The following is a 70,724-nucleotide window of genomic DNA, read 5'->3' on the forward strand; positions in this document are numbered from 1 at the left end:
ATGGACTTAAGACTCAAAGGTTGCAGGCTTGCTTGGCTGCGGAAAAGGGCTCTTGGCTTTGTACAGCACCAGCTGCCAGTTCCACTGCCCAAATGGCATACGGACGAAGATTCCACCCAGGGCAAAGAGGCCAGGACAGAAAGCTCTTGCTGCCATGGAGTACCCAGGCTGGCCCACCAAATGCACCCAAGACTCAAATGTTGCAGGCTTGCTTGGCTGGGGAGAAGGGCTCTTGGCTTTGTACAGCTCCAGCTGCCAGTCCCACTGCCCAAATGGCGTACAGACGAAGATTCCTCCCAGAGCAAAGAGGCCCGGACAGAAAGCTCTGCCTGCCATGGAGTACCCAGGCTGGCCCACCAAATGCACCCAAGACTCAAAGGTTGCAGGCTTGCTTGTCTGCGGAAAAGGGCTTTTGGCTTTGCACAGCTCCAGCTGCCAGTCCCACTGCTCAAATGACATACGGACGAAGATTCCTCTCAGAGCAAAGAGGCCAGGACAGAAAGCTCTTGCTGCCATGGAGTACCCAGGCTGGCCCACCAAATGAACCAGAGAACTAAAGGTTGCAGGCTTGCTTGGCTGGGGAGAAGGGCTCTTGGCTTTATACAGCTCCAGCTGCCAGTCCCACTGCCCAAATGACGTACGGACGAAGATTCCTCCCAGAGCAAAGAGACCAGGACAGAAAGTTCTTGCTGCCATGGAGTACTCAGGCTGGCCCACCAAATGCACCCAAGACTCAAATGTTGCAGGCTTGCTTGTCTGCGGAAAAGGGCTCTTGGCTTTGCACACCTCCAGCTGCCAGTCCCACTGCCCAAATGGCCTACGGACGAAGATTCCTCCCAGAGGAAAGAGGCCAGGACAGAAAGCTCTTGCGGCCATGGAGTGCCCAGGCTGGCCCTCCAAATGGACTTAAGACCCAAAGGTTGCAGGCTTGCTTGGCTGGGGAGAAGGGCTCTGGGCTTTGTACAGCTCGAGTTGCCAGTCCCACTGCCCAAATGACGTACGGACCAAGATTCCTCCCAGAGCAAAGAGGCCAGGATAGAAAGCTCTTGCCGCCATGGAGTACCCAGGCTGGCACACCAAATGCACCCGAGAACCAACTGTTGCAGGTTGGCTTCGCTGGGGAGAAGGGCTCTTGGCTTTGTACAGCTCCACCTGCGAATACCACTGCCCAAATGACATACGGACGAAGATTCATCCCAGAGCAAAGAGGTCAGGACAGAAAGCTCTTGCTGCCATGGAGTACCCAGGCTGGCCCACCAAATGGACTTAAGACTCAAATGTTGCATGCTTGCTTGTCTGCGGAAAAGGGCTCTTGGCTTTGCACAGCTCCAGCTGCCAGTCCCACTGCCCAAATGGCGTACGGAGGAAGATTCCTCTCAGAGCAAAGAGGCCAGAATAGAAAGCTCTTGCTGCCATGGAGTACCCAGGCTGGCCCACCAAATGCACTTAGGACTCAAAGGTTGCAGGCATGATTGGCTGGGGAGAAGGGCTCTGGGTGTTGTACAGCTCCAGCTGCCAGTCCCACGGCCCAAATGGCGCACGAACGAAGATTCCTCCCAGAGCAAAGGGACCAGGACAGAAAACTCTTGCTGCCATGGAGTACCCAGGCTGGCCCACCAAATGCACCCAAGACTCAAAGGTTGCAGGCTTGCTTGGCTGGGGAGAAGGGCTCTTGGCTTTGTACAGCTCCAGCTACCAGTCCCAGTGCCCAAATGATGTACGGACAAAGATTCCTCTCCGAGCAAAGAGGCCAGGATAGAAATCTCTTGCTGCCATGGAGTACCCAGGCTGGTCCACCAAATGCACCCTAGAACCAAAGGTTGCAGGCATGCTTGGCTGGGGAGAAGGGCTCTGGGCGTTGTACAGCTCCAGCTGCCAGTCCCACGGCCCAAATGGTGCACGAACGAAGATTCCTCCCAGAGCAAAGGGACCAGGACAGAAAGCTCTTGCTGCCATGGAGTACCCAGGCTGGCTCACCAAATGCACCCAAGACTCAAATGTTGCAGGCTTGCTGGCTCGGGAGAAGGGCTCTTGGCTTTGTACAGCTCCAACTGCCAGTCCCACTGCCGAAATTGCGTACGGACGAAGATTCCTCCCAGAGCAAAGAGGTCAGGACAGAAAGCTCTTGCTGAAATGGAGTACTTAGGCTGGCCCACCGAATGAACCAGAGAGCCAACTGTTGCAGGTTTGCTTGGTTGGGGAGAAGGGCTCTTGGCTTTCTACAGCTCCAGCTGCGAATATTACTGCCCAAATGACATACGGACGAAGATTCCTCCCAGAGCAAAGAGGTCAGGACAGAAAGCTCTTGCTGCCATGGAGTACCCAGGCTGGCCCACCAAATGAATCTGAAAACTAAAGGTTGCAGGCTTGCTTGGCTGGGGAGAAGGGCTCTGGGCGTTGTACAGCTCCAGCTACCAGTCCCAGTGCCCAAATGACGTACGGAGAAAGATTCCTCTCAGAGCAAAGAGGCCAGGATAGAAAGCTCTTGCTGCCATGGAGTACCCAGGCTGGCCCACCAAATGCACTTAAGACTCAAAGATTGCAGGCATGCTTGGCTGGGGAGATGGGCTCAGGGCGTTGTACAGCTCCAGCTGCCAGTCCCACTGCCCAAATTGCGTACGGAGGAATATTCCTACCAGAGCAAAGAGGCCAGGACAGAAAGCTCTTGCTGCCATGGAGTACCAAGGCTAGCCCACCAAATACACCAGAGAGCCAATGTTTGCAGACTTGCTTGGCTGGGGAGAAGAGCTCTTGGCTTTATAGATCTCCAGCTGCCATTCCCACAACCCAAATGGCGTACGGACGAAGACTGCTCCCAGAGCAAAGGGACCAGGGCAGAAAGCTCTAGCTGCCATGGAGTACCCAGGCTGGCCCCCAAATGCACCCAAGACTCAGAGGTTGCAGGCTTGCTTGGCTGGGGAGAAGGGCTCTTGGCATGTATAGCTCCAGCTGCCAGTCCCACTGCCCTAATTGCATACGGACGAAGATTCCTCCCAGAGCAAAGAGGTCAGGACAGAAAGCTCTTGCTGAAATGGAGTACTTAGGCCGGCCCACCGAATGCACCAGAGAGCCAACAGTTGCAGGTTTGCTTGGCTGGGGAGAAGGGTTCTTGGTTTTATACAGCTCCAGCTGCCATTCCCACTGCCCAAATGGCGTACGGACGAAGATTCCTCCCAGAGCAAAGAGGTCAGGACAGAAAGCTCTTGCTGAAATGGAGTACTTAGGCTTGCCCACCGAATGAACCCGAGAGCCAAATGTTGCAGGTTTGCTTGGCTGGGGAGAAGGGCTCTTGGCTTTGAACAGTTCCACCTGCCAATACCACTGCCCAAATGACATACGGACGAAGATTCCTCCCAGAGCAAAGAGACCAGGAGAGAAAGCTCTTGCTGCCATGGAGTACCCAGGCTGGCCCACCAAATGGACTTAAGACTCAAAGGTTGCAGGCTTGCTTGGCTGGGGAGAAGGGCTCTTGACTTTGTACAGCTCCAGCTGCCAGTCCCACTGCCCAAATGATGTACGGACGAAGATTCCTCCCAGAGCAAAGAGGCCAGGACAGAAAGCTCTTGCTGCCATGGAGTACCCAGGCTGGCCCACCAAATGAACCAGAGAACCAAAGGTTGCAGGCTTGCTTTGCTGGGGAGAAGGGCTCTTGGCTTTATACAGCTCCAGCCGCCAGTCCCACTGCCCAAATGACGTACGGACGAAGATTCCTCCCAGAGCAAAGAGGCCAGGACAGAAAGCTCTTGCTGAAATGGAGTACTTAGGCTGGCCCACCGAATGAACCAGAGAGCCAACTGTTACAGGCTTGCTTGGCTGGGGAGAAGGGCTCTTGACTTTGTACAGCTCCAGCTGCCAGTCCCACTGCCCAAATGGCGTACGGACGAAGATTCCTCCCAGAGCAAAGAGGCCAGGACAGAAAGCTCTTGCTGCCATGGAGTAACTCAGGCTGGCACACCAAATGCACCCGAGAACCAAAGGTTGCAGGCATGCTTGACTGGGGAGAAGGGCTCTTGGCTTTGTACAGCTCCAGCTGCCAGTTCCACTGCCCAAATTGCGTACGGATGAAGATTCCTCCTCGAACAAAGAGGTCAGGACAGAAATCTCTTGCTGCCATGGAGTACCCAGGCTGGCCCACCAAATGCACCGAAGACTCAAATGTTGCAGGCTTGCCTGTCTGCGGAAAAGGGCTCTTGGCTTTGCACAGCTCCAGCTGCCAGTCCCACTGCCCAAATGGCGTACGGACGAAGATTCCTCCCAGAGCAAAGAGGTCAGGTCAGAAAGCTCTTGCTGCCATGGAGTACTTAGGCTGGCCCACCAAATGAACCAGAGAGCCAACTGTTGCAGGTTTGCTTGGCTGGGGAGAAGGGCTCTTGGCTTTGTACAGCTCCACCTGCCAATACCACTGCCCAAATGACATACGGAAGAAGATTCCTCCCAGAGAAAAGAGCCCAGGACAGAAAGCTCTTGCTGCCATGGAGTACCCAGGCTGGCCCACCAAATGCACCCAAGACTCAAAGGTTGCAGGCTTGCTTGTCTGCGGAAAAGGGCTCTTGGCTTTGCACAGCTCCAGCTGCGAGTCCCACTGCCCAAATGGCTTACGGACGAAGATTCCTCCAAGAGTAAAGAGGCCAGGAGAGAAAGCTCTTGCTGCCATGGAGTACCCAGGCTGACCCACCAAATGCACCCAAGACTCAAAGGTTGCAGGCTTGCTTGTCTGCGGAAAAGGGCTCTTGGCTTTGCACAGCTCCAGCTGCCAGTCCCACTGCCCAAATGACGTACGGACGAAGATTCCTCCCAGAGCAAAGAGGCCAGGACAGAAAGCTCTTGCTGCCATGGAGTACCCAGGCTGGCCCACCAAATGAACCAGAGAACCAAAAGTTGCAGGCTTGCTTGGCTGGGGAGAAGGGCTCTTGGTTTTATACAGCTCCAGCTACCAGTCCCACTGCCCAAATGACGTACGGACGAAGATTCCTCCCAGAGCAAAGAGGCCAGGACAGAAAGCTCTTGCTGCCATGGAGTACTCAGGCTGGCACACCAAATGCACCCGAGAACCAAAGGTTGCAGGTATGCTTGGCTGGGGAGAAGGGCTCTTGGCTTTGTACAGCTCCAGCTGCCAGTCCCACTGCCCAAATGACATACGGATGAAGATTCCTCCCAGAGCAAAGAGGCCAGGACAGAAAGCTCTTGCTGAAATGGAGTACTTAGGCTGGCCCACCAAATGAACCAGAGAGCCAACTGTTGCAGGTTTGCTTGGCTGGGGAGAAGGGCTCTTGGCTTTGTACAGCTCCACCTGCCAATACCACTGCCCAAATGACATACGGACGAAGATTCCTCCCAGAGCAAAGGGACCAGGACAGAAAACTCTTGCTGAAATGGAGTACTTAGGCTGGCCCACCGAAAGAACCAGAGAGCCAACAGTTGCAGGTTTGCTTGGCTGGGGAGAAGGGCTCGTAGCTTTCTACAGCTCCAGCTGCCAGTCCCACTGCCCAAATGACGTACGAACGAAGATTCCTCCCAGAGCAAAGAGGCCAGGACAGAAAGCTCTTGCTGCCATGGAGTACCCAGGCTGGCCCACCAAATGAACCAGAGAACTAAAGGTTGCAGGCTTGCTTGGCTGTGGAGAAGGGCTCTTGGCTTCATACAGCTCCAGCTGCCAGTCCCACTGCCCAAATGACGTACGAACGAAGATTCCTCCCAGAGCAAAGAGGCCAGGACAGAAAGCTCTTGCTGCCATGGAGTACCCAGGATGGCCCACCAAATGCACCCAGGACTCAAATGTTGCAGGCTTGCTTGGCTGGGGAGAAGGGCTCTTGGCTTTGTGCGGCTCCAGCTGCCAGTCCCACTGTCCAAATGACGTACGGACGAAGATTCCTCCCAGAGCAAAGAGTCCAGGAGAGAAAGCTCTTGCTGCCATGGAGTACACAGGATGGCCCACCAAATCCACCCGAGACTCAAATGTTGCAGGCTTGCTTGGCTGGGGAGAAGGGCTCTTGGCTTTGTACAGCTCCAGCTGCCAGTCCCACTGCCCAAATGACGTACGGACGAAGATTCCTCCCAGAGCAAAGAGGCCAGGACAGAAAGCTCTTGCTGCCATGGAGTACTCAGGCTGGCACACCAAATGCACCCGAGAACCAAAGGTTGCTGGTATGCTTGGCTGGGGAGAAGGGCTCTTGGCTTTGTACAGCTCCAGCTACCAGTCCCACTGCCCAAATGACATACGGATGAAGATTCCTCCCAGAGCAAAGAGGCCAGGACAGAAAGCTCTTGCTGAAATGGAGTACTTAGGCTGGCCCACCAAATGAACGAGAGAGCCAACTGTTGCAGGTTTGCTTGGCTGGGGAGAAGGGCTCTTGACTTTGTACAGCTCCAGCTGCCAATACCACTGCCCAAATGATATTCGGAAGAAGATTCCTACCAGAGCAAAGAGGCCAGGACAGAAATCTCTTGCTGCCATGGAGTACCCAGGCTGGCCCACCAAATGCACCCGAGACTCAAAGATTGCAGGCTTGCTTGGCTGGGGAGAAGGGCTCTTGGCTTTGTACATCTCCAGCTGCCAGTCCCACTGCCCAAATGACATACGGACGAAGATTCCTCCCAGAGCAAAGGGACCAGGACAGAAAACTCTTGCTGAAATGGAGTACTTAGGCTGGCGCACCGAAAGAACCAGAGAGTCAACTGTTACAGGCTTGCTTGGCTGGGGAGAAGGGCTCTTGGCTTTGTACAGCTCCAGCTGCCAGTCCCACTGCCCAAATGACGTACGAACGAAGATTCCTCCCAGAGCAAAGAGGCCAGGACAGAAAGCTCTTGCTGCCATGGAGTACCCAGGCTGGCCCACCAAATGAACCAGAGAACTAAAGGTTGCAGGCTTGCTTGACTGTGGAGAAGGGCTCTTGGCTTTGCACAGCTCCAGCTGCCAGTCCCACTGCCCAAATGGCGTATGGACGAAGATTCCTCCCAGAGCAAAGAGGTCAGGACAGAAAGCTCTTGCTGCCATGGAGTACCCAGGCTTGCCCACCAAATGGACTTAAGACTCAAAGGTTGCAGGCTTGCTTGGCTGGGGAAAAGGGCTCTTGGCTTTGTACAGCACCAGCTGCCAGTTCCACTGCCCAAATGGCATACGGACGAAGATTCCACCCAGAGCAAAGAGGCCAGGACAGAAAGCTCTTGCTGCCATGGAGTACCCAGGATGGCCCACTAAATGAACCAGAGAACTAAAGGTTGCAGGCTTGCTAGGCTGGGGAGAACGGCTCTTGGCTTTGTACAGCTCCAGCTGCCAGTCCCACTGCCCAAATGGCGTACGAATGAAGATTCCTCCCAGAGCAAAGAGGCCAGGACAGAAAGCTCTTGCTGCCATGGAGTACCCAGGCTGACACACCAAATGCACCCAAGACTCAAATGTTGCAGGTTTGCTTGACTGGGGAGAAGGGCTCTTTGCTTTGTACAGTTCCAGCTGCCAGTCCCACTGCCCAAATTGCCTACGGACGAAGATTCCTCCCAGAGGAAAGGGACCAGGACAGAAAATTCTTGCTGCCATGGAGTACCCAGGCTGGCCCACCAAATGCACCCAAGACTCAAGGTTTGCAGGCTTGCTTCACTGGGGAGAAGGGCTCTTGGCTTTGTATAGCTCCAGCTGCCAGTCCCACTGCCCAAATTGCGTACGGACGAATATTGCTCCCAGAGTAAAGAGGTCAGGACAGAAAGCTCTTGCTGAAATGGAGTACTTAGGCTGGCCCACCAAATGAACCAGAGAGCCAACTGTTGCAGGTTTGCTTGGCTGGGGAGAAGGGCTCTTGGCTTTGTACAGCTCCACCTGCCAATACCACTGCCCAAATGACATACGGAAGAAGATTCCTCCCACAGCAAAGAGGCCAGGACAGAAAGCTCTTGCTGAAATGGAGTACCCAGGCTGGCCCACCAAATGCATACAAGACTCAAAGGTTGCAGGCTTGCTTGGCTGGGGAGAAGGGCTCTTGGCTTTGTATAGCTCCAGCTGCCAGTCCCACTGCCCAAATTGCGTACGGACGAAGATTGCTCCCAGAGCAAAGAGGTCAGGACAGAAAGCTCTTGCCGAAATGGAGTACTTAGGCTGGCCCACGAAATGAACCAGAGAACTAAAGGTTGCAGGCTTGCTTGGCTGGGGAGAAGGGCTCTTGGCTTCATACAGCTCCAGCTGCCAGTCCCACTGCCCAAATGACGTATGAACGAAGATTCCTCCCAGAGCAAAGAGGCCAGGACAGAAAGCTCTTGCTACCATGGAGTACCCAGGCTTGCCCAGCAAATGGACTTAAGACTCAAAGGTTGCAGGCTTGCTTGGCTGCGGAAAAGGTCTCTTGGTTTTGTACAGCTCCAACTGCCAGTTCCACTGCCCAAATGGCATACGGAAGAAGATTCCTCCCAGAGCAAAGACGCCAGGACAGAAAGCTCCTGCTGCCATGGAGTACCCAGGCTGGCCTACTAAATGAACCAGAGAACTAAAGGTTGCAGGCTTGCTAGGCCTGGGAGAAGGGCTCTGGGCTTTGTACAGCTCCAGCTGCCAGTCCCACTGCGCAAATGACGTACGAACGAAGATTCCTCCCAGAGCCAAGAGACCAGGACAGAAAGCTCTTGCTACCATGGAGTACCCAGGCTGGCCCACCAAATGGACTTAAGACTCAAAGATTGCAGGCTTGCTTGGCTGGGGAGAAGGGCTCTGGGCTTTGTACAGCTCCACCTGCCACTCCCACTGCCCAAATGGCGTACGGACGAAGATTCCTCCCAGAGCAAAGAGGCCAGGACAGAAAGCTCTTGCTGCCATGGAGTACCCAGGCTGGCCCACCAAATGCACCCGAGACTCAAAGATTGCAGGCTTGCTTGGCTGGGGAGAAGGGCTCTTGGCTTTGTACAGCTCCACCTGCCAATACCACTGCCCAAATGACATACGGACGAAGATTCCTCCCTGAGGAAAGGGACCAGGACAGAAAGCTCTTGCCGCCATGGAGTACCCAGACTGGCCCACCAAATGCACCCAAGACTCAAAGGTTACAGGCTTGTTTGGCTGGGGAGAAGGGCTCTTGGCTTTGTACAGCTCCAGCTGCCAGTCCCACTGCCCAAATTGCGTACGGACGAAGATTCTTCCCAGAGCAAAGACGCCAGGACAGATAGCTCTTGCTGAAATGGAGTACTTAGGCTGGCCCACGGAATGACCCAGAGAGTCAACTAGTACAGGTTTGCTTGGCTGGGGAGAAGGGCTCTTGGCTTTGTACAGCTCCAGCTGCTAGTCCCACTGCCCAAATTGCCTACGGACGAAGATTCCTCCCAGAGCAAAGGGACCAGGACAGAAAGCTCTTGCTACCATGGAGTACCCAGGCTGGCCCACCAAATGCACCCAAGACTCAATGTTTGCAGGCTTGCTTGGCTGGGGAGAAGGGCTCTTGGCTTTGTACAGCTCCAGCTGCCAGTCCCACTGCCCAAATTGCATACGGACGAAGATTCCTCCCAGAGCAAAGAGGCCAGGACAGAAAGCTCTTGCTGCCCTGGAGTACCCAGGATGGCCCACCAAATGCAACCAAGACTCAAAGGTTACAGGCTTGTTTGGCTGGGGAGAAGGGCTCTTGGTTTTATACAGCTCCAGCTGCAAGTCCCACTGCCCAAACGGCGTACGGACGAAGCTTCCTCCCAGAGCAAAGAGGTCAGGACAGAGAGTTCTTGCTGTCATGGAGTACCCAGGATGGCCCACCAAATGCACCCAAGACTCAAATGTTGCAGGCTTGCTTGGCTGGGGAGAAGGGCTCTTGGCTTTGTGCGGCTCCAGCTGCCAGTCCCACTGTCCAAATGACGTACGGACGAAGATTCCTCCCAGAGCAAAGAGGCCAGGAGAGAAAGCTCTTGCTGCCATGGAGTACCCAGGATGGCCCACCAAATGCAACCGAGACTCAAAGGTTACAGGCTTGCTTGGCTGGGGAGAAGGACTCTTGGTTTTATGCAGCTCCAGCTGCCAGTCCCACTGCCCAAACGGCGTACGGACGAAGATTCCTCCCAGAGCAAAGAGGCCAGGACAGAGAGTTCTTGCTGCCATGGAGTACCCATGATGGCCCACCAAATGCACCCAAGTCTCAAATGTTGCAGGCTTGCTTGGCTGGGGAGAAGGGCTCTTGGCTTTGTGCAGCTCCAGCTGCCAGTCCCACTGCCCAAATGACGTACGGACGAAGATTCCTCCCAGAGCAAAGAGGCCAGGACAGAAAGCTCTTGCTGAAATGGAGTACTTAGGCTGGCCCACCGAATGAACCAGAGAGCCAACTGTTACAGGCTTGCTTGGCTGGGGAGAAGGGCTCTTGACTTTGTACAGCTCCAGCTGCCAGTCCCACTGCCCAAATGGCGTACGGACGAAGATTCCTCCCAGAGCAAAGAGGCCAGGACAGAAAGCTCTTGCTGCCATGGAGTACTCAGGCTGGCACACCAAATGCACCCGAGAACCAAAGGTTGCAGGCATGCTTGACTGGGGAGAAGGGCTCTTGGCTTTGTACAGCTCCAGCTGCCAGTTCCACTGCCCAAATTGCGTACGGATGAAGATTCCTCCTCGAACAAAGAGGTCAGGACAGAAAGCTCTTTCTGCCATGGAGTACCCAGGCTGGCCCACCAAATGCACCGAAGACTCAAATGTTGCAGGCTTGCCTGTCTACGGAAAAGGGCTCTTGGCTTTGCACAGCTCCAGCTGCCAGTCCCACTGCCCAAATGGCGTACGGACGAAGATTCCTCCCAGAGCAAAGAGGTCAGGTCAGAAAGCTCTTGCTGCCATGGAGTACTTAGGCTGGCCCACCAAATGAACCAGAGAGCCAACTGTTGCAGGTTTGCTTGGCTGGGGAGAAGGGCTCTTGGCTTTGTACAGCTCCACCTGCCAATACCACTGCCCAAATGACATACGGAAGAAGATTCCTCCCAGAGAAAAGAGCCCAGGACAGAAAGCTCTTGCTGCCATGGAGTACCCAGGCTGGCCCACCAAATGCACCCAAGACTCAAAGGTTGCAGGCTTGCTTGTCTGCGGAAAAGGGCTCTTGGCTTTGCACAGCTCCAGCTGCGAGTCCCACTGCCCAAATGGCTTACGGACGAAGATTCCTCCAAGAGTAAAGAGGCCAGGAGAGAAAGCTCTTGCTGCCATGGAGTACCCAGGCTGGCCCACCAAATGCACCCAAGACTCAAAGGTTGCAGGCTTGCTTGTCTGCGGAAAAGGGCTCTTGGCTTTGCACAGCTCCAGCTGCCAGTCCCACTGCCCAAATGACGTACGGACGAAGATTCCTCCCAGAGCAAAGAGGCCAGGACAGAAAGCTCTTGCTGCCATGGAGTACCCAGGCTGGCCCACCAAATGAACCGGAGAACCAAAAGTTGCAGGCTTGCTTGGCTGGGGAGAAGGGCTCTTGGTTTTATACAGCTCCAGCTACCAGTCCCACTGCCCAAATGACGTACGGACGAAGATTCCTCCCAGAGCAAAGAGGCCAGGACAGAAAGCTCTTGCTGCCATGGAGTACTCAGGCTGGCACACCAAATGCACCAGAGAACCAAAGGTTGCAGGTATGCTTGGCTGGGGAGAAGGGCTCTTGGCTTTGTACAGCTCCAGCTGCCAGTCCCACTGCCCAAATGACATACGGATGAAGATTCCTCCCAGAGCAAAGAGGCCAGGACAGAAAGCTCTTGCTGAAATGGAGTACTTAGGCTGGCCCACCAAATGAACCAGAGAGCCAACTGTTGCAGGTTTGCTTGGCTGGGGAGAAGGGCTCTTGGCTTTGTACAGCTCCAGCTGCCAATACCACTGCCCAAATGATATTCGGAAGAAGATTCCTACCAGAGCAAAGAGGCCAGGACAGAAATCTCTTGCTGCCATGGAGTACCCAGGCTGGCCCACCAAATGCACCCGAGACTCAAATGTTGCAGGCTTGCTTGGCTGGGGAGAAGGGCTCTTGGCTTTGTGCGGCTCCAGCTGCCAGTCCCACTGTCCAAATGACGTACGGACGAAGATTCCTCCCAGAGCAAAGAGTCCAGGAGAGAAAGCTCTTGCTGCCATGGAGTACACAGGATGGCCCACCAAATGCAACCGAGACTCAAAGGTTACAGGCTTGCTTGGCTGGGGAGAAGGGCTCTTGGTTTTATACAGCTCCAGCTGCCAGTCCCGCTGCCCAAACGGCGTACGGACGAAGATTCCTCCCAGAGCAAAGAGGCCAGGACAGAGAGTTCTTGCTGCCATGGAGTACCCATGATGGCCCACCAAATGCACCCAAGTCTCAAATGTTGCAGGCTTGCTTGGCTGGGGAGAAGGGCTCTTGGCTTTGTGCAGCTCCAGCTGCCAGTCCCACTGCCCAAATGACATACGGACGAAGATTCCTCCCAGAGCAAAGAGGCCAGGACAGAAAGCTCTTGCTGCCATGGAGTACCCAGGTTGGCCCACCAAATGCACCCAAGACTCAAAGGTTGCAGGCTTGCTTGGCTGGGGAGAAGGGCTCTTGGTTTTGTACAGTTCCACCTGCCAATAACACTGCCCAAATGACATACGGACGAAGATTCCTCCCAGAGCAAAGAGGCCAGGACAGAAAGGTCTTGCTGCCATGGAGTACCCAGGATGGCCCACCAAATGCACCAGAGAACCAAAGGTTGCAGGCTTGCTTGGCTGGGGAGAAGGGCTCTTGGCTTTATACAGCTCCAGCTGCCAGTCCCACTGCCCAAATGACATACGGATGAAGATTCCTCCCAGAGCAAAGAGGCCAGGACAGAAAGCTCTTGCTGAAATGGAGTACTTAGGCTGGCCCACCGAATGAACCAGAGAGCCAACTGTTACAGGCTTGCTTGGCTGGGGAGAAGGGCTCTTGACTTTGTACAGCTCCAGCTGCCAGTCCCACTGCCCAAATGGCGTACGGACGAAGATTCCTCCCAGAGCAAAGAGGCCAGGACAGAAAGCTCTTGCTGCCATGGAGTACTCAGGCTGGCACACCAAATGCACCCGAGAACCAAAGGTTGCAGGCATGCTTGACTGGGGAGAAGGGCTCTTGGCTTTGTACAGCTCCAGCTGCCAGTTCCACTGCCCAAATTGCGTACGGATGAAGATTCCTCCTCGAACAAAGAGGTCAGGACAGAAAGCTCTTGCTGCCATGGAGTACCCAGGCTGGCCCACCAAATGAACCAGAGAGCCAACTGTTGCAGGCTTGCCTGTCTGCGGAAAAGGGCTCTTGGCTTTGCACAGCTCCAGCTGCCAGTCCCACTGCCCAAATGGCGTACGGACGAAGATTCCTCCCAGAGCAAAGAGGTCAGGTCAGAAAGCTCTTGCTGCCATGGAGTACTTAGGCTGGCCCACCAAATGAACCAGAGAGCCAACTGTTGCAGGTTTGCTTGGCTGGGGAGAAGGGCTCTTGGCTTTGTACAGCTCCACCTGCCAATACCACTGCCCAAATGACATACGGAAGAAGATTCCTCCCAGAGAAAAGAGCCCAGGACAGAAAGCTCTTGCTGCCATGGAGTACCCAGGCTGGCCCACCAAATGCACCCAAGACTCAAAGGTTGCAGGCTTGCTTGTCTGCGGAAAAGGGCTCTTGGCTTTGCACAGCTCCAGCTGCGAGTCCCACTGCCCAAATGGCTTACGGACGAAGATTCCTCCAAGAGTAAAGAGGCCAGGAGAGAAAGCTCTTGCTGCCATGGAGTACCCAGGCTGGCCCACCAAATGCACCCAAGACGCAAAGGTTGCAGGCTTGCTTGTCTGCGGAAAAGGGCTCTTGGCTTTGCACAGCTCCAGCTGCCAGTCCCACTGCCCAAATGACGTACGGACGAAGATTCCTCCCAGAGCAAAGAGGCCAGGACAGAAAGCTCTTGCTGCCATGGAGTACCCAGGCTGGCCCACCAAATGAACCGGGGAACCAAAAGTTGCAGGCTTGCTTGGCTGGGGAGAAGGGCTCTTGGTTTTATACAGCTCCAGCTACCAGTCCCACTGCCCAAATGACGTACGGACGAAGATTCCTCCCAGAGCAAAGAGGCCAGGACAGAAAGCTCTTGCTGCCATGGAGTACTCAGGCTGGCACACCAAATGCACCCGAGAACCAAAGGTTGCAGGTATGCTTGGCTGGGGAGAAGGGCTCTTGGCTTTGTACAGCTCCAGCTGCCAGTCCCACTGCCCAAATGACATACGGATGAAGATTCCTCCCAGAGCAAAGAGGCCAGGACAGAAAGCTCTTGCTGAAATGGAGTACTTAGGCTGGCCCACCAAATGAACCAGAGAGCCAATTGTTACAGGTTTGCTTGGCTGGGGAGAAGGGCTCTTGGCTTTGTACAGCTCCACCTGCCAATACCACTGCCCAAATGATATTCGGAAGAAGATTCCTACCAGAGCAAAGAGGCCAGGACAGAAATCTCTTGCTGCCATGGAGTACCCAGGCTGGCCCACCAAATGCACCCGAGACTCAAATGTTGCAGGCTTGCTTGGCTGGGGAGAAGGGCTCTTGGCTTTGTACAGCTCCAGCTGCCAGTCCCACTGCCCAAATGACGTACGGACAAAGACTCCTCCCAGAGCAAAGAGGCCAGGACAGAAAGCTCTTGCTGTCATGGAGTACCCAGGCTGGCCCACCAAATGCACCCGAGACTCAAAGATTGCAGGCTTGCTTGGCTGGGGAGAAGGGCTCTTGGCTTTGTACATCTCCAGCTGCCAGTCCCACTGCCGAAATGACATACGGACGAAGATTCCTCCCAGAGCAAAGGGACCAGGACAGAAAACTCTTGCTGAAATGGAGTACTTAGGCTGGCGCACCGAAAGAACCAGAGAGTCAACTGTTACAGGCTTGCTTGGCTGGGGAGAAGGGCTCGTAGCTTTGTACAGCTCCAGCTGCCAGTCCCACTGCCCAAATGACGTACGAACGAAGATTCCTCCCAGAGCAAAGAGGCCAGGACAGAAAGCTCTTGCTGCCATGGAGTACCCAGGCTGGCCCACCAAATGAACCAGAGAACTAAAGGTTGCAGGCTTGCTTGGCTGTGGAGAAGGGCTCTTGGCTTCATACAGCTCCAGCTGCCAGTCCCACTGCCCAAATGACGTACGGACGAAGCTTCCTCCCAGAGCAAAGAGGTCAGGACAGAGAGTTCTTGCTGTCATGGAGTACCCAGGATGGCCCACCAAATGCACCCAGGACTCAAATGTTGCAGGCTTGCTTGGCTGGGGAGAAGGGCTCTTGGCTTTGTGCGGCTCCAGCTGCCAGTCCCACTGTCCAAATGACGTACGGACGAAGATTCCTCCCAGAGCAAAGAGGCCAGGAGAGAAAGCTCTTGCTGCCATGGAGTACACAGGATGGCCCACCAAATGCAACCGAGACTCAAAGGTTACAGGCTTGCTTGGCTGGGGAGAAGGGCTCTTGGTTTTATACAGCTCCAGCTGCCAGTCCCACTGCCCAAACAGCGTACGGACGAAGATTCCTCCCAGAGCAAAGAGGCCAGGACAGAGAGTTCTTGCTGCCATGGAGTACCCATGATGGCCCACCAAATGCACCCAAGTCTCAAATGTTGCAGGCTTGCTTGGCTGGGGAGAAGGGCTCTTGGCTTTGTGCAGCTCCAGCTGCCAGTCCCACTGCCCAAATGACATACGGACGAAGATTCCTCCCAGAGCAAAGAGGCCAGGACAGAAAGCTCTTGCTGCCATGGAGTACCCAGGTTGGTCCACCAAATGCAACCGAGACTCAAAGGTTGCAGGCTTGCTTGGCTGGGGAGAAGGGCTCTTGGCTTTGTACAGTTCCACCTGCCAATACCACTGCCCAAATGACATACGGACGAAGATTCCTCCCAGAGCAAAGAGGCCAGGACAGAAAGCTCTTGCTGCCATGGAGTACCCAGGATGGCCCACCAAATGCACCAGAGAACCAAAGGTTGCAGGCTTGCTTGGCTGGGGAGAAGGGCTCTTGGCTTTATACAGCTCCAGCTGCCAGTCCCACTGCCCAAATGACGTACGGATGAAGATTCCTCCCAGAGCAAAGAGGCCAGGACAGAAAGCTCTTGCTGCCATGGAGTACTCAGGCTGGCACACCAAATGCACCCGAGAACCAAAGGTTGCAGGCATGCTTGACTGGGGAGAAGGGCTCTTGGCTTTGTACAGCTCCAGCTGCCAGTTCCACTGCCCAAATTGCGTACGGATGAAGATTCCTCCTCGAACAAAGAGGTCAGGACAGAAAGCTCTTGCTGCCATGGAGTACCCAGGCTGGCCCACCAAATGCACCGAAGACTCAAATGTTGCAGGCTTGCCTGTCTGCGGAAAAGGGCTCTTGGCTTTGCACAGCTCCAGCTGCCAGTCCCACTGCCCAAATGGCGTACGGACGAAGATTCCTCCCAGAGCAAAGAGGTCAGGTCAGAAAGCTCTTGCTGCCATGGAGTACTTAGGCTGGCCCACCAAATGAACCAGAGAGCTAACTGTTGCAGGTTTGCTTGGCTGGGGAGAAGGGCTCTTGGCTTTGTACAGCTCCACCTGCCAATACCACTGCCCAAATGACATACGGTAGAAGATTCCTCCCAGAGAAAAGAGCCCAGGACAGAAAGCTCTTGCTGCCATGGAGTACCCAGGCTGGCCCACCAAATGCACCCAAGACTCAAAGGTTGCAGGCTTGCTTGTCTGCGGAAAAGGGCTCTTGGCTTTGCACAGCTCCAGCTGCGAGTCCCACTGCCCAAATGGCTTACGGACGAAGATTCCTCCAAGAGTAAAGAGGCCAGGAGAGAAAGCTCTTGCTGCCATGGAGTACCCAGGCTGGCCCACCAAATGCACCCAAGACGCAAAGGTTGCAGGCTTGCTTGTCTGCGGAAAAGGGCTCTTGGCTTTGCACAGCTCCAGCTGCCAGTCCCACTGCCCAAATGACGTACGGACGAAGATTCCTCCCAGAGCAAAGAGGCCAGGACAGAAAGCTCTTGCTGCCATGGAGTACTCAGGCTGGCACACCAAATGCACCCGAGAACCAAAGGTTGCAGGTATGCTTGGCTGGGGAGAAGGGCTCTTGGCTTTGTACAGCTCCAGCTGCCAGTCCCACTGCCCAAATGACATACGGATGAAGATTCCTCCCAGAGCAAAGAGGCCAGGACAGAAAGCTCTTGCTGAAATGGAGTACTTAGGCTGGCCCACCAAATGAACCAGAGAGCCAACTGTTGCAGGTTTGCTTGGCTGGGGAGAAGGGCTCTTGGCTTTGTACAGCTCCACCTGCCAATACCACTGCCCAAATGATATTCGGAAGAAGATTCCTACCAGAGCAAAGAGGCCAGGACAGAAATCTCTTGCTGCCATGGAGTACCCAGGCTGGCCCACCAAATGCACCGAAGACTCAAATGTTGCAGGCTTGCTTGGCTGGGGAGAAGGGCTCTTGGCTTTGTACAGCTCCAGCTGCCAGTCCCACTGCCCAAATGACGTACGGACAAAGACTCCTCCCAGAGCAAAGAGGCCAGGACAGAAAGCTCTTGCTGCCATGGAGTACCCAGGCTGGCCCACCAAATGCACCCGAGACTCAAAGATTGCAGGCTTGCTTGGCTGGGGAGAAGGGCTCTTGGCTTTGTACATCTCCAGCTGCCAGTCCCACTGCCCAAATGACATACGGACGAAGATTCCTCCCAGAGCAAAGGGACCAGGACAGAAAACTCTTGCTGAAATGGAGTACTTAGGCTGGCCCACCGAAAGAACCAGAGAGTCAACTGTTACAGGCTTGCTTGGCTGGGGAGAAGGGCTCGTAGCTTTGTACAGCTCCAGCTGCCAGTCCCACTGCCCAAATGACGTACGAACGAAGATTCCTCCCAGAGAAAAGAGGCCAGGACAGAAAGCTCTTGCTGCCATGGAGTACCCAGGCTGGCCCACCAAATGAACCAGAGAACTAAAGGTTGCAGGCTTGCTTGGCTGTGGAGAAGGGCTCTTGGCTTCATACAGCTCCAGCTGCCAGTCCCACTGCCCAAATGACGTACGGACGAAGCTTCCTCCCAGAGCAAAGAGGTCAGGACAGAGAGTTATTGCTGTCATGGAGTACCCAGGATGGCCCACCAAATGCACCCAGGACTCAAATGTTGCAGGCTTGCTTGGCTGGGGAGAAGGGCTCTTGGCTTTGTGCGGCTCCAGCTGCCAGTCCCACTGTCCAAATGACGTACGGACGAAGATTCCTCCCAGAGCAAAGAGGCCAGGAGAGAAAGCTCTTGCTGCCATGGAGTACACAGGATGGCCCACCAAATGCAACCGAGACTCAAAGGTTACAGGCTTGCTTGGCTGGGGAGAAGGGCTCTTGGTTTTATACAGCTCCAGCTGCCAGTCCCACTGCCCAAACGGCGTACGGACGAAGATTCCTCCCAGAGCAAAGAGGCCAGGACAGAGAGTTCTTGCTGCCATGGAGTACCCATGATGGCCCACCAAATGCACCCAAGTCTCAAATGTTGCAGGCTTGCTTGGCTGGGGAGAAGGGCTCTGGGCTTTGTGCAGCTCCAGCTGCCAGTCCCACTGCCCAAATGACATACGGACGAAGATTCCTCCCAGAGCAAAGAGGCCCGGACAGAAAGCTCTTGCTGCCATGGAGTACCCAGGTTGGCCCACCAAATGCACCCAAGACTCAAAGGTTGCAGGCTTGCTTGGCTGGGGAGAAGGGCTCTTGGCTTTGTACAGTTCCACCTGCCAATACCACTGCCCAAATGACATACGGACGAAGATTCCTCCCAGAGCAAAGAGGCCAGGACAGAAAGCTCTTGCTGCCATGGAGTACCCAGGATGGCCCACCAAATGCACCAGAGAACCAAAGGTTGCAGGCTTGCTTGGCTGGGGAGAAGGGCTCTTGGCTTTATACAGCTCCAGCTGCCAGTCCCACTGCCCAAATGACGTACGGATGAAGATTCCTCCCAGAGCAAAGAGGCCAGGACAGAAAGCTCTTGCTGAAATGGAGTACTTAGGCTGGCCCACCGAATGAACCAGAGAGCCAACTGTTACAGGCTTGCTTGGCTGGGGAGAAGGGCTCTTGACTTTGTACAGCTCCAGCTGCCAGTCCCACTGCCCAAATGGCGTACGGACGAAGATTCCTCCCAGAGCAAAAAGGCCAGGACAGAAAGCTCTTGCTGCCATGGAGTACTCAGGCTGGCACACCAAATGCACCCGAGAACCAAAGGTTGCAGGCATGCTTGACTGGGGAGAAGGGCTCTTGGCTTTGTACAGCTCCAGCTGCCAGTTCCACTGCCCAAATTGCGTACGGATGAAGATTCCTCCTCGAACAAAGAGGTCAGGACAGAAAGCTCTTGCTGCCATGGAGTACCCAGGCTGGCCCACCAAATGCACCGAAGACTCAAATGTTGCAGGCTTGCCTGTCTACGGAAAAGGGCTCTTGGCTTTGCACAGCTCCAGCTGCCAGTCCCACTGCCCAAATGGCGTACGGACGAAGATTCCTCCCAGAGCAAAGAGGTCAGGTCAGAAAGCTCTTGCTGCCATGGAGTACTTAGGCTGGCCCACCAAATGAACCAGAGAGCCAACTGTTGCAGGTTTGCTTGGCTGGGGAGAAGGGCTCTTGGCTTTGTACAGCTCCACCTGCCAATACCACTGCCCAAATGACATACGGAAGAAGATTCCTCCCAGAGAAAAGAGCCCAGGACAGAAAGCTCTTGCTGCCATGGAGTACCCAGGCTGGCCCACCAAATGCACCCAAGACTCAAAGGTTGCAGGCTTGCTTGTCTGCGGAAAAGGGCTCTTGGCTTTGCACAGCTCCAGCTGCGAGTCCCACTGCCCAAATGGCTTACGGACGAAGATTCCTCCAAGAGTAAAGAGGCCAGGAGAGAAAGCTCTTGCTGCCATGGAGTACCCAGGCTGGCCCACCAAATGCACCCAAGACTCAAAGGTTGCAGGCTTGCTTGTCTGCGGAAAAGGGCTCTTGGCTTTGCACAGCTCCAGCTGCCAGTCCCACTGCCCAAATGACGTACGGACGAAGATTCCTCCCAGAGCAAAGAGGCCAGGACAGAAAGCTCTTGCTGCCATGGAGTACCCAGGCTGGCCCACCAAATGAACCGGAGAACCAAAAGTTGCAGGCTTGCTTGGCTGGGGAGAAGGGCTCTTGGTTTTATACAGCTCCAGCTACCAGTCCCACTGCCCAAATGACGTACGGACGAAGATTCCTCCCAGAGCAAAGAGGCCAGGACAGAAAGCTCTTGCTGCCATGGAGTACTCAGGCTGGCACACCAAATGCACCCGAGAACCAAAGGTTGCAGGTATGCTTGGCTGGGGAGAAGGGCTCTTGGCTTTGTACAGCTCCAGCTGCCAGTCCCACTGCCCAAATGACATACGGATCTAGATTCCTCCCAGAGCAAAGAGGCCAGGACAGAAAGCTCTTGCTGAAATGGAGTACTTAGGCTGGCCCACCAAATGAACCAGAGAGCCAACTGTTGCAGGTTTGCTTGGCTGGGGAGAAGGGCTCTTGGCTTTGTACAGCTCCAGCTGCCAATACCACTGCCCAAATGATATTCGGAAGAAGATTCCTACCAGAGCAAAGAGGCCAGGACAGAAATCTCTTGCTGCCATGGAGTACCCAGGCTGGCCCACCAAATGCACCCGAGACTCAAATGTTGCAGGCTTGCTTGGCTGGGGAGAAGGGCTCTTGGCTTTGTACAGCTCCAGCTGCCAGTCCCACTGCCCAAATGACGTACGGACAAAGACTCCTCCCAGAGCAAAGAGGCCAGGACAGAAAGCTCTTGCTGCCATGGAGTACCCAGGCTGGCCCACCAAATGCACCCGAGACTCAAAGATTGCAGGCTTGCTTGGCTGGGGAGAAGGGCTCTTGGCTTTGTACATCTCCAGCTGCCAGTCCCACTGCCCAAATGACATACGGATGAAGATTCCTCCCAGAGCAAAGAAGCCAGGACATAAAGATCTTGCTGCCATGGAGTACCCAGGCTGGCCCACCAAATGCACCCAAGACTCAAATGTTGCAGGTTTGCCTGTCTGCGGAAAAGGGCTCTTGGCTTTGCACAGATCCAGCTGCCAGTCCCACTGCCCAAATGGCGTACGGACGAAGATTCCTCCCAGAGCAAAGAGGTCAGGACAGAAAGCTCTTGCTGAAATGGAGTACATAGGCTGGCCCACCGAATGCGCCAGAGAGCCAGCTGTTGCAGGTTTGCTTGGCTGGGGAGAAGGGCTCTTGGTTTTATACAGCTCCAGCTGCCATTCCCACTGCCCAAATGTCGTACGGACGAAGATTCCTCCCACAGCAAAGAGGCCAGGACAGAAAGCTCTTGCTGAAATGGAGTACTTAGGCTGGCCCACCGAATGCACCAGAGAGCCAATTGTTGCTGGTTTGCTTGGCTGGGGAGAAGGGCTCTTGGATTTGTACAGCTCCAGCTGCCAATACCACTGCCCAAATGACATACGGACGAAGATTCCTCCCAGAGCAAAGAGGCCAGGACAGAAAGCTCTTGCTGCCATGGAGTACCCAGACTGGCAAACCAAATGGACTTGAGACTCAATGGTTACAGGCTTGCTTGGCTGGGGAGAAGGGCTCTTGACTTTGTACAGCACCAGCTGCCAGTTCCACTGCCCAAATAGCGTATGAACGAAGATTCCTCCCAGAGCAAAGAGGCCAGGACAGAAAGCTCTTGCTGCCATGGAGTACCCAGACTGGCCCACCAAATGGACTTGAGACTCAAAGGTTACAGGCTTGCTTGGCTGGGGAGAAGGGCTCTTGGCTTTGTACAGCACCAGCTGCCAGTTCCACTGCCCAAATAGCGTACGAACGAAGATTCCTTCCAGAGTAAAGAGGCCAGGACAGAAAGCTCTTGCTGCCATGGAGTACCCAGGCTGGCCCACCAAATGCACCCAAGACTCAAATGTTGCAGGCTTGCTTGTCTGCGGAAAAGGGCTCTTGGCTTTGCACAGCTCCAGCTGCCAGTCCCACTGCCCAAATGAAATACGGATGAAGATTCCTCCTCGAGCAAAGAGGCCAGGACAGAAAGCTCTTGCTGCCATGGAGTACTCAGGCTGGCACATCAACTGCACCCGAGAACCAAAGGTTGCAGGCTTGCTTGGCTGGGGAGAAGGGCTCTTGGCTTTGTACAGCTCCAGCTGCCAGTCCCACTGCCCAAACGGCGTACGGACGAAGATTCCTCCCAGAGCAAAGGGGCCAGGACAGAAAGCTCTTGCTGAAATGGAGTACCCAGGCTGACCCACCGAATGAACCAGACAAACAACTTTTGCAGGCTTGCTTGGCTGGGGAGAAGGGCACGTAGCTTTGTACAGCTCCAGCTGCCAATACCACTGCCCAAATGACATACCGACGAAGATTCCTCCCAGAGCAAAGGGACCAGGACAGAAAGCTCTTGCTGCCAATGAGTACTCAGGCTGGCCCACCAAATAAACATAAGACTCAATGGTTGCAGGCTTGTTTGGCTGGGGAGAAGGGCTCTTGGTTTGTACAGCTCCAGCTGCCAGTCCCACTGCCCAAACGGCGTACGGACGAAGATTCCTCCCAGAGCAAAGAGGTCAGGATAGAAAACACTTGCTGCCATGGAGTACCCAGGTTGGCCCACAAAATGCACCCGAGACTCAAAGATTGCAGGTTTGCTTGGCCGGGGAGAAAGGCTCTTGACATTGTTCAGCTCCAGCTGCCAGTTTAACTGTCCAAATTGTCTACGGACGAAGATTCCTCCCAGAGCAAAGAGGCCAGGACAGAAAACTCTTGCTGCCATGGAATACCCAGGCTGACCCACCAAATGAACCAGAGAACTAAAGGTTGCAGGCTTGCTTGGCTGGGGAGAAGGGCTCGTAGCTTTGTACAGCACCAGCTGCCAGTTCCACTGCCCAAATGGCGTACGAACGAAGATTCCTCCCAGAGCAAAGAGGCCCGAACAGAAAGCTCTTCCTGCCATGGAATACCCAGGCTGGCCCACAAAATGAACCAGAGAACTAAAGGTTGCAGGCTTGCTTGGCTGGGGAGAAGGGCTCTTGGCTTTATACAGCTCCAGCTGCCAGTCCCACTGCCCAAATGACGTATGGACGAAGATTCCTCCCAGAGCAAAGAGGCCAGGACAGAAAGCTCTTGCTGCCATGGAGTACTCAGGCTGGCACACCAAATGCACCCTAGAACCAAAGGTTGCAGGCATGCTTGGCTGGGGAGAAGGGCTCTTGGCTTTGTACAGCTCCAGCTGCCATTCCCACTGCCCAAATGACATACGGACGAAGATTCATCCCAGAGCAAAGAGGCCAGGACAGAAAGCTCTTTCTGCCGTGGAGTACTCAGGGTGGCACACCAAATGCACCAGAGAGCCAATGTTTGCAAGCTTGCTTGGCTGGGGAGAAGGGCTCTTGGCTTTATACAGCTCCAGCTGCCTGTCCCACTGCCCAAATTGCATACGGACGAAGATTCCTCCCAGAGCAAAGAGGCCAGGACAGAAAGCTCTTGCTGAAATGGAGTACTTAGGCTGACGCACCGAATGAACCAGAGAGTCAACTGTTGCAGGCTTGCTTGGCTGGGGAGAATGGCTCGTAGCTTTGTACAGCTCCAGCTGCCAATACCACTGCCCAAATGACATAGGGACGAAGATTCCTCCCAGAGCAAAGAGGCCAGGACAGAAAGCTCTTGCTGCCATGGAGTACCCAGGCTTGTCCACCAAATGAAACAGAGAGCCAATGTTTGCAGGCTTGCTTGGCTAGGGAGAAGAGCTCTTGGCTTTGTACAGCTCCAGCTGCCAGTCCCACTGCCCAAATTGCATACTGACGAAGATTCCTCCCAGAGCAAAGAGGCCAGGACAGAAAGCTCTTGCTGAAATGGAGTACTTATGCCGGCCCACCGAATGAACCAGAGAACTAAAGGTTGCAGGCTTGCTTTGCTGGGGAGAAGGGCTCTTGGCTTTGTACAGTACAAGCTGCCAGTTCCACTGCCCAAATGGCGTACGGACGAAGATTCCTCCCAGAGCAAAGAGGCCAGGACAGAAAGTTCTTGCTGCCATGGAGTACCCAGGCTGGCCTAACAAATGCACCCAAGACTCCAAGGTTACAGGCTTGTATGGCTGGGGAGAAGGGCTCTTGGCTTTGTACAGCTCCAGCTGCCTGTCCCACTGCCCAAATTGCGTACGGACGAAGATTCCTCCCAGAGCAAAGAGGCCAGGACAGAAAGCTCTTGCTGAAATGGAGTACTTAGGCTGGCCCACCGAATGCACCAGAGAACCAGCTGCTGCAGGCTTGCTTGGCTGGGGAGAAGGTCTCTTGACTTTGTACAGCTCCAGCAGCCAGTCCCACTGCCTAAATTGCATACGGACGAAGATTCTTCCCAGAGCAAAGAGGACAGGACAGAAAGCTCTTGCTGAAATGGAGTACTTAGGCTGGCCCACCGAATGAAACGGAGAGTCAACTGTTGCAGGCTTGCTTGGCTGGGGAGAAGGGCTCGTAGCTTTGTGCAGCTCCAGCTGCCAGTCCCACTGCCCAAATGACATAGGGACGAAGATTCCTCCCAGAGCAAAGAGGCCAGGACAGAAAGCTCTTGCTGAAAAGGAGTACTCAGGATGGCACACCAAATGCACCAGAGAACCCAAGGTTGCAGGCTTCCTTGGCTGGGGAAAAGGGCTCTTGGCTTTGTACAGTACAAGCTGCCAGTTCCACGGCTCAAATGGCGTACGGACGAAGATTCCTCCCAGAGCAAAGAGGCCAGGACAGAAAGCTCTTGCTGCAATGGAGTACTCAGGCTGGCCCATCAAATGGACCCAAGACTCAAAGGTTGCAGGCTTGCTTGGCTGGGGAGAATGGATCTTGGCTTTGTACAACTCCAGCTGCCCGTCCCACTGCCCAAATGATAAATGGATGAAGATTCCTCCTCGAGCAAAGAGGCCAGGACAGAAAGTTCTTGCTGCCATGTAGTACCCAGGCTGGCCTAACAAATGCACCCAAGACTCCAAGGTTACAGGCTTGTATGGCTGGGGAGAAGGGCTCTTGGCTTTTTACAGCTCCAGCTGCCAGTCCCACTGCCCAAATGGCGTACGGACGAAGATTCCTCCCAGAGCAAAGAGGCCAGGACAGAAAGCTCTTGCTGAAATGGAGTACTTAGGCTGGCCCACCGAATGCACCAGAGAGCCAGCTGCTGCAGGCTTGCTTGGCTGGGGAGAAGGTCTCTTGGTTTTATACAGCTCCAGCTGCCATTCCCACTGCCCAAATGGCCTACGGACGAAGATTCCTCCCAGAGCAAAGAGGCCAGGACAGAAAGCTCTTGCTGCCATGGAGTACCCAGGCTGGCCCACCAAATGCACCCAAGACTCAAATGTTACAGGCTTACTTGTCTGCGGAAAAGGGCTCTTGGCTTTGCACAGCTCCAGCTGCCAGTCCCACTGCCCAAATGGCGTACGGACGAAGATTCCTCCCAGAGCAAAGAGGCCAGGACAGAAAGCTCTTGCTGCCATGGAGTACCCAGGCTGGCCCACCAAATGAACCACAGAACTAAACGTTGCAGGCTTGCTTGGCTGGGGAGAAGGGCTCTTGACTTTGTACAGCACCAGCTGCCAGTTCCACTGCCCAAATTGCATACGGACGAAGATTCCTCCCAGAGCAAAGAGGCCAGGACAGAAAGCTCTTGCTGAAATGGAGTACTTAGGCTGACCCACCGAATGAACCAGAGAGTCAACTGTTGCAGGCTTGCTTGGCTGGGGAGAAGGGCTCGTAGCTTTGTACAGCTCCAGCTGCCAATACCACTGCCCAAATGACATAGGAACGAAGATTCCTCCCAGAGCAAAGAGGCCAGGACAGAAAGCTCTTGCTGAAATGGAGTACTTAGGCTGGCCCACCAAATGAACCAGAGAGTCAACTGTTGCAGGCTTGCTTGGCTGGGGAGAAGGGATCGTAGCTTTGTACAGCTCCAGCTGCCAATACCACTGCCCAAATGACATACGGACGAAGATTCCTCCCAGAGTAAAGAGGTCAGGACAGAAATCTCTTGCTGCCATGGAGTACTCAGGATGGCACACCAAATGCACCAGAGAACCAAAGGTTGCAGGCATGCTTGGCTGGGGAAAAGGGCTCTTGGCTTTGTACAGTACAAGCTGCCAGTTCCATTGCTCAAATGGCGTAGGGAGGAAGATTCCTCCCAGAGCAAAGAGACCAGGACAGAAAGCTCTTGCTGAAATGGAGTACTCAGGCTGGCCCACCGAATGCACCAGAGAGCTAACTGTTGCAGGTTTGCTTGGCTGGGGAGAAGGGCTCTTGGCTTTGCACAGCTCCAGCTGCCATTCCCACTGCCCAAATGGCGTGCGGAGGAAGATTCCTCCCAGAGCAAAGAGGCCAGGACAGAAAGCTCTTGCTGCCATGGAGTACCCAGACTTGCCCACCAAATGCACCAGAGAGCCAATGTTTGCAAGCTTGCTTGGCTGGGGAGAAGGGCTCTTGGCTTTATACAGCTCCAGCTGCCTGTCCCACTGCCCAAATTGCATACGGACGAAGATTCCTCCCAGAGCAAAAAGGCCAGGACAGAAAGCTCTTGCTGAAATGGAGTACTTAGGCTGACCCACCGAATGAACCAGAGAGTCAACTGTTGCAGGCTTGCTTGGCTGGGGAGAAGGGCTCGTAGCTTTGTACAGCTCCAGCTGCCAATACCACTGCCCAAATGACATAGGAACGAAGATTCCTCCCAGAGCAAAGAGGCCAGGACAGAAAGCTCCTGCTGCCATGGAGTACCCAGGCTTGTCCACCAAATGAAACAGAGAGCCAATGTTTGCAGGCTTGCTTGGCTAGGGAGAAGAGCTCTTGGCTTTGTACAGCTCCAGCTGCAAGTCCCACTGCCCAAATTGAATACTGACGAAGATTCCTCCCAGAGCAAAGAGGCCAGGACAGAAAGCTCTTGCTGAAATGGAGTACTTAGGCCGGCCCACCGAATGAACCAGAGAACTAAAGGTTGCAGGCTTGCTTGGCTGGGGAGAAGGGCTCTTGGCTTTATACAGCTCCAGCTGCCAGTTCCACGGTCCAAATGGCGTACGGACGAAGATTCCTCCCAGAGCAAAGAGGCCAGGACAGAAAGTTCTTGCTGCCATGGAGTACCCAGGCTGACCTAACAAATGCACCCAAGACTCCAAGGTTACAGGCTTGTATGGCTGGGGAGAAGGGCTCTTGGCTTTGTACAGCTCCAGCTGCCTGTCCCACTGCCCAAATTGCGTACGGACGAAGATTCCTCCCAGAGCAAAGAGGCCAGGACAGAAAGCTCTTGCTGAAATGAAGTACTTAGGCTGGCCCACCGAATGCACCAGAGAACCAGCTGCTGCAGGCTTGCTTGGCTGGGGAGAAGGTCTCTTGGCTTTATACAGCTCCAGCAGCCAGTCCCACTGCCCAAATTGCGTACGGACGAAGATTCCTCCCAGAGCAAAGCGGCCAGGACAGAAAGCTCTTGCTGCAATGGAGTACCCAGGCTGGCCCACCGAATGAACCAGAGAAACAGCTGTTGCAGGCTTGCTTGGCTGGGGAGAAGGGCTCTTGGCTTTGTACAGCTCCAGCTGCCAGTCCCACTGCCCAAATTGCATACGGACGAAGATTCCTCCCAGAGCAAAGAGGACAGGACAGAAAGCTCTTGCTGAAATGGAGAACTTAGGCTGGCCCACCGAATGAACCGGAGAGTCAACTGTTGCAGGCTTTCTTGGCTGGGGAGAAGGGCTCTTGGCTTTGTACAGCTCCAGCTGCCAGTCCCACTGCCCAAATGACATAGGGACGAAGATTCCTCCCAGAGCAAAGAGGCCAGGACAGAAAGCTCTTGCTGAAATGGAGTACCCAGGCTGGCCCACCAAATGAACCAGAGAACTAAAGGTTGCAGGCTTGCTTGGCTAGGGAGAAGATCTATTGGCTTTATACAGCTCCAGCTGCCAGTCCCACTGCCGAAATGATGTAGGGACGAAGATTCCTCCCAGAGCAAAGAGGCCAGGACAGAAAGCTCTTGCTGAAAAGGAGTACTCAGGATGGCACACCAAATGCACCAGAGAACCCAAGGTTGCAGGCTTCCTTGGCTGGGGAGTAGGGCTCTTGGCTTTGTACAGTACAAGCTGCCAGTTCCACTGCCCAAATGGCGTACGGACGAAGATTCCTCCCAGAGCAAAGAGGCCAGGACAGAAAGCTCTTGCTGCAATGGAGTACTCAGGCTGGCCCATCAAATGGACCCAAGACTCAGCGGTTGCAGGCTTGCTTGGCTGGGGAGAAGGGCTCTTGACTTTGTACAGCACCAGCTGCCAGTCCCACTGCCCAAATGGCGTACGGACGAAGATTCCTCCCAGAGCAAAGAGGCCAGGACAGAAAACTCTTGCTGCCATGGAGTACCCAGGTTGGCCCACCAAATGCACCCAAGAATCAAATGTTGCAGGCTTGCTTGTCTGCGGAAAAGGGGTCTTGGCTTTGCACAGCTCCAGCTGCCAGTCCCACTGCCCAAATGGCGTACGGACGAAGATTCCTCCCAGAGCAAAGAGGCCAGGACAGAAAACTCTTGCTGCCATGGAGTACCCATGCTGGTCCACCAAATGGACCCAAGACTCAAAGGTTGCAGGCTTGCTTGGCTGGGGAGAAGGGCTCTTGGCTTTGTACAGCTCCAGCTGCCAGTCCCACTGCCCAAATTGTGTACGGACGAAGATTCCTCCCAGAGCAAAGAGGCCAGGACAGAAAGCTCTTGCTGCCATGGAGTACTTAGGCTGGTCCACCGAATGCACTAGAGAGCCAACTGTTGCAGGTTTGCTTGGCTGGGGAGAAGGGCTCTTGGTTTTATAGAGCTCCAGCTGCCAGTCCCACTGCCCAAATGGTGTACGGACGAAGATTCCTCCCAGAGCAAAGAGACCAGGACAGAAAACTCTTCCTGTCATGGAGTACCAAGGCGGTCCCACCGAATGCACCAGAGAACCAGAGGTTGCAGGCTTACTTGCCTGGGGAGAATGGTTCTTGGCTTTGTACAGCTCCAGCTGCCAGTCCCACTGCCCAAATTGCGTACGGACGAAGATTCCTCCCAGATCAAAGAGGCCAGGGAAGATAGCTCGTGCTGCGATGGAGTACCCAGGCTGGTTCACCAAATGCACCCAAGACTCAAATGTTGCAGCCTTGCTTGTCTGCGGAAAAGGGCTCTTGGCTTTGCACAGCTCCAGCTGCCAGACCCACTGCCCAAATGACATACGGATGAAGATTCCTTCCAGAGCAAAGAGGCCAGGACAGAAAGCTCTTGCTGCCATGGAGTACCCAGGCTGACCCACCAAATGCACCCAAGACTCAAAGGTTGCAGGCTTGCTTGGGTGGGGAGAAGGGCTCGTAGCTTTGTACAGCTCCAGCTGCCAATACCACTGCCCAAATGACATAAGGACGAAGATTCCTCCCAGAGCAAAGAGGTCTGGACAGAAAACTCTTGCTGGAATGGAGTACCCAGGCTGGCCCACCAAATGCACCCAAGACTCAAATGTTGCAGCCTTGCTTGGCTGGGGAGAAGGGCTCTTGGCTTTGTACAGCTCCAGCTGCCAGTCCCACTGCCCAAACGGCATACGGACGAAGATTCCTCCCAGAGCAAAGAGACCAGGACAGAAAACTCTTGCTGCGATGGAGTACCCAGGCTGGCCCACCAAATGGACCCAAGACTCAAAGGTTGCAGGCTTGCTTGGCTGGGGAGAAGGGCTCTTGGCTTTGTACAGCTCCACCTGCCAGTCCCACTGCCAAAATGAATTACGGACGAAGATTCCTCCCAGAGCAAAGAGGCCAGGACAGAAAGCTCTTGCTGAAATGGAGTACTTAGGCTGGCCCACCGAAAGCACCAGAGAGCCAACTGTTGCAGGTTTGTTTGGCTGGGGAGAAGGGCTCTTGGTTTTATACAGCTCCAGCTGCCAGTCCCACTGCCCAAATGGCGTACAGACGAAGATTCCTCCCAGAGCAAAGAGGCCCGGACAGAAAACTTAGCCTGCCATGGAGTACCCAGGCTGGCCCACCAAATGCACCCAAGACTCAAAGGTTGCAGGCTTGCTTGTCTGCGGAAAAGGGCTTTTGGCTTTGCACAGCTCCAGCTGCCAGTCCCACTGCTCAAATGACATACGGACGAAGATTCCTCTCAGAGCAAAGAGGCCAGGACAGAAAGCTCTTGCTGCCATGGAGTACCCAGGCTGGCCCACCAAATGAACCAGAGAACTAAAGGTTGCAGGCTTGCTTGGCTGGGGAGAAGGGTTCTTGGCTTTATACAGCTCCAGCTGCCAGTCCCACTGCCCAAATGACGTACGGACGAAGATTCCTCCCAGAGCAAAGAGACCAGGACAGAAAGTTCTTGCTGCCATGGAGTACTCAGGCTGGCCCACCAAATGCACCCAAGACTCAAATGTTGCAGGCTTGCTTGTCTGCGGAAAAGGGCTCTTGGCTTTGCACACCTCCAGCTGCCAGTCCCACTGCCCAAATGGCCTACGGACGAAGATTCCTCCCAGAGCAAAGAGGCCAGGACAGAAAGCTCTTGCGGCCATGGAGTGCCCAGGCTGGCCCTCCAAATGGACTTAAGACCCAAAGGTTGAAGGCTTGCTTGGCTGGGGAGAAGGGCTCTGGGCTTTGTACAGCTCGAGTTGCCAGTCCCACTGCCCAAATGACGTACGGACCAAGATTCCTCCCAGAGCAAAGAGGCCAGGATAGAAAGCTCTTGCTGCCATGGAGTACCCAGGCTGGCACACCAAATGCACCCGAGAACCAACTGTTTCAGGTTGGCTTCGCTGGGGAGAAGGGCTCTTGGCTTTGTACAGTTCCACCTGCGAATACCACTGCCCAAATGACATACGGACGAAGATTCATCCCAGAGCAAAGAGGTCAGGACAGAAAGCTCTTGCTGCCATGGAGTACCCAGGCTGGCCCACCAAATGGACTTAAGACTCAAATGTTGCAGGCTTGCTTGGCTGGGGAGAAGGGCTCTTGACTTTGTACAGCTCCAGCTGCCAGTCCCACTGCCCAAATGATGTACGGACGAAGATTCCTCCCAGAGCAAAGAGGCCAGGACAGAAAGCTCTTGCTGCCATGGAGTACCCAGGCTGGCCCACCAAATGAACCAGAGAACCAAAGGTTGCAGGCTTGCTTTGCTGGGGAGAAGGGCTCTTGGCTTTATACAGCTCCAGCCGCCAGTCCCACTGCCCAAATGACGTACGGACGAAGATTCCTCCCATAGTAAAGAGGCCAGGACAGAAAGCTCTTGCTGCCATGGAGTACTCAGGCTGGCACACCAAATACACCCGAGAACCAAAGGTTGCAGGCATACTTGGCTGGGGAGAAGGGCTCTTGGCTTTGTACAGCTCCAGCTGCCAGTCCCACTGCCCAAATGACATACGGATGAAGATTCCTCCCAGAGCAAAGAGGCCAGGACAGAAAGATCTTGCTGAAATGGAGTACTTAGGCTGGCCCACCGAATGAACCAGAGAGCCAACTGTTATAGGCTTGCTTGGCTGGGGAGAAGGGCTCTTGACTTTGTACAGCTCCAGCTGCCAGTCCCACTGCCCAAATGGCGTACGGACGAAGATTCCTCCCAGAGCAAAGAGGCCAGGACAGAAAGCTCTTGCTGCCATGGAGTACTCAGGCTGGCACACCAAATGCACCCGAGAACCAAAGGTTGCAGGCATGCTTGACTGGGGAGAAGGGCTCTTGGCTTTGTACAGCTCCAGCTGCCAGTTCCACTGCCCAAATTGCGTACGGATGAAGATTCCTCCTCGAACAAAGAGGTCAGGACAGAAAGCTCTTGCTGCCATGGAGTACCCAGGCTGGCCCACCAAATGCACCGAAGACTCAAATGTTGCAGGCTTGCCTGTCTGCGGAAAAGGGCTCTTGGCTTTGCACAGCTCCAGCTGCCAGTCCCACTGCCCAAATGGCGTACGGACGAAGATTCCTCCCAGAGCAAAGAGGTCAGGTCAGAAAGCTCTTGCTGCCATGGAGTACCCAGGCTGGCCCACCAAATGAACCAGAGAGCCAACTGTTGCAGGTTTGCTTGGCTGGGGAGAAGGGCTCTTGGCTTTGTACAGCTCCACCTGCCAATACCACTGCCCAAATGACATACGGAAGAAGATTCCTCCCAGAGAAAAGAGCCCAGGACAGAAAGCTCTTGCTGCCATGGAGTACCCAGGCTGGCCCACCAAATGCACCCAAGACTCAAAGGTTGCAGGCTTGCTTGTCTGCGGAAAAGGGCTCTTGGCTTTGCACAGCTCCAGCTGCGAGTCCCACTGCCCAAATGGCTTACGGACGAAGATTCCTCCAAGAGTAAAGAGGCCAGGAGAGAAAGCTCTTGCTGCCATGGAGTACCCAGGCTGGCCCACCAAATGCACCCAAGACTCAAAGGTTGCAGGTTTGCTTGTCTGCGGAAAAGGGCTCTTGGCTTTGCACAGCTCCAGCTGCCAGTCCCACTGCCCAAATGACGTACGGACGAAGATTCCTCCCAGAGCAAAGAGGCCAGGACAGAAAGCTCTTGCTGCCATGGAGTACCCAGGCTGGCCCACCAAATGAACCAGAGAACCAAAAGTTGCAGGCTTGCTTGGCTGGGGAGAAGGGCTCTTGGTTTTATACAGCTCCAGCTACCAGTCCCACTGCCCAAATGACGTACGGACGAAGATTCCTCCCAGAGCAAAGAGGCCAGGACAGAAAGCTCTTGCTGCCATGGAGTACTCAGGCTGGCACACCAAATGCACCCGAGAACCAAAGGTTGCAGGTATGCTTGGCTGGGGAGAAGGGCTCTTGGCTTTGTACAGCTCCAGCTGCCAGTCCCACTGCCCAAATGACATACGGATGAAGATTCCTCCCAGAGCAAAGAGGCCAGGACAGAAAGCTCTTGCTGAAATGGAGTACTTAGGCTGGCCCACCAAATGAACCAGAGAGCCAACTGTTGCAGGTTTGCTTGGCTGGGGAGAAGGGCTCTTGGCTTTGTACAGCTCCAGCTGCCAGTTCCACTGCCCAAATGGCATACGGAAGAAGATTCCTACCAGAGCAAAGAGGCCAGGACAGAAATCTCTTGCTGCCATGGAGTACCCAGGCTGGCCCACCAAATGCACCCGAGACTCAAATGTTGCAGGCTTGCTTGGCTGGGGAGAAGGGCTCTTGGCTTTGTACAGCTCCAGCTGTCAGTCCCACTGCCCAAATGACGTACGGACAAAGACTCCTCCCAGAGCAAAGAGGCCAGGACAGAAAGCTCTTGCTGCCATGGAGTACCCAGGCTGGCCCACCAAATGCAACCGAGACTCAAAGATTGCAGGCTTGCTTGGTTGGGGAGAAGGGCTCTTGGCTTTGTACATCTCCAGCTGCCAGTCCCACTGCCCAAATGACATACGGACGAAGATTCCTCCCAGAGCAAAGGGACCAGGACAGAAAACTCTTGCTGAAATGGAGTACTTAGGCTGGCCCACCGAAAGAACCAGAGAGTCAACTGTTACAGGCTTGCTTGGCTGGGGAGAAGGGCTCGTAGCTTTGTACAGCTCCAGCTGCCAGTCCCACTGCCCAAATGACGTACGAACGAAGATTCCTCCCAGAGCAAAGAGGCCAGGACAGAAAGCTCTTGCTGCCATGGAGTACCCAGGCTGGCCCACCAAATGAACCAGAGAACTAAAGGTTGCAGGCTTGCTAGGCTGGGGAGAAGGGCTCTTGGCTTTGTACAGCTCCAGCTGCCAGTCCCACTGCCCAAATGGCGTACGAACGAAGATTCCTCCCAGAGCAAAGAGGCCAGGACAGAAAGCTCTTGCTGCCATGGAGTACCCAGGCTGACACACCAAATGCACCCAAGACTCAAATGTTGCAGGTTTGCTTGACTGGGGATAAGGGCTCTTTGCTTTGTACAGTTCCAGCTGCCAGTCCCACTGCCCAAATTGCCTACGGACGAAGATTCCTCCCAGAGGAAAGGGACCAGGACAGAAAGCTCTTGCTGCCATGGAGTACCCAGGCTGGCTCACCAAATGCACCCAAGACTCAAATGTTGCAGGCTTGCTTGGCTCGGGAGAAGGGCTCTTGGCTTTGTACAGCTCCAGCTGCCAGTCCCACTGCCGAAATTGCGTACGGACGAAGATTCCTCCCAGAGCAAGGAGGTCAGGACAGAAAGCTCTTGCTGAAATGGAGTACTTAGGCTGGCCCACCGAATGAACCAGAGAGCCAACTGTTGCAGGTTTGCTTGGTTGGGGAGAAGGGCTCTTGGCTTTGTACAGCTCCAGCTGCGAATACTACTGCCCAAATGACATACGGACGAAGATTCCTCCCAGAGCAAAGAGGTCAGGACAGAAAGCTCTTGCTGCCATGGAGTACCCAGGCTGGCCCACCAAATGAATCTGAGAACTAAAGGTTGCAGGATTGCTTGGCTGGGGAGAAGGGCTCTGGGCGTTGTACAGCTCCAGCTACCAGTCCCAGTGCCCAAATGACGTACGGAGAAAGATTCCTCTCAGAGCAAAGAGGCCAGGATAGAAAGCTCTTGCTGCCATGGAGTACCCAGGCTGGCCCACCAAATGCACTTAAGACTCAAAGATTGCAGGCATGCTTGGCTGGGGAGAAGGGCTCAGGGCGTTGTACAGCTCCAGCTGCCAGTCCCACTGCCCAAATTGCGTACGGAGGAATATTCCTACCAGAGCAAAGAGGCCAGGACAGAAAGCTCTTGCTGCCATGGAGTACCAAGGCTAGCCCGCCAAATACGCCAGAGAGCCAATGTTTGCAGACTTGCTTGGCTGGGGAGAAGAGCTCTTGGCTTTATAGATCTCCAGCTGCCATTCCCACAACCCAAATGGCGTACGGACGAAGACTGCTCCCAGAGCAAAGGGACCAGGGCAGAAAGCTCTAGCTGCCATGGAGTACCCAGGCTGGCCCCCAAATGCTCCCAAGACTCAGAGGTTAGAGGCTTGCTTGGCTGGGGAGAAGGGCTCTTGGCATGTATAGCTCCAGCTGCCAGTCCCACTGCCTTAATTGCATACGGACGAAGATTCCTCCCAGAGCAAAGAGGTCAGGACAGAAAGCTCTTGCTGAAATGGAGTACTTAGGCCGGCCCACCGAATGCACCAGAGAGCCAACTGTTGCAGGTTTGCTTGGCTGGGGAGAATGGTTCTTGGTTTTATACAGCTCCAGCTGCCATTCCCACAGCCCAAATGGCGTACGGACGAAGATTCCTCCCAGAGCAAAGAGGCCAGGACAGAAAGCTCTTGCTGAAATGGAGTACTTAGGCTTGCCCACCGAATGAACCCGAGAGCCAACTGTTGCAGGTGTGCTTGGCTGGGGAGAAGGGCTCTTGGCTTTGTACAGTCCACCTGCCAATACCACTGCCCAAATGACATACGGACGAAGATTCCTCCCAGAGCAAAGAGACCAGGACAGAAAGCTCTTGCTGCCATGGAGTACCCAGGCTGGCCCACCAAATGGACTTAAGACTCAAAGGTTGCAGGCTTGCTTGGCTGGGGAGAAGGGCTCTTGACTTTGTACAGCTCCAGCTACCAGTCCCACTGCCTAAATGATGTACGGACGAAGATTCCTCCCAGAGCAAAGAGGCCAGGACAGAAAGCTCTTGCTGCCATGGAGTACCCAGGCTGGCCCACGAAATGAACCAGAGAACCAAAGGTTGCAGGCTTGCTTTGCTGGGGAGAAGGGCTCTTGGCTTTATACAGCTCCAGCTGCCAGTCCCACTGCCCAAATGACATACGGATGAAGATTCCTCCCAGAGCAAAGAGGCCAGGACAGAAAGATCTTGCTGCCATGGAGTACCCAGGCTGGCCCACCAAATGCACCCAAGACTCAAATGTTGCAGGCTTGCCTGTCTGCGGAAAAGGGCTCTTGGCTTTGCACAGATCCAGCTGCCAGTCCCACTGCCCAAATGGCGTACGGACGAAGATTCCTCCCAGAGTAAAGAGGTCAGGACAGAAAGCTCTTGCTGAAATGGAGTACATAGGCTGGCCCACCGAATGCGCCAGAGAGCCAGCTGTTGCAGGTTTGCTTGGCTGGGGAGAAGGGCTCTTGGTTTTATACAGCTCCAGCTGCCATTCCCACTGCCCAAATGTCGTACGGACGAAGATTCCTCCCAGAGCAAAGAGGCCAGGACAGAAAGCTCTTGCTGAAATGGAGTACTTAGGCTGGCCCACCGAATGCACCAGAGAGCCAATTTTTGCTGGTTTGCTTGGCTGGGGAGAAGGGCTCTTGGATTTGTACAGCTCCAGCTGCCAATACCACTGCCCAAATGACATACGGACGAAGATTCCTCCCAGAGCAAAGAGGCCAGGACAGAAAGCTCTTGCTGCCATGGAGTACCCAGACTGGCAAACCAAATGGACTTGAGACTCAAAGGTTACAGGCTTGCTTGGCTGGGGAGAAGGGCTCTTGACTTTGTACAGCACCAGCTGCCAGTTCCACTGCCCAAATAGCGTATGAACGAAGATTCCTCCCAGAGCAAAGAGGCCAGGACAGAAAGCTCTTGCTGCCATGGAGTACCCAGACTGGCCCACCAAATGGACTTGAGACTCAAAGGTTACAGGCTTGCATGGCTGGGGAGAAGGGCTCTTGACTTTGTACAGCACCAACTGCCAGTTCCACTGCCCAAATAGCGTACGAACGAAGATTCCTTCCAGAGTAAAGAGGCCAGGACAGAAAGCTCTTGCTGCCATGGAGTACCCAGGCTGGCCCACCAAATGCACCCAAGACTCAAATGTTGCAGGCTTACTTGTCTGCGGAAAAGGGCTCTTGGCTTTGCACAGCTCCAGCTGCCAGTCCCACTGCCCAAATGAAATACGGATGAAGATTCCTCCTCGAGCAAAGAGGCCAGGACAGAAAGCTCTTGCTGCCATGGAGTACTCAGGCTGGCACATCAACTGCACCCGAGAACCAAAGGTTGCAGGCTTGCTTGGCTGGGGAGAAGGGCTCTTGGCTTTGTACAGCTCCAGCTGCCAGTCCCACTGCCCAAACGGCGTACGGACGAAGATTCCTCCCAGAGCAAAGGGGCCAGGACAGAAAGCTCTTGCTGAAATGGAGTACCCAGGCTGACCCACCGAATGAACCAGACAAACAACTTTTGCAGGCTTGCTTGGCTGGGGAGAAGGGCACGTAGCTTTGTACAGCTCCAGCTGCCAATACCACTGCCCAAATGACATACCGACGAAGATTCCTCCCAGAGCAAAGGGACCAGGACAGAAAGCTCTTGCTGCCAATGAGTACTCAGGCTGGCCCACCAAATAAACATAAGACTCAATGGTTGCAGGCTTGTTTGGCTGGGGAGAAGGGCTCTTGGTTTGTACAGCTCCAGCTGCCAGTCCCACTGCCCAAACGGCGTACGGAGGAAGATTCCTCCCAGAGCAAAGAGGTCAGGACAGAAAGTTCTTGCTGCCATGGAGTACCCAGGCTTGCCCACCAAATGCAGCAGAGAGCCAATGTTTGCAGGCTTGTTTTGCTGGGGAGAAGAGTTCTTGGCTTTATAGAGCTCCAGCTGCCTGTCCCACTGCCCAAATTGCATACGGACGAAGATTCCTCCCAGAGCAAAGAGGCCAGGACAGAAAGCTCTTGCTGCCATGGAGTACCCAGGCTGGCCCACCAAATACACCCAAGACTCAAATGTTGCAGGCTTCCTTGCCTGCCGAAAAGGGTTCTTGGCTTTGCACACCTCCATCTGCCAGTCGCACTGGCCAAATGGCGTACGGACGAAGATTCCTCCCAGAGCAAAGAGGCCAGGACAGAAAGTTCTTGCTGCCATGGAATACCCAGGCAGGCCCACCAAATGCACCCAAGACTCAAATGTTGCAGGCTTGCTTGCCTGCGGAAAAGGGCTCTAGGCTTTGCACACCTCCATCTGCCAGTCGCACTGACCAAATGGCGAACGGACAAAGATTCCTCCTCGATCAAAGAGACCAGGACAGAAAGTTCTTGCTGCCATGGAGTACCCAGGCTGGCCCACCAAATGCACCCAAGACTCAAATGTTACAGGCTTGCTTGGCTGGGGAGAAGGGCTCTTGGTTTTGTACAGCTCCAGCTGCCAGTCCCACTGCCCAAATTGCGTACGGACGAAGATTCCTCCCAGAGCAAAGAGGTCAGGACAGAAAGCTCTTGCTGAAATGGAGTACTTAGGCGGGCCCACCGAATGAACCAGAGAGACAACTGTTGCAGGCTTGCTTGGCTGGGGAGAAGGGCTCGTAGCTTTGTACAGCTCCAGCTGCCAATACCACTACCCAAATGACATACGGACGAAGATTCCTCCCAGAGCAAAGGGACCAGGACAGAAAGCTCTTGCTGCCATGGAGTACCCAGGCTGGCCCACCAAATGAACCACAGAACTAAACGTTGCAGGCTTGCTTGGCTAGGGAGAAGGGCTCTTGACTTTGTACAGCACCAGCTGCCAGTTCCACTGCCCAAATTGCATACGGACGAAGATTCCTCCCAGAGCAAAGAGGCCAGGACAGAAAGCTCTTGCTGAAATGGAGTACTTAGGCTGGCCCACCAAATGAACCAGAGAGTCAACTGTTGCAGGCTTGCTTGGCTGGGGAGAAGGGCTCGTAGCTTTGTACAGCTCCAGCTGCCAATACCACTGCCCAAATGACATACGGACGAAGATTCCTCCCAGAGTAAAGAGGTCAGGACAGAAATCTCTTGCTGCCATGGAGTACTCAGGATGGCACACCAAATGCACCAGAGAACCAAAGGTTGCAGGCATGCTTGGCTGGGGAAAAGGGCTCTTGGCTTTGTACAGTCCAAGCTGCCAGTTCCACAGCTCAAATGGCGTAGGGAGGAAGATTCCTCCCAGAGCAAAGAGACCAGGACAGAAAGCTCTTGCTGAAATGGAGTACTCAGGCTGGCCCACCGAATGCACCAGAGAGCTAACTGTTGCAGGTTTGCTTGGCTGGGGAGAAGGGCTCTTGGCTTTGCACAGCTCCAGCTGCCATTCCCACTGCCCAAATGGCGTACGGAGGAAGATTCCTCCCAGAGCAAAGAGGCCAGGACAGAAAGCTCTTGCTGCCATGGAGTACCCAGACTTGCCCACCAAATGCACCAGAGAGCCAATGTTTGCAAGCTTGCTTGGCTGGGGAGAAGGGCTCTTGGCTTTATACAGCTCCAGCTGCCTGTCCCACTGCCCAAATTGCATACGGACGAAGATTCCTCCCAGAGCAAAGAGGCCAGGACAGAAAGCTCTTGCTGAAATGGAGTACTTAGGCTGACCCACCGAATGAACCAGAGAGTCAACTGTTGCAGGCTTGCTTGGCTGGGGAGAATGGCTCGTAGCTTTGTACAGCTCCAGCTGCCAATACCACTGCCCAAATGACATAGGGACGAAGATTCCTCCCAGAGCAAAGAGGCCAGGACAGAAAGCTCTTGCTGCCATGGAGTACCCAGGCTTGTCCACCAAATGAAACAGAGAGCCAATGTTTGCAGGCTTGCTTGGCTAGGGAGAAGAGCTCTTGGCTTTGTACAGCTCCAGCTGCCAGTCCCACTGCCCAAATTGCATACTGACGAAGATTCCTCCCAGAGCAAAGAGGCCAGGACAGAAAGCTCTTGCTGAAATGGAGTACTTATGCCGGCCCACCGAATGAACCAGAGAACTAAAGGTTGCAGGCTTGCTTTGCTGGGGAGAAGGGCTCTTGGCTTTGTACAGTACAAGCTGCCAGTTCCACTGCCCAAATGGCGTACGGACGAAGATTCCTCCCAGAGCAAAGAGGCCAGGACAGAAAGTTCTTGCTGCCATGGAGTACCCAGGCTGGCCTAACAAATGCACCCAAGACTCCAAGGTTACAGGCTTGTATGGCTGGGGAGAAGGGCTCTTGGCTTTGTACAGCTCCAGCTGCCTGTCCCACTGCCCAAATTGCGTACGGACGAAGATTCCTCCCAGAGCAAAGAGGCCAGGACAGAAAGCTCTTGCTGAAATGGAGTACTTAGGCTGGCCCACCGAATGCACCAGAGAACCAGCTGCTGCAGGCTTGCTTGGCTGGGGAGAAAGTCTCTTGGCTTTATACAGCTCCAGCAGCCAGTCCCACTGCCTAAATTGCATACGGACGAAGATTCTTCCCAGAGCAAAGAGGACAGGACAGAAAGCTCTTGCTGAAATGGAGTACTTAGGCTGGCCCACCGAATGAAACGGAGAGTCAACTGTTGCAGGCTTGCTTGGCTGGGGAGAAGGGCTCGTAGCTTTGTGCAGCTCCAGCTGCCAGTCCCACTGCCCAAATGACATAGGGATGAAGATTCCTCCCAGAGCAAAGAGGCCAGGACAGAAAGCTCTTGCTGAAAAGGAGTACTCAGGATGGCACACCAAATGCACCAGAGAACCCAAGGTTGCAGGCTTCCTTGGCTGGGGAGTAGGGCTCTTGGCTTTGTACAGTACAAGCTGCCAGTTCCACTGCCCAAATGGCGTACGGACGAAGATTCCTCCCAGAGCAAAGAGGCCAGGACAGAAAGCTCTTGCTGCAATGGAGTACTCAGGCTGGCCCATCAAATGGACCCAAGACTCAAAGGTTGCAGGCTTGCTTGGCTGGGGAGAATGGATCTTGGCTTTGTACAACTCCAGCTGCCCGTCCCACTGCCCAAATGATAAATGGATGAAGATTCCTCCTCGAGCAAAGAGGCCAGGACAGAAAGTTCTTGCTGCCATGGAGTACCCAGGCTGGCCTAACAAATGCACCCAAGACTCCAAGGTTACAGACTTGTATGGCTGGGGAGAAGGGCTCTTGGCTTTTTACAGCTCCAGCTGCCAGTCCCACTGCCCAAATGGCGTACGGACGAAGATTCCTCCCAGAGCAAAGAGGCCAGGACAGAAAGCTCTTGCTGAAATGGAGTACTTAGGCTGGCCCACCGAATGCACCAGAGAGCCAGCTGCTGCAGGCTTGCTTGGCTGGGGAGAAGGTCTCTTGGCTTTATACAGCTCCAGCTGCCAGTCCCACTGCCCAAATGGCCTACGGACGAAGATTCCTCCCAGAGCAAAGAGGCCAGGACAGAAAGCTCTTGCTGCCATGGAGTACCCAGGCTGGCCCACCAAATGCACCCAAGACTCAAATGTTACAGGCTTACTTGTCTGCGGAAAAGGGCTCTTGGCTTTGCACAGCTCCAGCTGCCAGTCCCACTGCCCAAATGGCGTACGGACGAAGATTCCTCCCAGAGCAAAGAGGCCAGGACAGAAAGCTCTTGCTGCCATGGAGTACCCAGGCTGGCCCACCAAATGAACCACAGAACTAAACGTTGCAGGCTTGCTTGGCTGGGGAGAAGGGCTCTTGACTTTGTACAGCACCAGCTGCCAGTTCCACTGCCCAAATTGCATACGGACGAAGATTCCTCCCAGAGCAAAGAGGCCAGGACAGAAAGCTCTTGCTGAAATGGAGTACTTAGGCTGACCCACCGAATGAACCAGAGAGTCAACTGTTGCAGGCTTGCTTGGCTGGGGAGAAGGGCTCGTAGCTTTGTACAGCTCCAGCTGCCAATACCACTGCCCAAATGACATAGGAACGAAGATTCCTCCCAGAGCAAAGAGGCCAGGACAGAAAGTTCTTGCTGAAATGGAGTACTTAGGCTGGCCCACCAAATGAACCAGAGAGTCAACTGTTGCAGGCTTGCTTGGCTGGGGAGAAGGGCTCGTAGCTTTGTACAGCTCCAGCTGCCAATACCACTGCCCAAATGACATACGGACGAAGATTCCTCCCAGAGTAAAGAGGTCAGGACAGAAATCTCTTGCTGCCATGGAGTACTCAGGATGGCACACCAAATGCACCAGAGAACCAAAGGTTGCAGGCATGCTTGGCTGGGGAAAAGGGCTCTTGGCTTTGTACAGTACAAGCTGCCAGTTCCATTGCTCAAATGGCGTAGGGAGGAAGATTCCTCCCAGAGCAAAGAGACCAGGACAGAAAGCTCTTGCTGAAATGGAGTACTCAGGCTGGCCCACCGAATGCACCAGAGAGCTAACTGTTGCAGGCTTGCTTGGCTGGGGAGAAGGGCTCTTGGTTTTGTACAGCTCCAGCTGCCAGTCCCACTGCCCAAATTGCGTACGGACGAAGATTCCTCCCAGAGCAAAGAGGTCAGGACAGAAAGCTCTTGCTGAAATGGAGTACTTAGGCGGGCCCACCGAATGAACCAGAGAGACAACTGTTGCAGGCTTGCTTGGCTGGGGAGAAGGGCTCGTAGCTTTGTACAGCTCCAGCTGCCAATACCACTACCCAAATGACATACGGACGAAGATTCCTCCCAGAGCAAAGGGACCAGGACAGAAAGCTCTTGCTGCCATGGAGTACCCAGGCTGGCCCACCAAATGAACCACAGAACTAAACGTTGCAGGCTTGCTTGGCTAGGGAGAAGGGCTCTTGACTTTGTACAGCACCAGCTGCCAGTTCCACTGCCCAAATTGCATACGGACGAAGATTCCTCCCAGAGCAAAGAGGCCAGGACAGAAAGCTCTTGCTGAAATGGAGTACTTAGGCTGGCCCACCAAATGAACCAGAGAGTCAACTGTTGCAGGCTTGCTTGGCTGGGGAGAAGGGCTCGTAGCTTTGTACAGCTCCAGCTGCCAATACCACTGCCCAAATGACATACGGACGAAGATTCCTCCCAGAGTAAAGAGGTCAGGACAGAAATCTCTTGCTGCCATGGAGTACTCAGGATGGCACACCAAATGCACCAGAGAACCAAAGGTTGCAGGCATGCTTGGCTGGGGAAAAGGGCTCTTGGCTTTGTACAGTCCAAGCTGCCAGTTCCACAGCTCAAATGGCGTAGGGAGGAAGATTCCTCCCAGAGCAAAGAGACCAGGACAGAAAGCTCTTGCTGAAATGGAGTACTCAGGCTGGCCCACCGAATGCACCAGAGAGCTAACTGTTGCAGGTTTGCTTGGCTGGGGAGAAGGGCTCTTGGCTTTGCACAGCTCCAGCTGCCATTCCCACTGCCCAAATGGCGTACGGAGGAAGATTCCTCCCAGAGCAAAGAGGCCAGGACAGAAAGCTCTTGCTGCCATGGAGTACCCAGACTTGCCCACCAAATGCACCAGAGAGCCAATGTTTGCAAGCTTGCTTGGCTGGGGAGAAGGGCTCTTGGCTTTATACAGCTCCAGCTGCCTGTCCCACTGCCCAAATTGCATACGGACGAAGATTCCTCCCAGAGCAAAGAGGCCAGGACAGAAAGCTCTTGCTGAAATGGAGTACTTAGGCTGACCCACCGAATGAACCAGAGAGTCAACTGTTGCAGGCTTGCTTGGCTGGGGAGAATGGCTCGTAGCTTTGTACAGCTCCAGCTGCCAATACCACTGCCCAAATGACATAGGGACGAAGATTCCTCCCAGAGCAAAGAGGCCAGGACAGAAAGTTCTTGCTGCCATGGAGTACCCAGGCTGGCCTAACAAATGCACCCAAGACTCCAAGGTTACAGGCTTGTATGGCTGGGGAGAAGGGCTCTTGGCTTTGTACAGCTCCAGCTGCCTGTCCCACTGCCCAAATTGCGTACGGACGAAGATTCCTCCCAGAGCAAAGAGGCCAGGACAGAAAGCTCTTGCTGAAATGGAGTACTTAGGCTGGCCCACCGAATGCACCAGAGAACCAGCTGCTGCAGGCTTGCTTGGCTGGGGAGAAAGTCTCTTGGCTTTATACAGCTCCAGCAGCCAGTCCCACTGCCTAAATTGCATACGGACGAAGATTCTTCCCAGAGCAAAGAGGACAGGACAGAAAGCTCTTGCTGAAATGGAGTACTTAGGCTGGCCCACCGAATGAAACGGAGAGTCAACTGTTGCAGGCTTGCTTGGCTGGGGAGAAGGGCTCGTAGCTTTGTGCAGCTCCAGCTGCCAGTCCCACTGCCCAAATGACATAGGGACGAAGATTCCTCCCAGAGCAAAGAGGCCAGGACAGAAAGCTCTTGCTGAAAAGGAGTACTCAGGATGGCACACCAAATGCACCAGAGAACCCAAGGTTGCAGGCTTCCTTGGCTGGGGAGTAGGGCTCTTGTCTTTGTACAGTACAAGCTGCCAGTTCCACTGCCCAAATGGCGTACGGACGAAGATTCCTCCCAGAGCAAAGAGGCCAGGACAGAAAGCTCTTGCTGCAATGGAGTACTCAGGCTGGCCCATCAAATGGACCCAAGACTCAAAGGTTGCAGGCTTGCTTGGCTGGGGAGAATGGATCTTGGCTTTGTACAACTCCAGCTGCCCGTCCCACTGCCCAAATGATAAATGGATGAAGATTCCTCCTCGAGCAAAGAGGCCAGGACAGAAAGTTCTTGCTGCCATGGAGTACCCAGGCTGGCCTAACAAATGCACCCAAGACTCCAAGGTTACAGACTTGTATGGCTGGGGAGAAGGGCTCTTGGCTTTTTACAGCTCCAGCTGCCAGTCCCACTGCCCAAATGGCGTACGGACGAAGATTCCTCCCAGAGCAAAGAGGCCAGGACAGAAAGCTCTTGCTGAAATGGAGTACTTAGGCTGGCCCACCGAATGCACCAGAGAGCCAGCTGCTGCAGGCTTGCTTGGCTGGGGAGAAGGTCTCTTGGCTTTATACAGCTCCAGCTGCCAGTCCCACTACCCAAATGGCCTACGGACGAAGATTCCTCCCAGAGCAAAGAGGCCAGGACAGAAAGCTCTTGCTGCCATGGAGTACCCAGGCTGGCCCACCAAATGCACCCAAGACTCAAATGTTACAGGCTTACTTGTCTGCGGAAAAGGGCTCTTGGCTTTGCACAGCTCCAGCTGCCAGTCCCACTGCCCAAATGGCGTACGGACGAAGATTCCTCCCAGAGCAAAGAGGCCAGGACAGAAAGTTCTTGCTGCCATGGAGTACCCAGGCTGGCCCACCAAATGAACCACAGAACTAAACGTTGCTGGCTTGCTTGGCTGGGGAGAAGGGCTCTTGACTTTGTACAGCACCAGCTGCCAGTTCCACTGCCCAAATTGCATACGGACGAAGATTCCTCCCAGAGCAAAGAGGCCAGGACAGAAAGCTCTTGCTGAAATGGAGTACTTAGGCTGACCCACCGAATGAACCAGAGAGTCAACTGTTGCAGGCTTGCTTGGCTGGGGAGAAGGGCTCGTAGCTTTGTACAGCTCCAGCTGCCAATACCACTGCCCAAATGACATAGGAACGAAGATTCCTCCCAGAGCAAAGAGGCCAGGACAGAAAGTTCTTGCTGAAATGGAGTACTTAGGCTGGCCCACCAAATGAACCAGAGAGTCAACTGTTGCAGGCTTGCTTGGCTGGGGAGAAGGGCTCGTAGCTTTGTACAGCTCCAGCTGCCAATACCACTGCCCAAATGACATACGGACGAAGATTCCTCCCAGAGTAAAGAGGTCAGGACAGAAATCTCTTGCTGCCATGGAGTACTCAGGATGGCACACCAAATGCACCAGAGAACCAAAGGTTGCAGGCATGCTTGGCTGGGGAAAAGGGCTCTTGGCTTTGTACAGTACAAGCTGCCAGTTCCATTGCTCAAATGGCGTAGGGAGGAAGATTCCTCCCAGAGCAAAGAGACCAGGACAGAAAGCTCTTGCTGAAATGGAGTACTCAGGCTGGCCCACCGAATGCACCAGAGAGCTAACTGTTGCAGGCTTGCTTGGCTGGGGAGAAGGGCTCTTGGTTTTGTACAACTCCAGCTGCCAGTCCCACTGCCCAAATTGCGTACGGACGAAGATTCCTCCCAGAGCAAAGAGGTCAGGACAGAAAGCTCTTGCTGAAATGGAGTACTTAGGCGGGCCCACCGAATGAACCAGAGAGACAACTGTTGCAGGCTTGCTTGGCTGGGGAGAAGGGCTCGTAGCTTTGTACAGCTCCAGCTGCCAATACCACTACCCAAATGACATACGGACGAAGATTCCTCCCAGAGCAAAGGGACCAGGACAGAAAGCTCTTGCTGCCATGGAGTACCCAGGCTGGCCCACCAAATGAACCACAGAACTAAACGTTGCAGGCTTGCTTGGCTAGGGAGAAGGGCTCTTGACTTTGTACAGCACCAGCTGCCAGTTCCACTGCCCAAATTGCATACGGACGAAGATTCCTCCCAGAGCAAAGAGGCCAGGACAGAAAGCTCTTGCTGAAATGGAGTACTTAGGCTGGCCCACCAAATGAACCAGAGAGTCAACTGTTGAAGGCTTGCTTGGCTGGGGAGAAGGGCTCGTAGCTTTGTACAGCTCCAGCTGCCAATACCACTGCCCAAATGACATACGGACGAAGATTCCTCCCAGAGTAAAGAGGTCAGGACAGAAATCTCTTGCTGCCATGGAGTACTCAGGATGGCACACCAAATGCACCAGAGAACCAAAGGTTGCAGGCATGCTTGGCTGGGGAAAAGGGCTCTTGGCTTTGTACAGTCCAAGCTGCCAGTTCCACAGCTCAAATGGCGTAGGGAGGAAGATTCCTCCCAGAGCAAAGAGACCAGGACAGAAAGCTCTTGCTGAAATGGAGTACTCAGGCTGGCCCACCGAATGCACCAGAGAGCTAACTGTTGCAGGTTTGCTTGGCTGGGGAGAAGGGCTCTTGGCTTTGCACAGCTCCAGCTGCCATTCCCACTGCCCAAATGGCGTACGGAGGAAGATTCCTCCCAGAGCAAAGAGGCCAGGACAGAAAGCTCTTGCTGCCATGGAGTACCCAGACTTGCCCACCAAATGCACCAGAGAGCCAATGTTTGCAAGCTTGCTTGGCTGGGGAGAAGGGCTCTTGGCTTTATACAGCTCCAGCTGCCTGTCCCACTGCCCAAATTGCATACGGACGAAGATTCCTCCCAGAGCAAAGAGGCCAGGACAGAAAGCTCTTGCTGAAATGGAGTACTTAGGCTGACCCACCGAATGAACCAGAGAGTCAACTGTTGCAGGCTTGCTTGGCTGGGGAGAATGGCTCGTAGCTTTGTACAGCTCCAGCTGCCAATACCACTGCCCAAATGACATAGGGACGAAGATTCCTCCCAGAGCAAAGAGGCCAGGACAGAAAGCTCTTGCTGCCATGGAGTACCCAGGCTTGTCCACCAAATGAAACAGAGAGCCAATGTTTGCAGGCTTGCTTGGCTAGGGAGAAGAGCTCTTGGCTTTGTACAGCTCCAGCTGCCAGTCCCACTGCCCAAATTGCATACTGACGAAGATTCCTCCCAGAGCAAAGAGGCCAGGACAGAAAGCTCTTGCTGAAATGGAGTACTTATGCCGGCCCACCGAATGAACCAGAGAACTAAAGGTTGCAGGCTTGCTTTGCTGGGGAGAAGGGCTCTTGGCTTTGTACAGTACAAGCTGCCAGTTCCACTGCCCAAATGGCGTACGGACGAAGATTCCTCCCAGAGCAAAGAGGCCAGGACAGAAAGTTCTTGCTGCCATGGAGTACCCAGGCTGGCCTAACAAATGCACCCAAGACTCCAAGGTTACAGGCTTGTATGGCTGGGGAGAAGGGCTCTTGGCTTTGTACAGCTCCAGCTGCCTGTCCCACTGCCCAAATTGCGTACGGACGAAGATTCCTCCCAGAGCAAAGAGGCCAGGACAGAAAGCTCTTGCTGAAATGGAGTACTTAGGCTGGCCCACCGAATGCACCAGAGAACCAGCTGCTGCAGGCTTGCTTGGCTGGGGAGAAAGTCTCTTGGCTTTATACAGCTCCAGCAGCCAGTCCCACTGCCTAAATTGCATACGGACGAAGATTCTTCCCAGAGCAAAGAGGACAGGACAGAAAGCTCTTGCTGAAATGGAGTACTTAGGCTGGCCCACCGAATGAAACGGAGAGTCAACTGTTGCAGGCTTGCTTGGCTGGGGAGAAGGGCTCGTAGCTTTGTGCAGCTCCAGCTGCCAGTCCCACTGCCCAAATGACATAGGGACGAAGATTCCTCCCAGAGCAAAGAGGCCAGGACAGAAAGCTCTTGCTGAAAAGGAGTACTCAGGATGGCACACCAAATGCACCAGAGAACCCAAGGTTGCAGGCTTCCTTGGCTGGGGAGTAGGGCTCTTGGCTTTGTACAGTACAAGCTGCCAGTTCCACTGCCCAAATGGCGTACGGACGAAGATTCCTCCCAGAGCAAAGAGGCCAGGACAGAAAGCTCTTGCTGCAATGGAGTACTCAGGCTGGCCCATCAAATGGACCCAAGACTCAAAGGTTGCAGGCTTGCTTGGCTGGGGAGAATGGATCTTGGCTTTGTACAACTCCAGCTGCCCGTCCCACTGCCCAAATGATAAATGGATGAAGATTCCTCCTCGAGCAAAGAGGCCAGGACAGAAAGTTCTTGCTGCCATGGAGTACCCAGGCTGGCCTAACAAATGCACCCAAGACTCCAAGGTTACAGACTTGTATGGCTGGGGAGAAGTGCTCTTGGCTTTTTACAGCTCCAGCTGCCAGTCCCACTGTCCAAATGGCGTACGGACGAAGATTCCTCCCAGAGCAAAGAGGCCAGGACAGAAAGCTCTTGCTGAAATGGAGTACTTAGGCTGGCCCACCGAATGCACCAGAGAGCCAGCTGCTGCAGGCTTGCTTGGCTGGGGAGAAGGTCTCTTGGCTTTATACAGCTCCAGCTGCCAGTCCCACTGCCCAAATGGCCTACGGACGAAGATTCCTCCCAGAGCAAAGAGGCCAGGACAGAAAGCTCTTGCTGCCATGGAGTACCCAGGCTGGCCCACCAAATGCACCCAAGACTCAAATGTTACAGGCTTACTTGTCTGCGGAAAAGGGCTCTTGGCTTTGCACAGCTCCAGCTGCCAGTCCCACTGCCCAAATGGCGTACGGACGAAGATTCCTCCCAGAGCAAAGAGGCCAGGACAGAAAGCTCTTGCTGCCATGGAGTACCCAGGCTGGCCCACCAAATGAACCACAGAACTAAACGTTGCAGGCTTGCTTGGCTGGGGAGAAGGGCTCTTGACTTTGTACAGCACCAGCTGCCAGTTCCACTGCCCAAATTGCATACGGACGAAGATTCCTCCCAGAGCAAAGAGGCCAGGACAGAAAGCTCTTGCTGAAATGGAGTACTTAGGCTGACCCACCGAATGAACCAGAGAGTCAACTGTTGCAGGCTTGCTTGGCTGGGGAGAAGGGCTCGTAGCTTTGTACAGCTCCAGCTGCCAATACCACTGCCCAAATGACATAGGAACGAAGATTCCTCCCAGAGCAAAGAGGCCAGGACAGAAAGTTCTTGCTGAAATGGAGTACTTAGGCTGGCCCACCAAATGAACCAGAGAGTCAACTGTTGCAGGCTTGCTTGGCTGGGGAGAAGGGCTCGTAGCTTTGTACAGCTCCAGCTGCCAATACCACTGCCCAAATGACATACGGACGAAGATTCCTCCCAGAGTAAAGAGGTCAGGACAGAAATCTCTTGCTGCCATGGAGTACTCAGGATGGCACACCAAATGCACCAGAGAACCAAAGGTTGCAGGCATGCTTGGCTGGGGAAAAGGGCTCTTGGCTTTGTACAGTACAAGCTGCCAGTTCCATTGCTCAAATGGCGTAGGGAGGAAGATTCCTCCCAGAGCAAAGAGACCAGGACAGAAAGCTCTTGCTGAAATGGAGTACTCAGGCTGGCCCACCGAATGCACCAGAGAGCTAACTGTTGCAGGCTTGCTTGGCTGGGGAGAAGGGCTCTTGGTTTTGTACAGCTCCAGCTGCCAGTCCCACTGCCCAAATTGCGTACGGACGAAGATTCCTCCCAGAGCAAAGAGGTCAGGACAGAAAGCTCTTGCTGAAATGGAGTACTTAGGCGGGCCCACCGAATGAACCAGAGAGACAACTGTTGCAGGCTTGCTTGGCTGGGGAGAAGGGCTCGTAGCTTTGTACAGCTCCAGCTGCCAATACCACTACCCAAATGACATACGGACGAAGATTCCTCCCAGAGCAAAGGGACCAGGACAGAAAGCTCTTGCTGCCATGGAGTACCCAGGCTGGCCCACCAAATGAACCACAGAACTAAACGTTGCAGGCTTGCTTGGCTAGGGAGAAGGGCTCTTGACTTTGTACAGCACCAGCTGCCAGTTCCACTGCCCAAATTGCATACGGACGAAGATTCCTCCCAGAGCAAAGAGGCCAGGACAGAAAGCTCTTGCTGAAATGGAGTACTTAGGCTGGCCCACCAAATGAACCAGAGAGTCAACTGTTGCAGGCTTACTTGGCTGGGGAGAAGGGCTCGTAGCTTTGTACAGCTCCAGCTGCCAATACCACTGCCCAAATGACATACGGACGAAGATTCCTCCCAGAGTAAAGAGGTCAGGACAGAAATCTCTTGCTGCCATGGAGTACTCAGGATGGCACACCAAATGCACCAGAGAACCAAAGGTTGCAGGCATGCTTGGCTGGGGAGAAGGGCTCTTGGCTTTGTACAGTCCAAGCTGCCAGTTCCACAGCTCAAATGGCGTAGGGAGGAAGATTCCTCCCAGAGCAAAGAGACCAGGACAGAAAGCTCTTGCTGAAATGGAGTACTCAGGCTGGGCCACCGAATGCACCAGAGAGCTAACTGTTGCAGGTTTGCTTGGCTGGGGAGAAGGGCTCTTGGCTTTGCACAGCTCCAGCTGCCATTCCCACTGCCCAAATGGCGTACGGAGGAAGATTCCTCCCAGAGCAAAGAGGCCAGGACAGAAAGCTCTTGCTGCCATGGAGTACCCAGACTTGCCCACCAAATGCACCAGAGAGCCAATGTTTGCAAGCTTGCTTGGCTGGGGAGAAGGGCTCTTGGCTTTATACAGCTCCAGCTGCCTGTCCCACTGCCCAAATTGCATACGGACGAAGATTCCTCCCAGAGCAAAGAGGCCAGGACAGAAAGCTCTTGCTAAAATGGAGTACTTAGGCTGACCCACCGAATGAACCAGAGAGTCAACTGTTGCAGGCTTGCTTGGCTGGGGAGAATGGCTCGTAGCTTTGTACAGCTCCAGCTGCCAATACCACTGCCCAAATGACATAGGGACGAAGATTCCTCCCAGAGCAAAGAGGCCAGGACAGAAAGCTCTTGCTGCCATGGAGTACCCAGGCTTGTCCACCAAATGAAACAGAGAGCCAATGTTTGCAGGCTTGCTTGGCTAGGGAGAAGAGCTCTTGGCTTTGTACAGCTCCAGCTGCCAGTCCCACTGCTCAAATTGCATACTGACGAAGATTCCTCCCAGAGCAAAGAGGCCAGGACAGAAAGCTCTTGCTGAAATGGAGTACTTATGCCGGCCCACCGAATGAACCAGAGAACTAAAGGTTGCAGGCTTGCTTTGCTGGGGAGAAGGGCTCTTGGCTTTGTACAGTACAAGCTGCCAGTTCCACTGCCCAAATGGCGTACGGACGAAGATTCCTCCCAGAGCAAAGAGGCCAGGACAGAAAGTTCTTGCTGCCATGGAGTACCCAGGCTGGCCTAACAAATGCACCCAAGACTCCAAGGTTACAGGCTTGTATGGCTGGGGAGAAGGGCTCTTGGCTTTGTACAGCTCCAGCTGCCTGTCCCACTGCCCAAATTGCGTACGGACGAAGATTCCTCCCAGAGCAAAGAGGCCAGGACAGAAAGCTCTTGCTGAAATGGAGTACTTAGGCTGGCCCACCGAATGCACCAGAGAACCAGCTGCTGCAGGCTTGCTTGGCTGGGGAGAAAGTCTCTTGGCTTTATACAGCTCCAGCAGCCAGTCCCACTGCCTAAATTGCATACGGACGAAGATTCTTCCCAGAGCAAAGAGGACAGGACAGAAAGCTCTTGCTGAAATGGAGTACTTAGGCTGGCCCACCGAATGAAACGGAGAGTCAACTGTTGCAGGCTTGCTTGGCTGGGGAGAAGGGCTCGTAGCTTTGTGCAGCTCCAGCTGCCAGTCCCACTGCCCAAATGACATAGGGACGAAGATTCCTCCCAGAGCAAAGAGGCCAGGACAGAAAGCTCTTGCTGAAAAGGAGTACTCAGGATGGCACACCAAATGCACCAGAGAACCCAAGGTTGCAGGCTTCCTTGGCTGGGGAGTAGGGCTCTTGGCTTTGTACAGTACAAGCTGCCAGTTCCACTGCCCAAATGGCGTACGGACGAAGATTCCTCCCAGAGCAAAGAGGCCAGGACAGAAAGCTCTTGCTGCAATGGAGTACTCAGGCTGGCCCATCAAATGGACCCAAGACTCAAAGGTTGCAGGCTTGCTTGGCTGGGGAGAATGGATCTTGGCTTTGTACAACTCCAGCTGCCCGTCCCACTGCCCAAATGATAAATGGATGAAGATTCCTCCTCGAGCAAAGAGGCCAGGACAGAAAGTTCTTGCTGCCATGGAGTACCCAGGCTGGCCTAACAAATGCACCCAAGACTCCAAGGTTACAGACTTGTATGGCTGGGGAGAAGGGCTCTTGGCTTTTTACAGCTCCAGCTGCCAGTCCCACGGCCCAAATGGCGTACGGACGAAGATTCCTCCCAGAGCAAAGAGGCCAGGACAGAAAGCTCTTGCTGAAATGGAGTACTTAGGCTGGCCCACCGAATGCACCAGAGAGCCAGCTGCTGCAGGCTTGCTTGGCTGGGGAGAAGGTCTCTTGGCTTTATACAGCTCCAGCTGCCAGTCCCACTGCCCAAATGGCCTACGGACGAAGATTCCTCCCAGAGCAAAGAGGCCAGGACAGAAAGCTCTTGCTGCCATGGAGTACCCAGGCTGGCCCACCAAATGCACCCAAGACTCAAATGTTACAGGCTTACTTGTCTGCGGAAAAGGGCTCTTGGCTTTGCACAGCTCCAGCTGCCAGTCCCACTGCCCAAATGGCGTACGGACGAAGATTCCTCCCAGAGCAAAGAGGCCAGGACAGAAAGCTCTTGCTGCCATGGAGTACCCAGGCTGGCCCACCAAATGAACCACAGAACTAAACGTTGCAGGCTTGCTTGGCTGGGGAGAAGGGCTCTTGACTTTGTACAGCACCAGCTGCCAGTTCCACTGCCCAAATTGCATACGGACGAAGATTCCTCCCAGAGCAAAGAGGCCAGGACAGAAAGCTCTTGCTGAAATGGAGTACTTAGGCTGACCCACCGAATGAACCAGAGAGTCAACTGTTGCAGGCTTGCTTGGCTGGGGAGAAGGGCTCGTAGCTTTGTACAGCTCCAGCTGCCAATACCACTGCCCAAATGACATAGGAACGAAGATTCCTCCCAGAGCAAAGAGGCCAGGACAGAAAGTTCTTGCTGAAATGGAGTACTTAGGCTGGCCCACCAAATGAACCAGAGAGTCAACTGTTGCAGGCTTGCTTGGCTGGGGAGAAGGGCTCGTAGCTTTGTACAGCTCCAGCTGCCAATACCACTGCCCAAATGACATACGGACGAAGATTCCTCCCAGAGTAAAGAGGTCAGGACAGAAATCTCTTGCTGCCATGGAGTACTCAGGATGGCACACCAAATGCACCAGAGAACCAAAGGTTGCAGGCATGCTTGGCTGGGGAAAAGGGCTCTTGGCTTTGTACAGTACAAGCTGCCAGTTCCATTGCTCAAATGGCGTAGGGAGGAAGATTCCTCCCAGAGCAAAGAGACCAGGACAGAAAGCTCTTGCTGAAATGGAGTACTCAGGCTGGCCCACCGAATGCACCAGAGAGCTAACTGTTGCAGGCTTGCTTGGCTGGGGAGAAGGGCTCTTGGTTTTGTACAGCTCCAGCTGCCAGTCCCACTGCCCAAATTGCGTACGGACGAAGATTCCTCCCAGAGCAAAGAGGTCAGGACAGAAAGCTCTTGCTGAAATGGAGTACTTAGGCGGGCCCACCGAATGAACCAGAGAGACAACTGTTGCAGGCTTGCTTGGCTGGGGAGAAGGGCTCGTAGCTTTGTACAGCTCCAGCTGCCAATACCACTACCCAAATGACATACGGACGAAGATTCCTCCCAGAGCAAAGAGGTCAGGACAGAAAGCTCTTGCTGCCATGGAGTACCCAGGCTGGCCCACCAAATGAACCACAGAACTAAACGTTGCAGGCTTGCTTGGCTAGGGAGAAGGGCTCTTGACTTTGTACAGCACCAGCTGCCAGTTCCACTGCCCAAATTGCATACGGACGAAGATTCCTCCCAGAGCAAAGAGGCCAGGACAGAAAGCTCTTGCTGAAATGGAGTACTTAGGCTGGCCCACCAAATGAACCAGAGAGTCAACTGTTGCAGGCTTGCTTGGCTGGGGAGAAGGGCTCGTAGCTTTGTACAGCTCCAGCTGCCAATACCACTGCCCAAATGACATACGGACGAAGATTCCTCCCAGAGTAAAGAGGTCAGGACAGAAATCTCTTGCTGCCATGGAGTACTCAGGATGGCACACCAAATGCACCAGAGAACCAAAGGTTGCAGGCATGCTTGGCTGGGGAAAAGGGCTCTTGGCTTTGTACAGTCCAAGTTGCCAGTTCCACAGCTCAAATGGCGTAGGGAGGAAGATTCCTCCCAGAGCAAAGAGACCAGGACAGAAAGCTCTTGCTGAAATGGAGTACTCAGGCTGGCCCACCGAATGCACCAGAGAGCTAACTGTTGCAGGTTTGCTTGGCTGGGGAGAAGGGCTCTTGGCTTTGCACAGCTCCAGCTGCCATTCCCACTGCCCAAATGGCGTACGGAGGAAGATTCCTCCCAGAGCAAAGAGGCCAGGACAGAAAGCTCTTGCTGCCATGGAGTACCCAGACTTGCCCACCAAATGCACCAGAGAGCCAATGTTTGCAAGCTTGCTTGGCTGGGGAGAAGGGCTCTTGGCTTTATACAGCTCCAGCTGCCTGTCCCACTGCCCAAATTGCATACGGACGAAGATTCCTCCCAGAGCAAAGAGGCCAGGACAGAAAGCTCTTGCTGAAATGGAGTACTTAGGCTGACCCACCGAATGAACCAGAGAGTCAACTGTTGCAGGCTTGCTTGGCTGGGGAGAATGGCTCGTAGCTTTGTACAGCTCCAGCTGCCAATACCACTGCCCAAATGACATAGGGACGAAGATTCCTCCCAGAGCAAAGAGGCCAGGACAGAAAGCTCTTGCTGCCATGGAGTACCCAGGCTTGTCCACCAAATGAAACAGAGAGCCAATGTTTGCAGGCTTGCTTGGCTAGGGAGAAGAGCTCTTGGCTTTGTACAGCTCCAGCTGCCAGTCCCACTGCTCAAATTGCATACTGACGAAGATTCCTCCCAGAGCAAAGAGGCCAGGACAGAAAGCTCTTGCTGAAATGGAGTACTTATGCCGGCCCACCGAATGAACCAGAGAACTAAAGGTTGCAGGCTTGCTTTGCTGGGGAGAAGGGCTCTTGGCTTTGTACAGTACAAGCTGCCAGTTCCACTGCCCAAATGGCGTACGGACGAAGATTCCTCCCAGAGCAAAGAGGCCAGGACAGAAAGTTCTTGCTGCCATGGAGTACCCAGGCTGGCCTAACAAATGCACCCAAGACTCCAAGGTTACAGGCTTGTATGGCTGGGGAGAAGGGCTCTTGGCTTTGTACAGCTCCAGCTGCCTGTCCCACTGCCCAAATGGCGTACGGACGAAGATTCCTCCCAGAGCAAAGAGGCCAGGACAGAAAGCTCTTGCTGAAATGGAGTACTTAGGCTGGCCCACCGAATGCACCAGAGAACCAGCTGCTGCAGGCTTGCTTGGCTGGGGAGAAAGTCTCTTGGCTTTATACAGCTCCAGCAGCCAGTCCCACTGCCTAAATTGCATACGGACGAAGATTCTTCCCAGAGCAAAGAGGACAGGACAGAAAGCTCTTGCTGAAATGGAGTACTTAGGCTGGCCCACCGAATGAAACGGAGAGTCAACTGTTGCAGGCTTGCTTGGCTGGGGAGAAGGGCTCGTAGCTTTGTGCAGCTCCAGCTGCCAGTCCCACTGCCCAAATGACATAGGGACGAAGATTCCTCCCAGAGCAAAGAGGCCAGGACAGAAAGCTCTTGCTGAAAAGGAGTACTCAGGATGGCACACCAAATGCACCAGAGAACCCAAGGTTGCAGGCTTCCTTGGCTGGGGAGTAGGGCTCTTGGCTTTGTACAGTACAAGCTGCCAGTTCCACTGCCCAAATGGCGTACGGACGAAGATTCCTCCCAGAGCAAAGAGGCCAGGACAGAAAGCTCTTGCTGCAATGGAGTACTCAGGCTGGCCCATCAAATGGACCCAAGACTCAAAGGTTGCAGGCTTGCTTGGCTGGGGAGAATGGATCTTGGCTTTGTACAACTCCAGCTGTCCGTCCCACTGCCCAAATGATAAATGGATGAAGATTCCTCCTCGAGCAAAGAGGCCAGGACATAAAGTTCTTGCTGCCATGTAGTACCCAGGCTGGCCTAACAAATGCACCCAAGACTCCAAGGTTACAGACTTGTATGGCTGGGGAGAAGGGCTCTTGGCTTTTTACAGCTCCAGCTGCCAGTCCCACTGCCCAAATGGCGTACGGACGAAGATTCCTCCCAGAGCAAAGAGGCCAGGACAGAAAGCTCTTGCTGAAATGGAGTACTTAGGCTGGCCCACCGAATGCACCAGAGAGCCAGCTGCTGCAGGCTTGCTTGGCTGGGGAGAAGGTCTCTTGGCTTTATACAGCTCCAGCTGCCAGTCCCACTGCCCAAATGGCCTACGGACGAAGATTCCTCCCAGAGCAAAGAGGCCAGGACAGAAAGCTCTTGCTGCCATGGAGTACCCAGGCTGGCCCACCAAATGAACCACAGAACTAAACGTTGCAGGCTTGCTTGGCTGGGGAGAAGGGCTCTTGACTTTGTACAGCACCAGCTGCCAGTTCCACTGCCCAAATTGCATACGGACGAAGATTCCTCCCAGAGCAAAGAGGCCAGGACAGAAAGCTCTTGCTGAAATGGAGTACTTAGGCTGACCCACCGAATGAACCAGAGAGTCAACTGTTGCAGGCTTGCTTGGCTGGGGAGAAGGGCTCGTAGCTTTGTACAGCTCCAGCTGCCAATACCACTGCCCAAATGACATAGGAACGAAGATTCCTCCCAGAGCAAAGAGGCCAGGACAGAAAGCTCTTGCTGAAATGGAGTACTTAGGCTGGCCCACCAAATGAACCAGAGAGTCAACTGTTGCAGGCTTGCTTGGCTGGGGAGAAGGGCTCGTAGCTTTGTACAGCTCCAGCTGCCAATACCACTCCCCAAATGACATACGGACGAAGATTCCTCCCAGAGTAAAGAGGTCAGGACAGAAATCTCTTGCTGCCATGGAGTACTCAGGATGGCACACCAAATGCACCAGAGAACCAAAGGTTGCAGGCATGCTTGGCTGGGGAAAAGGGCTCTTGGCTTTGTACAGTACAAGCTGCCAGTTCCATTGCTCAAATGGCGTAGGGAGGAAGATTCCTCCCAGAGCAAAGAGACCAGGACAGAAAGCTCTTGCTGAAATGGAGTACTCAGGCTGGCCCACCGAATGCACCAGAGAGCTAACTGTTGCAGGCTTGCTTGGTTGGGGAGAAGGGCTCTTGGTTTTGTACAGCTCCAGCTGCCAGTCCCACTGCCCAAATTGCGTACGGACGAAGATTCCTCCCAGAGCAAAGAGGTCAGGACAGAAAGCTCTTGCTGAAATGGAGTACTTAGGCGGGCCCACCGAATGAACCAGAGAGACAACTGTTGCAGGCTTGCTTGGCTGGGGAGAAGGGCTGGTAGCTTTGTACAGCTCCAGCTGCCAATACCACTACCCAAATGACATACGGACGAAGATTCCTCCCAGAGCAAAGGGACCAGGACAGAAAGCTCTTGCTGCCATGGAGTACCCAGGCTGGCCCACCAAATGAACCACAGAACTAAACGTTGCAGGCTTGCTTGGCTGGGGAGAAGGGCTCTTGACTTTGTACAGCACCAGCTGCCAGTTCCACTGCCCAAATTGCATACGGACGAAGATTCCTCCCAGAGCAAAGAGGACAGGACAGAAAGCTCTTGCTGAAATGGAGTACTTAGGCTGGCCCACCGAATGAAACGGAGAGTCAACTGTTGCAGGCTTGCTTGGCTGGGGAGAAGGGCTCGTAGCTTTGTGCAGCTCCAGCTGCCAGTCCCACTGCCCAAATGACATAGGGACGAAGATTCCTCCCAGAGCAAAGAGGCCAGGACAGAAAGCTCTTGCTGAAAAGGAGTACTCAGGATGGCACACCAAATGAACCAGAGAGTCAACTGTTGCAGGCTTGCTTGGCTGGGGAGAAGGGTTCGTAGCTTTGTACAGCTCCAGCTGCCAATACCACTGCCCAAATGACATACGGACGAAGATTCCTCCCAGAGTAAAGAGGTCAGGACAGAAATCTCTTGCTGCCATGGAGTACTCAGGATGGCACACCAAATGCACCAGAGAACCAAAGGTTGCAGGCATGCTTGGCTGGGGAAAAGGGCTCTTGGCTTTGTACAGTCCAAGCTGCCAGTTCCACAGCTCAAATGGCGTAGGGAGGAAGATTCCTCCCAGAGCAAAGAGACCAGGACAGAAAGCTCTTGCTGAAATGGAGTACTCAGGCTGGCCCACCGAATGCACCAGAGAGCTAACTGTTGCAGGTTTGCTTGGCTGGGGAGAAGGGCTCTTGGCTTTGCACAGCTCCAGCTGCCATTCCCACTGCCCAAATGGCGTACGGAGGAAGATTCCTCCCAGAGCAAAGAGGCCAGGACAGAAAGCTCTTGCTGCCATGGAGTACCCAGACTTGCCCACCAAATGCACCAGAGAACCAATGTTTGCATGCTTGCTTGGCTGGGGAGAAGGGCTCTTGGCTTTATACAGCTCCAGCTGCCTGTCCCACTGCCCAAATTGCATACGGACGAAGATTCCTCCCAGAGCAAAGAGGTCAGGACAGAAAGCTCTTGCTGAAATGGAGTACTTAGGCTGACCCACCGAATGAATCAGAGAGTCAACTGTTGCAGGCTTGCTTGGCTGGGGAGAATGGCTCGTAGCTTTGTACAGCTCCAGCTGCCAATACCACTGCAATGACATAGGGACGAAGATTCCTCCCAGAGCAAAGAGGCCAGGACAGAAAGCTCTTGCTGCCATGGAGTACCCAGGCTTGTCCACCAAATGAAACAGAGAGCCAATGTTTGCAGGCTTGCTTGGCTAGGGAGAAGAGCTCATGGCTTTGTACAGCTCCAGCTGCCAGTCCCACTGCCCAAATTGCATACTGACGAAGATTCCTCCCAGAGCAAAGAGGCCAGGACAGAAAGCTCTTGCTGAAATGGAGTACTTATGCCGGCCCACCGAATGAACCAGAGAACTAAAGGTTGCAGGCTTGCTTTGCTGGGGAGAAGGGCTCTTGGCTTTGTACAGTACAAGCTGCCAGTTCCACTGCCCAAATGGCGTACGGACGAAGATTCCTCCCAGAGCAAAGAGGCCAGGACAGAAAGTTCTTGCTGCCATGGAGTACCCAGACTGGCCTAACAAATGCACCCAAGACTCCAAAATTACAGGCTTGTATGGCTGGGGAGAAGGGCTCTTGGCTTTGTACAGCTCCAGCTGCCTGTCCCACTGCCCAAATTGCGTACGGACGAAGATTCCTCCCAGAGCAAAGAGGCCAGGACAGAAAGCTCTTGCTGAAATGGAGTACTTAGGCTGGCCCACCGAATGCACCAGAGAACCAGCTGCTGCAGGCTTGCTTGGCTGGGGAGAAAGTCTCTTGGCTTTATACAGCTCCAGCAGCCAGTCCCACTGCCTAAATTGCATACGGACGAAGATTCTTCCCAGAGCAAAGAGGACAGGACAGAAAGCTCTTGCTGAAATGGAGTACTTAGGCTGGCCCACCGAATGAAACGGAGAGTCAACTGTTGCAGGCTTGCTTGGCTGGGGAGAAGGGCTCGTAGCTTTGTGCAGCTCCAGCTGCCAGTCCCACTGCCCAAATGACATAGGGACGAAGATTCCTCCCAGAGCAAAGAGGCCAGGACAGAAAGCTCTTGCTGAAAAGGAGTACTCAGGATGGCACACCAAATGCACCAGAGAACCCAAGGTTGCAGGCTTCCTTGGCTGGGGAGTAGGGCTCTTGGCTTTGTACAGTACAAGCTGCCAGTTCCACTGCCCAAATGGCGTACGGACGAAGATTCCTCCCAGAGCAAAGAGGCCAGGACAGAAAGCTCTTGCTGCAATGGAGTACTCAGGCTGGCCCATCAAATGGACCCAAGACTCAAAGGTTGCAGGCTTGCTTGGCTGGGGAGAATGGATCTTGGCTTTGTACAACTCCAGCTGCCCGTCCCACTGCCCAAATGATAAATGGATGAAGATTCCTCCTCGAGCAAAGAGGCCAGGACAGAAAGTTCTTGCTGCCATGGAGTACCCAGGCTGGCCTAACAAATGCACACAAGACTCCAAGGTTACAGACTTGTATGGCTGGGGAGAAGGGCTCTTGGCTTTTTACAGCTCCAGCTGCCAGTCCCACTGCCCAAATGGCGTACGGACGAAGATTCCTCCCAGAGCAAAGAGGCCAGGACAGAAAGCTCTTGCTGAAATGGAGTACTTAGGCTGGCCCACCGAATGCACCAGAGAGCCAGCTGCTGCAGGCTTGCTTGGCTGGGGAGAAGGTCTCTTGGCTTTATACAGCTCCAGCTGCCAGTCCCACGGCCCAAATGGCCTACGGACGAAGATTCCTCCCAGAGCAAAGAGGCCAGGACAGAAAGCTCTTGCTGCCATGGAGTACCCAGGCTGGCCCACCAAATGCACCCAAGACTCAAATGTTACAGGCTTACTTGTCTGCGGAAAAGGGCTCTTGGCTTTGCACAGCTCCAGCTGCCAGTCCCACTGCCCAAATGGCGTACGGACGAAGATTCCTCCCAGAGCAAAGAGGCCAGGACAGAAAGCTCTTGCTGCCATGGAGTACCCAGGCTGGCCCACCAAATGAACCACAGAACTAAACGTTGCAGGCTTGCTTGGCTGGGGAGAAGGGCTCTTGACTTTGTACAGCACCAGCTGCCAGTTCCACTGCCCAAATTGCATACGGACGAAGATTCCTCCCAGAGCAAAGAGGCCAGGACAGAAAGCTCTTGCTGAAATGGAGTACTTAGGCTGACCCACCGAATGAACCAGAGAGTCAACTGTTGCAGGCTTGCTTGGCTGGGGAGAAGGGCTCGTAGCTTTGTACAGCTCCAGCTGCCAATACCACTGCCCAAATGACATAGGAACGAAGATTCCTCCCAGAGCAAAGAGGCCAGGACAGAAAGCTCTTGCTGAAATGGAGTACTTAGACTGGCCCACCAAATGAACCAGAGAGTCAACTGTTGCAGGCTTGCTTGGCTGGGGAGAAGGGCTCGTAGCTTTGTACAGCTCCAGCTGCCAATACCACTGCCCAAATGACATACGGACGAAGATTCCTCCCAGAGTAAAGAGGTCAGGACAGAAATCTCTTGCTGCCATGGAGTACTCAGGATGGCACACCAAATGCACCAGAGAACCAAAGGTTGCAGGCATGCTTGGCTGGGGAAAAGGGCTCTTGGCTTTGTACAGTACAAGCTGCCAGTTCCATTGCTCAAATGGCGTAGGGAGGAAGATTCCTCCCAGAGCAAAGAGACCAGGACAGAAAGCTCTTGCTGAAATGGAGTACTCAGGCTGGCCCACGGAATGCACCAGAGAGCTAACTGTTGCAGGTTTGCTTGGCTGGGGAGAAGGGCTCTTGGCTTTGCACAGCTCCAGCTGCCATTCCCACTGCCCAAATGGCGTGCGGAGGAAGATTCCTCCCAGAGCAAAGAGGCCAGGACAGAAAGCTCTTGCTGCCATGGAGTACCCAGACTTGCCCACCAAATGCACCAGAGAGCCAATGTTTGCAAGCTTGCTTGGCTGGGGAGAAGGGCTCTTGGCTTTATACAGCTCCAGCTGCCTGTCCCACTGCCCAAATTGCATACGGACGAAGATTCCTCCCAGAGCAAAGAGGCCAGGACAGAGAGATCTTGCTGAAATGGAGTACTTAGGCTGACCCACCGAATGAACCAGAGAGTCAACTGTTGCAGGCTTGCTTGGCTGGGGAGAAGGGCTCGTAGCTTTGTACAGCTCCAGCTGCCAATACCACTGCCCAAATGACATTGGGACGAAGATTCCTCCCAGAGCAAAGCGGCCAGGACAGAAAGCTCTTGCTGCCATGGAGTACCCAGGCTTGTCCACCAAATGAAACAGAGAGCCAATGTTTGCAGGCTTTCTTGGCTAGGGAGAAGAGCTCTTGGCTTTGTACAGCTCCAGCTGCAAGTCCCACTGCCCAAATTGCATACGGACGAAGATTCCTCCCAGAGCAAAGAGGCCAGGACAGAAAGCTCTTGCTGAAATGGAGTACTTAGGCCGGCCCACCGAATGAACCAGAGAACTAAAGGTTGCAGGCTTGCTTGGCTGGGGAGAAGGGCTCGTAGCTTTGTACAGTACAAGCTGCCAGTTCCACGGCCCAAATGGCGTACGGACGAAGATTCCTCCCAGAGCAAAGAGGCCAGGACAGAAAGTTCTTGCTGCCATGGAGTACCCAGGCTGGCCTAACAAATGCACCCAAGACTCCAAGGTTACAGTCTTGTATGGCTGGGGAGAAGGGCTCTTGGCTTTGTACAGCTCCAGCTGCCTGTCCCACTGCCCAAATGGCGTACGGACGAAGATTCCTCCCAGAGCAAAGAGGCCAGGACAGAAAGCTCTTGCTGAAATGGAGTACTTAGGCTGGCCCACCTAATGCACCAGAGAACCAGCTGCTGCAGGCTTGCTTGGCTGGGGAGAAGGTCTCTTGGTTTTATACAGCTCCAGCAGCCAGTCCCACTGCCCAAATGACGTACGGACGAAGATTCCTCCCAGAGCAAAGAGGCCAGGACAGAAAGCTCTTGCTGAAATGGAGTACCCAGGCTTGCCCACCAAATGAAACAGAGAGCCAATGTTTGCAGGCTTGCTTGGCTGGGGAGGAGAGCTCTTGGCTTTGTACAGCTCCAGCTGCCAATACCACTGCCCAAATGACATATGGACGAAGATTCCTCCCAGAGCAAAGAGGCCAGGACAGAAAGCTCTTGCTGCCATGGAGTACCCAGGCTGGCCCACCAAATGAACCAGAGAAGTAAAGGTTGCAGGCTTGCTTGGCTGGGGAGTAGGGCTCTTGGCTTTGTACAGTACAAGCTGCCAGTTCCACTGCCCAAATGGCGTACGGACGAAGATTCCTCCCAGAGCAAAGAGGCCAGGACAGAAAGCTCTTGCTGAAATGGAGTACTTAGGCCGGACCACCGAATGAACCAGAGAACTAAAGGTTGCAGGCTTGCTTGGCTGGGGAGAAGGGCTCTTGGCTTTGTACAGTACAAGCTGCCAGTTCCACGGCCAAAATGGCGTACGGACGAAGATTCCTCCCAGAGCAAAGAGGCCAGGACAGAAAGTTCTTGCTGCCATGGAGTACCCAGGCTGGCCTAACAAATGCACCCAAGACTCCAAGGTTACAGGCTTGTATGACTGGGGAGAAGGGCTCTTGGCTTTGTACAGCTCCAGCTGCCTGTCCCACTGCCCAAATTGCGTACGGACGAAGATTCCTCCCAGAGCAAAGAGGCCAGGACAGAAAGCTCTTGCTGAAATGGAGTACTTAGGCTGGCCCACCGAATGCACCAGAGAACCAGCTGCTGCAGGCTTGCTTGGCTGGGGAGAAGGTCTCTTGGTTTTATACAGCTCCAGCAGCCAGTCCCACTGCCCAAATGACGTACAGACGAAGATTCCTCCCAGAGCAAAGAGGCCAGGACAGAAAGCTCTTGCTGCAATGGAGTACCCAGGCTGGCCCACCGAATGAACCAGAGAAACAGCTGTTGCAGGCTTGCTTGGCTGGGGAGAAGGGCTCTTGGCTTTGTACAACTCCAGCTGCCAGTCCCACTGCCCAAATAGCATACGGACGAAGATTCCTCCCAGAGCAAAGAGGACAGGACAGAAAGCTCTTGCTGAAATGGAGAACTTAGGCTGGCCCACCGAATGAACCGGAGAGTCAACTGTTGCAGGCTTGCTTGGCTGGGGAGAAGGGCTCTTGGCTTTGTACAGCTCCAGCTGCCAGTCCCACTGCCCAAATGACATACGGATGAAGATTCCTCCCAGAGCAAAGAGGCCAGGACAGAAAGCTCTTGCTGAAATGGAGTACCCAGGCTTGCCCACCAAATGAAACAGAGAGCCAATGTTTGCAGGCTTGCTTGGCTGGGGAGGAGAGCTCTTGGCTTTGTACAGCTCCAGCTGCCAATACCACTGCCCAAATGACATATGGACGAAGATTCCTCCCAGAGCAAAGAGGCCAGGACAGAAAGCTCTTGCTGCCATGGAGTACCCAGGCTGGCCCACCAAATGAACCAGAGAACTAAAGGTTGCAGGCTTGCTTGGCTGGGGAGTAGGGCTCTTGGCTTTGTACAGTACAAGCTGCCAGTTCCACTGCCGAAATGGCGTACGGACGAAGATTCCTCCCAGAGCAAAGAGGCCAGGACAGAAAGCTCTTGCTGCAATGGAGTACTCAGGCTGGCCCATCAAATGGACCCAAGACTCAAAGGTTGCAGGCTTGCTTGGCTAGGGAGAATGGATCTTGGCTTTGTACAACTCCAGCTGCCCGTCCCACTGCCCAAATGATAAATGGATGAAGATTCCTCCTCGAGCAAAGAGGCCAGGACAGAAAGTTCTTGCTGCCATGGAGTACCCAGGCTGGCCTAACAAATGTACCCAAGACTCCAAGGTTACAGACTTGTATGGCTGGGGAGAAGGGTTCTTGGCTTTTTACAGCTCCAGCGGCCATTCCCACTGCCCAAATGACGTTTGGACGAAGATTCCTCCCAGAGCAAAGAGACCGGGACAGAAAGCTCTTGCTGAAATTGAGTACTTACGCTGGCCCACCGAATGAACGAGAGAACTAACTGTTGCAGGTTTGCTTGGCTGGGGACAAGGACTCTTGGTTTTATACAGCTCCAGTTGCCATTCCCACTGCCCAAATGGCGTACGGAGGAAGATTCCTCCCAGAGCAAAGAGGCCAGGACAGAAAGTTCTTGCTGCCATGGAGTACCCAGGCTTGCCCACCAAATGCAGCAGAGAGCCAATGTTTGCAGGCTTGTTTTGCTGGGGAGAAGAGTTCTTGGCTTTATAGAGCTCCAGCTGCCTGTCCCACTGCCCAAATTGCATACGGACGAAGATTCCTCCCAGAGTAAAGAGGCCAGGACAGAAAGCTCTTGCTGCCATGGAGTACCCAGGCTGGCCCACCAAATGCACCCAAGACTCAAATGTTGCAGGCTTCCTTGCCTGCCGAAAAGGGTTCTTGTCTTAGCACACCTCCATCTGCCAGTCGCACTGGCCAAATGGCGTACGGACGAAGATTCCTCCCAGAGCAAAGAGGCCAGGACAGAAAGTTCTTGCTGCCATGGAGTACCCAGGCTAGCCCACCAAATGAACCCAAGACTCAAAGGTTACAGGCTTGCTTGGCTGGGGAGAAGGGCTCTTGGTTTTGTACAGCTCCAGCTGCCAGTCCCACTGCCCAAATTGCGTACGGACGAAGATTCCTCCCAGAGCAAAGAGGTCAGGACAGAAAGCTCTTGCTGAAATGGAGTACTTAGGCGGGCCCACCGAATGAACCAGAGAGACAACTGTTGCAGGCTTGCTTGGCTGGGGAGAAGGACTCGTAGCTTTGTACAGCTCCAGCTGCCAATACCACTACCCAAATGACATACGGACGAAGATTCCTCCCAGAGCAAAGGGACCAGGACAGAAAGCTCTTGCTGCCATGGAGTACCCAGGCTGGCCCAACAAATGAACCACAGAACTAAACGTTGCAGGCTTGTTTGGCTGGGGAGAAGGGCTCTTGACTTTGTACAGCACCAGCTGCCAGTTCCACTGCCCAAATAGCGTACGAACGAAGATTCCTTCCAGAGCAAAGAGGCCAGGACAGAAAGCTCTTGCTGCGATGGAGTACCCAGGCTGGCCCACCAAATGCACCCAAGACTCAAATCTTGCAGGCTTGCTTGTCTGCGGAAAAGGGCTCTTGGCTTTGCACAGCTCCAGCTGCCAGTCCCACTGCCCAAATGAAATACGGATGAAGATTCCTCCTCGAGCAAAGAGGCCAGGACAGAAAGCTCTTGCTGCCATGGAGTACTCAGGCTGGCACATCAACTGCACCCGAGAACCAAAGGTTGCAGGCTTGCTTGGCTGGGGAGAAGGGCTCTTGGCTTTGTACAGCTCCAGCTGCCAGTCCCACTGCCCAAACGGCGTACGGACGAAGATTCCTCCCAGAGCAAAGGGGCCAGGACAGAAAGCTCTTGCTGAAATGGAGTACCCAGAGTGACCCACCGAATGAACCAGACAAACAACTTTTGCAGGCTTGCTTGGCTGGGGAGAAGGGCACGTAGCTTTGTACAGCTCCAGCTGCCAATACCACTGCCCAAATGACATACCGACGAAGATTCCTCCCAGAGCAAAGGGACCAGGACAGAAAGCTCTTGCTGCCAATGAGTACTCAGGCTGGCCCACCAAATAAACATAAGACTCAATGGTTGCAGGCTTGTTTGGCTGGGGAGAAGGGCTCTTGGTTTGTACAGCTCCAGCTGCCAGTCCCACTGCCCAAACGGCGTACGGACGAAGATTCCTCCCAGAGCAAAGAGGTCAGGATAGAAAACACTTGCTGCCATGGAGTACCCAGGTTGGCCCACAAAATGCACCCGAGACTCAAAGATTGCAGGTTTGCTTGGCCGGGGAGAAAGGCTCTTGACATTGTTCAGCTCCAGCTGCCAGTTTAACTGTCCAAATTGTCTACGGACGAAGATTCCTCCCAGAGCAAAGAGGCCAGGACAGAAAGCTCTTGCTGCCATGGAATACCCAGGCTGACCCACCAAATGAACCAGAGAACTAAAGGTTGCAGGCTTGCTTGGCTGGGGAGAAGGGCTCGTAGCTTTGTACAGCACCAGCTGCCAGTTCCACTGCCCAAATGGCGTACGAACGAAGATTCCTCCCAGAGCAAAGAGGCCAGGACAGAAAGCTCTTGCTGCCATGGAGTACTCAGGCTGGCACACCAAATGCACCCTAGAACCAAAGGTTGCAGGCATGCTTGGCTGGGGAGAAGGGCTCTTGACTTTGTACAGCTCCAGCTGCCATTCCCACTGCCCAAATGACATACGGACGAAGATTCATCCCAGAGCAAAGAGGCCAGGACAGAAAGCTCTTTCTGCCGTGGAGCACTCAGGGTGGCACACCAAATGCACCCGAGACTCAAAAGTTGCAGGCTTGCTTGGCTGGGGAGAAGGGATCTTGGCTTTGTACAACTCCAGCTGCCAGTTTAACTGCCCAAATGGCCTACGGACGAAGATTCCTCCCAGAGCAAAGAGGCCAGGACAGAAAGCTCTTGCTGAAATGGAGTACTTAGGCTGGCCCACCGAATGAACCAGAGAGTCAACTGTTGCAGGCTTGCTTGGCTGGGGAGAAGGGCTCGTAGTTTTGTACAGCTCCAGCTGCCAATACCACTGCCCAAATGACATACGGACGAAGATTCCTCCCAGAGCAAAGAGGTCAGGACAGAAATCTCTTGCTGCCATGGAGTACTCAGGATGGCAAACCAAATGCACCAGAGAACCAAAGGTTGCAGACATGCTTGGCTGGGAAAAAGGGCTCTTGGCTTTGTACAATACAAGCTGCCAGTTCCACTGCTCAAATGGTGTAGGGAGGAAGATTCCTCCCAGAGCAAAGAGGACAGGACAGAAAGCTCTTGCTGCCATTCAGTACTCAGGCTGGCCCACCAAATAAACATAAGACTCAATGGTTGCAGGCTTGATTGGCTGGGGAGAACGGCTCTTGGCTTTGTACAGCTCCAGCTGCCAGTCCCACTGCCCAAATTGCATACTGACGAAGATTCCTCCCAGAGCAAAGAGGCCAGGACAGAAAGCTCTGTCTGAAATGGAGTACTTAGGCTGGCCCACCGAATGAACCAGAGAACTAAAGGTTGCAGGCTTGCTTGGCTGGGGAGAAGGTCTGTTGGCTTTATACAGCTCCAGCTGCCAGTCCCACTGCCCAAATGACATACGGACGAAGATTCCTCCCAGAGCAAAGAGGCCAGGACAGAAAGCTCTTGCTGCCATGGAGTACTCAGGATGGCACACCAAATGCACCAGAGAACCCAAGGTTGCAGGCTTCCTTGGCTGGGGAGAAGGGCTCTTGGCTTTGTACAGTACAAGCTGCCAGTTCCACTGCCCAAATGGCGTACGGACGAAGATTCCTCCCAGAGCAAAGAGGCCAGGACAGAAAGTTCTTGCTGCCATGGAGTACCCAGGCTGGCCTAACAAATGCACCCAAGACTCCAAGGTTACAGGCTTGTATGGCTGGGGAGAAGGGCTCTTGTCTTTGTACAGCTCCAGCTGCCAGTCCCACTGCCCAAATTGCGTACGGACGAAGATTCCTCCCAGAGCAAAGAGGCCAGGACAGAAAGCTCTTGCTGAAATGGAGTACTTAGACTGGCCCACCGAATGCACCAGAGAACCAGCTGCTGCAGGCTTGCTTGGCTGGGGAGAAGGTCTCTTGGCTTTATACAGCTCCAGCTGCCAGTCCCACTGCCCAAATTGCATACGGACGAAGATTCCTCCCAGAGCAAAGAGGACAGGACAGAAAGCTCTTGCTGAAATGGAGAACTTAGGCTGGCCCACCGAATGAACCGCAGAGTCAACTGTTGCAGGCTTGCTTGGCTGGGTAGAAGGGCTCGTAGCTTTGTACAGCTCCAGCTGCCAGTCCCACTGCCCAAATGACATAGGGACGAAGATTCCTCCCAGAGCAAAGAGGCCAGGACAGAAAGCTCTTGCTGAAATGGAGTACCCAGGCTTGCCCACCAAATGAACCAGAGAGCCAATGTTTGCAGGCTTGCTTGGCTGGGGAGGAGAGCTCTTGGCTTTGTACAGCTCCAGCTGCCAATACCACTGCCCAAATGACATACGGACGAAGATTCCTCCCAGAGCAAAGAGGCCAGGACAGAAAGCTCTTGCTGCCATGGAGTACCCAGGCTGGCCCACCAAATGAACCAGAGAACTAAATGTTGCAGGCTTGCTTGGCTGGGGAGAAGATCTGTTGGCTTTATACAGCTCCAGCTGCCAGTCCCACTGCCGAAATGATGTAGGGACGAAGATTCCTCCCAGAGCAAAGAGGCCAGGACAGAAAGCTCTTGCTACCATGGAGTACTCAGGATGGCACACCAAATGCACCAGAGAACCCAAGTTTGCAGACTTCCTTGGCTGGGGAGTAGGGCTCTTGGCTTTGTACAGTACAAGCTGCCAGTTCCACTGCCCAAATGGCGTACGGAGGAAGATTCCTCCCAGAGAAAAGAGGCCAGGACAGAAAGCTCTTGCTGCAATGGAGTACTCAGGCTGGCCCATCAAATGGACCCAAGACTCAAAGGTTGCAGGCTTGCTTGGCTGGGGAGAATGGATCTTGGCTTTGTACAACTCCAGCTGCCAGTCCCACTGCCCAAATGATAAATGGATGAAGATTCCTCCTCGAGCAAAGAGGCCAGGACAGAAAGCTCTTGCTGCGATGGAGTACCCAGGCTGGCCCACCAAATGCACCCAAGACTCAAATGTTGCAGGTTTGCTTGTCTGCGGAAAAGGGCTCTTGGCTTTGCACAGCTCCAGCTGCGAGTCCCACTGCCCAAATGGCTTACGGATGAAGATTCCTCCGAGAGCAAAGAGGCCAGGACAGAAAGCTCTTGCTGAAATGGAGTACCCAGGCTGGCCCACGAAATGAATCAGAGAGACAACTGTTGCAGGCTTGCTTGGCTGGGGAGAAGGGCTCGTAGCTTTGTACAGCACCAGCTGCCAGTTCCACTGCCCAAATGGTGTACGAATGAAGATTCCTCTCAGAGCAAAGAGGTCAGGACAGAAAGCTCTTGCTGCCATGGAGTACCCAGCTGGCCCACCAAATGCACCCAAGACTCAAATGTTACAGGCTTGCTTGTCTGCGGAAAAGGGCTCTTGGCTTTGCCCTGCTCCAGCTGCCAGTCCCACTGCCCAAATGGCGTACGGATGAAGATTCCTCCCAGAGGAAAGAGGTCAGGACAGAAAGTCCTTGCTGCCATGGAGTACCCAGGCTGGCCCACCAAATGCACCCAAGACTCAAATGTTGCAGGCTTGCTTGTCTGCGGAAAAGGGCTCTTGTCTTTGCACAGCTCCAGCTACCAGTCGAACTGGCCAAATGGCATACGGACGAAGATTCCTCCCAGAGTAAAGAGGCCAGGAGAGAAAGCTCTTGCTGCCATGGAGTACTCAGGGTGGCACACCAAATGCACCCGAGAACCAAAGGTTGCAGGCATGCTTGGCTGGGGAGAAGGGCTCTTGGCTTTGTTCAGCTCCAGCTGCCAGTCCCTCTGCCCAAAAGGCGTACGGACGAAGATTCCTCCCAGAGTAAAGGGGCCAGGACAGAAAGCTCTTCCTGAAACGGAGTACCCAGGCTGGCCCACCGAATGCACCAGAGAACCAGCTTTTGCATGTTTGCTTGGCTGGGGAGAAGGGCTCTTGGCCTTATACAGTTCCAGCTGCCAATACCACTGCCCAAATGACATACGGACGAAGATTCCTCCCAGAGCAAAGAGGCCAGGACAGAAAGCTCTTGCTGAAATGGAGTACTCAGGATGGCATACCAAATGCACCCGAGAACCAAAGGTTGCCGGCATGCCTGGCTGGGGAGAAGGGTTCTTGGCTTTGTAGAGCTCCAGCTGCCATTCCCACTGCCCAAATGATATATGGATGAAGATTCCTCCTCGAGCAAAGAGGCCAGGACAGAAAGCTCTTGCTGCCATGGAGTACCCAGGCTGGCCTAACAAATGTACCCTAGACTCAAAGGCTACAGGCTTGTTTGGCTGGGGAGAAGGGCTCTTGGTTTTATACAGCTCCAGCTGCCAGTCTCACTGCCCAAATGTCGTACGGACGAAGATTCCTCCCAGAGCAAAGAGGCCAGGACAGAAAGCTCTTGCTGAAATGGAGTACTTAGGCTGGCCCACCGAATGAACCAGAGAGTCAACTGTTGCAGGCTTGCTTGGCTGGGGAGAAGGGCTCGTAGCTTTGTACAGCTCCAGCTGCCAATACCACTGCCCAAATGACATAGGAACGAAGATTCCTCCCAGAGCAAAGAGGCCAGGACAGAAAGCTCTTGCTGAAATGGAGTACTTAGGCTGGCCCA

Source organism: Manacus candei, unplaced genomic scaffold (genome assembly GCF_025592945.1).
Source record: "Manacus candei isolate 608988 ecotype Guabito, Panama unplaced genomic scaffold, ASM2559294v1 h1tg000014l, whole genome shotgun sequence".
NCBI classification, from domain to species: domain Eukaryota; kingdom Metazoa; phylum Chordata; class Aves; order Passeriformes; family Pipridae; genus Manacus; species Manacus candei.